Source organism: Lactuca saligna, chromosome 5, assembly GCF_052625555.1.
Source record: "Lactuca saligna cultivar CGN05327 chromosome 5, ASM5262555v1, whole genome shotgun sequence".
NCBI lineage: Eukaryota > Viridiplantae > Streptophyta > Magnoliopsida > Asterales > Asteraceae > Lactuca > Lactuca saligna.
The window spans coordinates 32,812,560-32,884,648 of NC_136421.1; the positions used below are offsets into that span (position 1 = coordinate 32,812,560).

The following is a 72,089-nucleotide window of genomic DNA, read 5'->3' on the forward strand; positions in this document are numbered from 1 at the left end:
CGGAATTGGAAAATATTCCGGTAACATTTTCTAGATCTTTAATATTTTTCTGAATTTTAACCTAAAATTGTATTTTCCAGATACTTTCTCATGGATTTTACTGCAACAGATGGTTGTGGCAGTTAAAAAGGTGCTCTATGCTGCAGATGAAGACTCTGCACTTGCGGAAGCTCAACAAATCCTATCTGCCACTTCCAATCAGTAAATAATCACCAGCTGGATAAACAAAACAAAACAAAACCAAACCAAACCAAACTGTTGTATCATTTCATTCACATTGTAAAATTAAGTTATCACATGACCTGGCCATTTTTCACCACAAAAAGGACATGGAACTTGTATTTGTATGTACAATCTTGTTTATTTAAATTGATACAATTTAAATGAAATGAAATCTTCACATATTTCTCTTAGTTGATAATCAGAATCAGAACTGAAAATAAAGGTATGCAAATACCTTAAAGGCTCAATTGCCTTTGGATACAAGGTTTTCCTGACACTCTGCATCTCCAACAGCATCCCTGACCTATCCTTGTGGTCAAATTCTCCACCTGTGTGGTGAGAGATGTTATTTCTACATTTGCAGTTTTGTTTTTCTCTTCTTCATCTTTAACTTGTTTGGTTGCTTCTTTTAACTGTATTGATGTTTTTTTGAGATCAGCTTCTACAATCTGAGCCTTTTGTGTTAGATACTCCACCTGTTCTCTTAGTATTGAAATTTCTTTCATAAGATTCTCCTCCTTTCTCTTGGAATCATCTCCTTTTGTTTCGGGAAACGCAAGAGAAGCAATAGCAGAAGAAATCGAATTGGAGTAACTAAAACTCGATCTCACAGGAGATGCTGCTTGAGATTGAGAAGTACCAAACGTTGGGTTTTCAAATAAAGATGGAGATGAATTTAATGGAGAAACCACATAATTATTACTCGACTCCTGTGAGCTTTCTGGTTTCACTAACTGGCTACCAACGCGTCTAAATGAATCAAAAGCCGAAATCCGTGAAAGTAAGCCTTGTGATTTAAGATCCCAAAGCTTGTGATTACGTTCGTTATTACTATTCCTACTTTTGGGAGGTAGATAACTTGATGTCGTTTTCCCATTTGTTTCCTCTTTATGAAGACAACTATAACAATCTTCACACACACGATAATACTTATCCGCATTTGGAGCTAACGATGCCCTTAGCGATTTTTTACTACTACACGCTTTACAAAACACAAGCCCACAGTTATAACAATTGTGTCGCTTTCTTTTAAAATTAAACACCGCATTACAAGCTGAACACATCGGAAGTTCAGAAGTACGCACTTCTTTACGTAAACAAATCGCAACTGTCACATTCGATCCACATACCACACTTTTCACTCTCCTTTCACTCAAAGCTTCAACTAAAGTAGGCGTCTCCCTATCTTTATTGTCCCCGTGCCCTAACTGCCCTTTTGTTCCCTTCCCCCACGTGTAAACCTCGGATTTTGAAGTTAAAATCGCAATATGGTGGGACCCACATGAGATTTCCTGTACGTAGTTGTCTGTAAGTTTACCTTTAACTGGATGAACACCGTATGTCCCAATTGTGTACACGTGTCCTGAGTTGGTCAAAGCTATGGTCATACTATGACCACATGCGACTTGACAAAAGTTTTTATTGTCCAGCAAAACTACACGCGAGGGGAGAAACCGTGGGTCCCGGTCTTCGTGACCGAGTTGACCGTTGTCCCCGTTTCCCCATGCGAAAAGCTTTCTAGAAGATGAGCTGTCAACTTCTACAATGGCGGCTGTATGCCAAACACCACATGAGACTCTAATGGTTTTTAGTCCTTTTAGAGATTCAACCGGTTTAGGATAATATATGCTAGTGTTATCCCCGTGTCCTAACGCACCGAAACTTCCATCACCAAATGTGAATAAAAGACCTGCTGATGTAACAGCTGCAGAATGCCATGGCCCACAAGAGATAAATTTTACATTCATACTCTCGATCTGACCTCCTACTTTTCTTGGAATCCAATGACTGATTCCGATTCCGATTCCGGCCTCGTCACCGATTTCACCCCACGTGTAAAGATCACCGGATTGTGTCAAAGCACAAGTGTGATTTTCACCACATGCTACCATTTCGACGTTTGATCTGCTGAGGTCATCGATGAGCTTTGGGGTTGGAATATCGGATTCCATTCCGTGGCCGAGTCGACCACCGGAACCCTCTCCCCAACTGTAAACTTCCCCTTGTTTGGTGACTAACACCGCGTGTTTACTTCCACATGAAACTTTTCGGGCATCGAAAGCGACACTTCGCTTTAAAGCCTTTGGTAAAAGTGAATCCATTTTGGTCATTCCGATTCCGTTCATGCCACCACCTAACAACCCGTCCCCTGTTCCTTCACCCCAAATGAATACATCGTGTAGAGATTCCACGTCATCGAGACGTGGTCCGTGAATTGTGGAAGATTGTGAGGTGTATGATTTGGGAATATTTTGTTTTTGTGGGAAAGGTTTTACAGATTCAGTACATAGTATTGCATCTGAGAATGCTCTGTTGATTGGAAACGTAAATGTTTCATTTCTCCCTGAATCCTGTCATTTTGTAAAAAGAAAACTAGATTTAGTACCAGATTTAGGTTGTGTTTTATAACAAATAAGTTGAGACCTCAAATATGTCGCTGCTGCTATTCCTTTGAGAAAGGGAGGTTGATCCATCTGAAGATATACTATCAGCTTTAACTGTATTTTTCGATATCTGATCACTATTTCTTGAAATTAGGGTTTGAAGGGCAATAAGCCAAGTTTCAGCTTCACCTTTATCTTTGCATATCTGTCCATAGTGTTCAAATACTTGGTGAAATAAGAATGGTTGTACTGAATAAGATCAAGAAGTTAAGTTACCTACCACATCCAGGGAGTAGTTGTTATACAGAAGGGAAAATGATTGATTTTCCTTCTCAGGTTGAGGGTATCTTTGGAATGCTGCCTATTATATCAGGAAAAGGAAACATCATGAATGTTTTTAGCTTCTAAAAGTAAGTTAGAACTTTCATAGTGTGCTTATTTTCAGGTGTTGTATTAACATGGAGATGAAATGAGTATAAGTTTACCGTTTGTTGTCCAGGCATAAACTTGTGAACCTGACTCAATGGAAGCTGTTTCTCCTCCCTTTTAATACACCACATTAGGGTTGTTTCATCCTGGATAATTAGATCTTATAAGCTACTTAGTAGTACAAAATAAGCATCTTTAAAATGAGCTCTAAGTATCAAAACAGTTGTATTAGAAAGCCTATTCATGTTTAGGATACATCAGATTGATGACTTACATCAGAAATTCGAAAGGGGCAGAACCTTGGCTTCCCCATGCGCCCATATCTCAGTAAATATGACCAGTTCTTCAAAGAAGCGATAGCCTGAAATTATTGCAACACAATTAGAGCAAGAATCCATGGTAGGTTAGTAAAAGGCTTTCAAAGTTTAAAAAACCTAAAGGCTTTATGTATTTTCCATTGAAAGTATTATCATTGAAATCCAAACCAAACATGCATCGTTTCAACCTAACATCTTCTACCAAATATTGAACAGGCCTAAAATGGAAGAAGATACAAAATCAACAGAGGAGGAAATGTGTGTGTGTGTGTTATTAACCTAATTCACCAAAGTCGAAAGGAAGTGGCAACGACAAATACCTCCTCGACATTCTGCTCCTCAAGGCTAATGTTCTGTAGGTCAGTCATTCATCCACACTTCCGTTCCAACATTTAAAACCTGTTCAAAACATCAGTAACTTTCCGATGAGAAATCAACTTAAGAGAATGATCAGCAGGACGCTGAAGATCGATAATACAAATCATAACCCTAAGTTAGACGCCTGAGAGCATAAATAAGATTCAACCAACACTCACATAGTAGCCATTAGCCTAAGCAAATGCAGCATGCTTAACAAAACAAAACCTAACTCGACGAAAAACAGAAACATATTCCAGGTTTCCAGTACAATGTGAAACAATTAGCATCGGTGTTTTCGAATTCCAAACATATAATCGTAAATGCACAACTAACTACTTTAAGAAATCATTAGATAACATATAAAACATAATATAAAAAGAAATTCAACGGTGGTCACCTTCGGTTCAGATATTGAAATGTTTCGTCCGCAAATCGCTATATCTTGACGATCTGAAGCTCCAGAATATTCGTAAAAGCTATGAAGCACTGTAAATCTGTCGACATTTCTGTGCGAAAATCAAATCCGATGATCGATCAACAAAAAGAAATTCAATCGAGGATGCGGTGAGAGAACACCGGTCGTTAACTTCCCTCGTAAAATTACTAAAAAATCAACACTCTTTTTAATAATTATAGAATAATAGAAGTTTTTATGTTTAAAAGGTTCTTATTTCCAAAAGATAACAAGTCAATTCTCCTTAGACCTTAGCCGTATCATCTACATCAAAATAATAATAATAATAATAATAATAATAATAAAATCTACTTATTCAAAGTTTTTTATGATACATATCATATTTTCAATTCAATTTGTAAAATGTTACTGTTATTTTAAATTAATTTCTTTTCCATATATTATTTTATGAGTCTTTTTTATTTTAAAAAATTTCACATAACATTATAATATAATAATTAAAATAAATATAATAATAAATAAATATCAATTTTATTAATGCATTTACTTTTTTTTTTCAAAATTTTCAAATTAAACCTTATTAGTTTATTTTATTTATTTATTTAAATTTAAAAGATAAATAAAAAATCAATTTTAATAATTTATTATTTTTTATATTTTTTTATAAATCTAAAGTTCTTACATATTTAAACTTTTATATTTAATTAAATCATATAATATATAGATCTTACATCTAGTAATATAATAAATAAAATAATATAATAAATAAAAATAAAATGGTATTACATTATAGAAACATGGAGGATCGATAATTTAGATTATCAAGACATGCATTTTTTTTCTTTTTATTATTATTATTATTTTTTTATTGTTTGTAAAAGAATAAAATGCAAATTCTCACAAGTAACAACCAAGAACTTCATACCAAAACCAACAATTAGATCAATATCATCATCTCATTAACATGAATAATAACAACCAAATATAAGTTAACTTCTAAAACTTTTACAAATAATAATATGGAGCAGCTGAAACTCTATATTTGTTATTTTGCTTCCCTTTTTCATCCAGTACATCCACATGGAAGATCGTAATTAACGTGATGAACTGAAATTAATTACACATTATTACAACAAGGTATGCATACATAATAAAAACCAACAGCATCCTATACTATATACATATACATTGGTCAACGTTGACCAGCAAGTTCCTGATATCGATCGAACAAACATCAAGAATTAAACCACCTCAGTCGTATACATAGTCATATTCAGGGAAGAAACCGCCACCTCCATAATACTTGATTTCCTCCTGCTCATCAAACTTCAAAACACGTAATTATGCATCTCAATATATATATATATATATATATATATATATATATATATATATATATATATATATATATATATATATATATATATATATATATATATATATATGTTCAAAGCCAAAACTATAACCATGTGAGAATTGAAAGATACATACAGCAGGTTGAATGTATTCCTGAAATTGCAAAGCATCTGGGGTGGTGTATTCGTGAATGTACTTGTTTGCAGAAACTAGGGTTTCATCAGGGGTAAAAGCGTCTTTTTTCCGTGGGACATACCAGACGTTGACTGTTTGGTTTCCAGTATAGAAAGGTCGAACGTAGTGCTCGTATACGTATGCAGCACCACTAAATTGAGGTATCACTAACCAACATGTTACAATCAGCTTAACATATGACCAAAACGGGATCCTGCCATTTCATCATATATCAATAATAATAATTAACAGTATAATACAATCCAAATTAATAAACCTTGCTACTTATCATATAAATTAATGAGTAATTGATCCAATTTAGAGATAATTACCATTCAATAAGCTTGTCAAAAGTGAGCTCAAAGAGAGTAATCATGGAGTACAATACCCAATAAGTAAGCCATTGTCGATCATCACCGACAACATTTTTAGTCTCGATTGCTCTGATTGAGGCATATCTGATCATGTGAAACACGAATAACAGTCGAGAAAGATATAGGATAGTATAGAATATAATAAAAACTACATTGACATTTTGCATAGCATTCGTCTATATGCCGAAAAAGAAAATGAAGTCCGTATAGAGCATTAGATTGTCTGAAATCGACAACATGTTATCATTTTTGGAACAAAATACGCAAATCGGAATTCGGTTTCAATTAATCATGCACAAAAAACAGTAAAGTAACGGAAGAAGAATGCAGTAATTCAACAGAAACCGATGGAAAGTGGAGCTAGGGACTTACAGAGGATATGCCAAACTAACAACGGGCCTGCAAAATTCAATTTCATTTACACCAAATTAGCCATGAATAAACAAACAATTTGGGAATCGAAAATAAAGTCTAATGGATTTCTCTGTTTCTCCAATCAATAATTAATTATGAAATTTGAATAGAGAGAGAGAATACAGAGTACCCGGCAAGAACATCAAAATTTTGAGCGATGAGTAGTAATAAATCTCCGGCTGCAGCTCCGGATTTGCCCATTACGAATCAAACTAATTGATAAATGGGTCAAAGAAGATGAAGATTGAAAGAATGGTGGTGAATTGATTATAGGGTTTATACGAGTGATGGGTCTCGGTGGAGGGACACGTGTAGAGAGGAAACGAGTGTTTGTCACAACCCTATGAGGCGCTGATGGGGTAGTCAGCATTCGTATTCCAGATTTTCAATTATGCTTACATCATTATTTATTGAAAATAGGAAATACTTATTTTAACGTACAAGATAATGTTAAAAAATATATATTTTTTTTCGCTTTTTATACTTATAACATTTACATAAATTTCGAATATTTAAAAAGTAAAACACAAAACGTGTAACTCATACATTAATATTTGTTTTCGTATCCATAACTATATATGCTAGTGTAACTCTTTAATTATGCGAACGTTGTGAATCTGCTAGTTTCAAAATGGCATGAATAAAGAAAGCTCTCTTAACATTTTAAAAAAAACATAGTATTATGCTCTCATTTCCAATGATACTTGGGTTCTTCAATGTAACCCGTGTGACTATTATCAAGTCAATATGGTTATATCAACACTAACACAACAATTTGCCATTTCTTCAAAAGACAACACACACAACATATTACAAACTAAAATGAGCTACAACAAGTTATACAGATTTTACACTCGAGATGGCTTTTCAAGAAGCTGTAAAGGCCAAGAATCGGATGGAGTAGGATACCTAGGGTATGGTTTACTAACATTTGACACAGGGGCATTATTGTCAATAACCAAACCCGGATCTAGTTGTGGGTGACAAGCGGGGATAACAAAAACAGGATTTAAATACTGTTGTGGTTCGTGGGATTCTATTTCTATCGCAGGGGCATTTAGGTCAAGATTTGTTTGGACATTGACTGTTTGACTTCTTTCTTTGATGATGTTTTTTAGTTCACTGATTTGCTTCTGTAGACCACAAGCCTCATCTTCAAGTTCATTCCTTTCCACCATCACCTACCCACCAAAACCAAACAAAGAAAAAAGAAAAATCAATAAAATAAAAATACATATTATATTTTTTCGTATTAAAAAAATATATAATAAAATAAGCCTTACATATTGTGATTCAGAGAGTAAAGTTGCATTTTCCTTTTTGAGGGACTTAATCTGATCAATCATGTCCTTCACAACACGAGTAGTTTCACTCAATATACACGCTTTACCACTGTTTTGCTCTGTGAGTTCTGTAATATAATAATAATAATAATAAAAATAAAATTAAACAATAAAAAAGATGTTAAAAAGATGTAAATTGATAAGAGTTGTGGAAAAATTACCAAGTGCACCAGCTAATTCAAGAAAGAGTTCATTTAAATGTTCACGCTTCATTTTCTCCCTTTCAGCCTTGTGAATTCTTTTGGGTACTTTACCTGGATTCTTCTTTGTAGTGTGCAAGCTAATAAATAAAAAAAGAAAAATATAATTATTATTTTTCATATTTTTAGGTTAAGAGATGAGGAAATCAAAAGTGAATATTGAGTTCATGTACCAAGTAGGTGATTTTTCTGCTCCCATTGTGATATTGCTAGATGTATACACACTGAATCTTCAAAATCTATGTTCAGATTGTTGTTCTTAATTTGGTGACAACAGAATTCCTGTGTTATAAACAGAAAACAGAAATGAAAAAAAGAATTTAGGAAATCTCCAAATTCAGTTTCAAATCTCAGATCATCTTGAGAACAAAGAACAAAAATATTCATAGTTATTTTTCCCAAATGAAGAAAAAAATCACAGCAAGTAGCTAATCCGATTCGTTATCACAGGAGTAATCGTTTAATTGATAAAATTCCAATCGAAATTACACATCTTAAACGCAAACACAATCGAAAACCTAACTTAGATGTCTGAAATCAATCTAATAAGCCAAACTCAGAATCCGATAGTAAAACGAGGTATAAAATTCTTCAAAAACCAAATCAAAAACTGAAGAACACAATACTACATGAATAATCGTATGTCAATCGATCAAAGAACTAAGACACACGGATAAATAATCGATTTAGTCAAATCGTAATTACACATATAAAAAAGCAAAGATAAACCCTAGATTTCAGGTTACACATATTGAAAACCAAAACTACATATATCCAAATTCAATTCAACTTACAAAATCCACACATAGAATCTGATAGTAAACAATCATGAATCGTTCAAACGAGATTAAAAACTCACAAACACAACCGCAGCTGAAGAATCGTAGGCGATGAAATACAGATTAAAAACACGAAGAACCTTGTAACTCCACCGATCTAAGAACTACGGCAGAAGACGAACATACCTTGGAGAATAATGGAGAGGTCGACCGTGACGCGCCGTCGAGGAGAAAGGGAGGCGTGTGGCGGGGAATAGAATAGTTATTATAGAGGGAAGGGAGGAGCGTGGCCAACACCTGCCTACGAGAAACATCTATCACAAATATTGTTTAAATTGCCGCGTAGGATGTCACAGCGTGTGGATGCACACTGACTTCATTTGCTACTTTACAATCACACACTCCTTCCATGCGAGCACGTTTTTACAACCGCTTTTTCAACTAACACACAACATTCGATGTTTTAGGGAACAAAAACAATTTCAACGAGGCTTAGAGTTATATTTACATTTTCCACTACAACTTTCGTATATAAATCGGTGAATATTTATGTCAAAAATATGTGATTGTTATTTTTTGGAAATGCACATGTTACAAGCATACAAGTTGATGCAAAAGTCCAGTCTAAAGATATTATTTTTGGCAACAATAGCTAATTTTTATTTTTGCATATTAAAGTCTAATTATTTTGATTTTGAATAGAAAAACCAAAAAAATCGGTTAATTTATTCATTTTAACAATTTTTAACGTATTCAGCATGAGACCGAATCTTTAATTTTTCCAAAGACCATATTCTAAACCCAGGTTTAAGTTGGTTTATGACCGTTTTTATGATCCATATTCTATACCCGAATTTAAGTTGGTTTATGATCGTTTTTCGACAGTTTTAGAACACAAAACTATCATGTGACAGTTTAAAGATATAAAGTTTTTCTTGTTATATGATCATTCTCGAAATAAGTTTTGGTACTCTTTTTCTTCATAACATCTTTAACATTCTCTCTCATGTTTCTCTCGTTTTCTGAGTCTCATCCGATTAAAGATTGAGAGTATCACCCAAATATTTTAAGTTGAAAGTGTTATAGACAATTATCAGAATTTTCAAGTTTTTTTACCCCAATTTTCTAATATATATATATATATATATATATATATATATATATATATATATATATATATATATATATATATATATATATATATATATATATATAAAGGTTGTAAAAAACGCTCAACGTTACGTAGTCAGTGGACTGGGGTCAAGGGATTAATCGGTTAGGCGGAGATTAATCGGGGGATTAATCGGGTACCATTAAATGCTAATTTATTGAATTTTAAAAAATTAAATATGACTAATATCATATCAAAGTTTGTAAATACCATTAATATGATAACATAATAGGTTAATATGATCAATACAACACTAATCATGCTTCAAATAGTTTCCATTGAGATAAAACTTCTTCAAAATGTTAAAATTTCATCGTTTTGTAATGTTTCACTCATTATGTATGCAGGGATTAATCGCTAGGCGTCCTCTAATCGATCGAGTAGCGCCTAGGGATTAATCGGAGATTAATCGGGACCTAGTCGGGATTTTTACAACAGTGATATATATATATATATATATATATATATATATATATATATATATATATATTACTCATTTATTCCTTTGTTTAGTTGGTTGATCGTTTGATTTAAATTATCCACTCTAGAAGACATATTTCTTATGCTTTTGAGTATGTCTCTTGGAGTAGGTTCCAGAGATTTTGACATTTCACTTATATGAAGAGAATCTATTAAGATTCTAGGTGGTAGCCTTTCTCTTAAAGCTTTTTTGTTGCTGACTATGTTTAAAGCCCAAGAGCTATCTTAAGGATCTATTTCACAAAATTGTTTATCTTTGACATATCCTATTTCTGAGAATACATCTTCAAGTTCTATGTGTTCTTTTTTATAGTGTATGTTATGACCACTATTTATCAATGCATATCCTATGAGGTAGCTTATTGTGAAGGGTTTATCTCATAGATTCATGAGATCACTTCTTTCAAAGTGATGAATAAACAATAAAACCTTATTTAAGTTTGTTGATTTTAGATCTAAGACAAATTTAAGATGAACGGAAAACATGAATTTTTGTTAAGCTAGATTTCCTTTAGTTGCACCAAGAATACAATCTTATCGATGATTGATTTTATCATCAATCAATGTCATTTTTATTGGAGAATTAATTCCTTCTTGAAATTGAGATTTGATTAAAAATTTTACTACGTGGATGTAGACCATTCTAATTTTAGATCTTATTTTTGTGGGAATATTTTTTAGATTACTGTTTATCTGTTCTTTGGTTAATAATGGTAGATAAACAAATCTTGTGGTATCTTTTATGTCGACAAACATTTCTTTTGTACTAAAGAAGTAAAATATTTCGTTTTTTCTTTTTAACGTATTCAGAATATTAAATCTTAAGGGAACATTTCTGAATATATTTTATTTCTTTATTTTAAGATCTATTTTCTTAATTCTTGAAAGAAGTTATTGTTTAATCATTAGGTATCCTTGAAAACTATATTCATTTTCAACGAAGCTTAACGTATGATCTGAATGATCTGAAAGTTGTTCTTCAGAATCTCTTCTACTTTTATTTTTTAAGGATAAATCCATAACAAGGCTTTGATACCAGGAATTAGTTCCGGATGAAGTTAAGTTAAAAGCTTATATATATATATATATATATATATATATATATATATATATATATATATATATATATATATATATATATATATATAAGATGTGTAATTTCGATTGGAATTTAATCAATTAAACGATTACTGGCAAAGAAAAAGATTTTATTTTTCAAAGTTGACTTTGATAAAGCCTTTGATTCCTTAAGTTGGGAATTTCTTAACTAGGTCATGTATCAAATGGATTTTAGGTGGAAATGGAGAATATGTATCATAGGTTGTTTATCCGCGAGTAGGGCGTCTATCTTAGTCAACGATGCTCTTACAAAAGAACTCAATTTTAGATGGGATGTTAAGCAAGGTGACCTATTATCACCTTTTCTCCTTATTATTGCAATGAAAGACCTTCACGTTGCTTTAAAAAATATTTGTGATCTCCATTACTTCCATGGTCTCTCCCTTCCTTATAATGCTATGCATTTATTATTGGATTAGGTGTCTAAGCCCATAGCTATAATTAGTACGTACTTAACCGAGAGTAACATGGTGCATTCGGGTTGCATATCATCAGGACAATTTGTGGATGAATATTTGAATAAGAGGTTATTTATGATTTATTAATATATTATAAGTTCTAATATATTAGTATGAAATCATATTATTTAATTAGTATTGATCAAGAATTAATTTGGAATTAATTTAGTGATCAAAAGAGACTAATTAAATTAACGAGGACTGATTATGTAAATCAATGATATATAGGGCTAATTTTCCACTTTCCACGTCGTGGGCACTTTTTCCACATCGTGGGCTTGGTTGTCACTGCATGCGTCATCGCAAGTTGGGTCTAGCAGACTCCAGGAGGCTTCAGAAAACATGCCACGTCGTGGCCACTAACACAACTTTGGGGTTCACGCCCCGAACTTCAGAAAGTCATAACTTTCGCATACGAACTCCGTTTTCGACATTCTTTATATCGACGCGTAGGTGAGAAGATGCTATACAACTCTCGTTTAGACTCTGTTGGCTAATTTTGACTTTATTTTTAATATATTATAAATATATTACTTTTATATTATTGTTAGTAGGTCGGGATAGAAAAACTCCATTAAAAATTCATAACTTCTTCATCCGACGTCCATTTTCGTCTGTCTTTTTACCGTTGGACTACTATCGATGAGATCTTAGATTCTCGTTTAGATTATTTCGGCTAAAAATCACTCTATATCATATTCGAGTATTTAGGTTGCATATCGCTAAGTCGAAACTTCGGAAAATCATAACTTCCTCATACGAAGTCAGATTTGGGCGTTCTTTTTATGCACGCTCTCGGTTTAACATATTCTACGAATTTCATTTAGATCACAAAGGCTAGATATCTCTCTATATTAAATTCACATTTTACGTCATTCAACGTCGTGCCGGTTCTGTCGTGAAAGTTCGACAGGTCATAACTTCTTCGTTATAACTCGGATTCTGACGTTCTTTATATGTACGGAATCCTTGTAACATATACTAAAACTTAGTTAAGATTATTCATTCTAAATAATATTCTATAAAAAAAGTCATTTTTGACGCTTATCGTCTCTAAATTGACTAGCCTTGATCTACGGGCGTTACAGTTTGGGCTATTAATCCATGATGTACTAAGTTTATGTAAGTTCCATGAAGAGTTAGCCCGCATGAAACATGGATCATAACCCAAGAGTATGGATTAGGGTTTAATCCATGACTCTTGGATTCCTACATATATATACTAGACCCCATGTCCATGTTCGGTTAGATGGTGTGTTCTTGGAGAAGCATAGGCGATTTTGTGTGCCTAGAAATCTCTCTCAAGTCATCCGATTGTTTAAGGGTGTGTTATGAAACGTGCAACTATTTATATAGGGGTATGAGACATGTTTATTGGTCAGATGAAAAGCATAATTGCTGTAATTTCTATATAATGTATTATATTTATCAAATGGAAATCAAATAACTACAATGTATGTATAATATGAAGTAACAATGCTAGTATATACATGGTTAGTTATAAGGCCATGTATGATTTCCAATTACCAATTTCAAGCATGTGTTATAAGTTCGACTTCCTTATACATACAATACTCAAATTTTCCACATATTAGAACTATGCATATAAAACCAACTAATAATGTGAAAATATATGACTTATGTATGTACATGATAATTTTCTATATATATATATATATATATATATATATATATATATATATATATATATATACTTTAGAAAAACAACAATACATATGGTAAATTATAAAAATATGCCAAGCACTTGTGTCCAACTTTTAACCCCCTCAAAGACTTTTAATCTTGTTACTTTCTCATATAAACATGAATCAGTAAGTGCAATCTACTCTCAAAATCTTTCCAAGATTTCTAAGTACCACCACAATCATCAAAAAGTCTTCTAAAAATATGTTTTTGGTCACACAAAATTCACTCAATCTTCCTCCTCACTCATCTTGATCTCTAATTCTCTGGTTCTCCTATTTAAAGCCAAAATAGATATCCAAGAAGGACGTTGTTACCCTCATTTTGATCCAGTTTTCTTCCACCTACAATTATCGAGGTTAGCAAGCCTAAACATCCTTGTTCGTTGCTACCTCTGCTCCTTCTCTACCTGTAATTTCGCAAATCGCAACTACCAAACACCCCTGAAATATTGAGAAAAACAACAAGACAAACAACCCTTACCATTGACTGTGACAACCTGAAATTTTCTATTGCTTTGAAAGCTCATTCAATCAACTCAACTTAGTGTAAGACTCATTCCTGCTATCATTTAGCACAGTTTAGAGCCCGTTGGAGCATTCTGAGCTATTATACATCAAAGGATTTAGTGAATAAGTGCGTCAGTTGAACTTAGAATCTGTCAAACAAGCCTTAAGCCCTCAAGAAAGAAGTTTACGGCCAAGACCTTGGAGTTTACGGACGTAAACTCAAGGTGGCCATAAACCCCTTAGTGTGTATATATATATATATATATATATATATATATATATATATATATATATATATATATATATATATATATAGCCCTTAGTCATTTTTCCTCATTTCTACCATTTCTAGCTAGAGAAATCCGATTTCTCTCCCAATGATCTTCAAGTTTCTCTTCAAACCTTCACATATGTAAGTCATCTCTTCCATCGTTGTGTTGATTACATACTTTCTACTTGAATCTACCCACAATTCCATCTTTTATGCTTAGATCTTCAAGATCCTCAAGAACACCAAGAACACTTGTGTGTCTTGGACCTTAAAATACCCAAACAAGCTTCTACATTGTAAGTACTCTTGCCCTAGCTTGTGGTGTACTAGATTGAACTTGTTTAGGCGTTAGAAACATCAAGAATTGTGGGTTGGAAGAGAGTTTACGGCCAAGGATCTCCCAAGGCCGTAAACTCCCTATAAGTGTGCAATGATGCCCTATTTTCCTTCCCAATGCTTAGAACCTAGACTAGAACAAACCACCATTGAACTAAGGACCTAAAACTTTGAATTTGTGGAGTTTGCCATGGGTTTACGGCCGTAAACCCACTAGGGCCGTAAACCATAGGCCGTAAACTCCTTAAGGAGTGGTCCTTGGGCCGTAAACTCAAATGCAATGCCTTACACTCCTTTGGTGCAACCCAATGGCCTTTTAACACTTAGAACAAAGTGTTTTCCATGTTTTAGGGTGTTTATACTTGCTTAATTAGTGTGTTAATCACTAATTAGATATATATATATATGTGTGTGTGTGTGTGTGTGTGTGTGTCTCTTTATATGCTAAATAGGATCATTGTGTGTGTTCAAGTCTTCACTTGACACCTAGCACCTTATCCAACACTTCCGTACAATCCACTCACTACATGTGAGTTCATACCCCTTAATTAACTTTTTAAATGTTTTTAAATGCTTTTATGGGGGGAATACAAGTTGAATCATGATAGTTATTATATCAATCACATGTGATTAATAACTATCCAACTATGGATTTACTACACTTTTAGCTGTGTTACTAAGCATACTACTTCAAAATGATTTCTCAAAACGTTTTTACATGTTAAACTCTTTATCAAACTGTCTTACATACTATATCTTTCCTTTCAAACTTTGTTATAACTATGTTTCAAACATTGGTTTTCATGTACTTCAAGCTGTGTTTCAAACAAAGGATTTCTTATACTTTAAACTGTTCTTATCAAACAAATTGCTTTTAAATCATTTTATAAACTGACATCAAGTCATCAATTCTTATTTATTAAAATTTTAAAAGGTTTTACAAAAATTCTTTTATACTTTTATATTGTCAAATGCATGCCTATATATGTATAGTTATATAAGTAATGTTTAAAGGACTTAGGACTGCTAGCTCGCTTTAATTCCTTTTCCTTGTTTGGATGTGGCCTTAGGGTATCAGTTATTTGTCCGAATGTCGTCTAAATATTAGTTATATATTATGTATACGTATATAGACATAAAAGTTCTATCAGTCAATTTAGTACCTTTGGGTAGCAAAGGCATACTTTTGGTTATACACGTATATTACTAGTAACTATAATAGGTATAGTTAGCAGATACTATTTACTATTTCTAGTACAAGGAATCACACTAAGATTCAGTTCATACATATGTTAATGCATACTATAAACAATACATACACTACACTAATACATACACTACTCTAATACACACTAAATGAAGTGACACTAATACACACTAAATAAAGAGACACTAATACATATTATATGAAGAGGCACTAATACATACTATATGAAGAGACACTATATTACATAATATATGAAGAGACACTACTACATGCTATATGAAGAGATTCTGCTACACACTCCTGGAGTGACCATCCTACACATGGCTGCTCGCTATAGTAGGTGTGTTCATCTACGTATGTTCTTGGTTGTACTGTTCGGCGATTTACCGAGCCGTGTTTATCCTAGATTAATGGATACATTTTTAAGGATTATACAATTTTCCTTATTACCTTTACTTTGTGACACGTTCACATAAACGATGAGGTAGAATATATTTTGATACAATTTCAAATGAATATATTATTTTCCTTATTACCTTTATTTTGTGATACATTCACATAAACGATGAGGTAGACTATATTTTTATAATAATAGTTATATATGGGAAAAACCGTCATTTTTACAAAGAAGCATACCTTCAAAACAGTCGAGTCTTGGTAGAAGACAACATTTACTACTAATAGGAAATATAGGATTTTCTAGGGTTTCCATACTTATACACACTTTTCATCAAACATTTACAAGTCTGTTCTTCATAGTTTTACAAATCAATGACACTAAAGTACTTATGAACTCACCAACTTTATGCTGATAAACTCTTTCAAAATAACTTGTATTCTCAGGTCACTAGTAAACAGGTATGATGACCAGGTTTTGAGAAGACGGAGCAGTCAAGACTTGTCTTCTATTTTGATTATTTATTGTGGTGTTTTATTCTATGAAAGAAAACACGTGTATTAAAATTATACTATTAATGCAATGGATGATGTTGTTGCTTGTTTACTACTTTACATTGTTGTGATACTTTACATGACGTCCTCCGCCCCAGAACGTTTTCGACGTTCTTGTTTTGGGCGTGACATTGACTGTTGTTCCTTTTTTTTATCCAATCTGATGTTGTTAGTGACGGAACTAGTGATTCAAGAGGAGCTCACTTGTCACACCCCCAAACCAAGGATGGCGGAAACGTCCAGGGGTGGAGGACTTCATGTACAGTATCATAACCACAATTTCAATAGTAATTTAAGCAAACACAACCAACATATATATAATTGAAAAAGTTACTACATTGGCCTTGCCTGGGTGGTAACGAATTTCACATTCGTAGTCATTCAGTAATTCCACCCATCTTCTTTGGCGCATGTTAAGTTCTTTCTGATTGAGAATGTGCTGAAGACTTTTGTGATCAGTGAAGATGGTGCACTTCGTGCCGTAGAGATAGTGCCTCCAGATCTTCAGGGCGAACACCACCGCTCCCGGTTCAAGGTCGTGGGTTATGTAATTAACTTCATGTGTCTTCAGCTGCCTTGATGCATAAGCGATAACTTTTCCTCTTTGCATGAGCACACAGCCGAGGCCTTGATTCGAAGCATCGCAATACACCACAAACTCATTGGTTCCTTCTGGAAGAGACAAGACCGGTGCACTGCATAGGGCTTGCTTTAGTGTCTGGAAGGCGGCTTCTTGTTTATCTTCCCATTCGAACACCACACCTTTCTGAGTCAAGGTGGTGAGAGGCTTAGCGATCTTGGAGAAATTTTGTATGAATCTTCGATAGTAGCCTGCGAGTCCCAAAAACTGTCGGATTTCTGTTGGCGTTGCAGGTGTTGACCAATCTTCGATTGCTTTGATCTTTGAGGGGTCCACATGTATTCCTTCTTTGCTTACTACGTGGCCAAGGAATCCTACTTCACGGAGCCAAAATTCACACTTTGAGAATTTGGCGTAAAGCTTCTCGGTTCTTAAAATCTCCAGAACTAGTCGTAGGTGTTGTCTGTGCTCTTCTTCGCTCCTCGAATAGACCAAGATATCATCGATGAATACGATGACGAATTTATCCAAGAAGGGTCGACACACTCGATTCATCAAATCCATGAACACCGCAGGCGCGTTAGTTAACCCGAATGGCATTACTACAAACTCATAGTGCCCATAACGAATTCTGAATGCCGTCTTGGGGATATCCTCTTCCTGAACTCGTAGTTGATGGTAACCCGACCTCAGGTTGATTTTTGAAAAGTAGCTGGCTCCTTGGAGCTGGTCGAAGAGGTCATCTATTCGGGGTAGGGGATAACGGTTCTTGATAGTGAGTTTGTTTAGTTCTCGATAGTCTATGCACATGCGAAAAGACCCATCCTTATTCTTTACAAATAAGACTGGTGCTCCCCAGGGCGAGAAGCTTGGCCTGATGAACCCTTTGCTCAATAGTTCATTCAGCTGGCTGGATAGTTCTTGCATTTCTGCCAGTGCTAAGCGATATGGAGCCCTGGCGACGGGGGTAGCTCCTGGGATTAAGTCGATCCGAAATTCGATTTGTCGTGTGAGTGGTACACCAGGCAGATCGTCTGGGAAAACATCAGGGAAGTTGCATACTTCTGGAACTTCTTTGATGTCCTTCACCTCCTGTTTCTTGTCTACGATGTGGGCTAAGAAAGCATGGTATTGCTTTCGGAGGTACTTTTGGGTTTTAACACAAGAGATGATTTGTAGGTTCGCACTAGGTTTATTGCCATAAACGGTGAGAACGTTGCCATTCGGCAGATTGAGGCGGACGGCCCTTTCGTAACATAGAATGTCGGCACGATGAAGGCTTAACCAATCCATACCAATGATTATATCGAAGCTTTTTATGGTGACCGGCATAAGGTCAATTTTGAACAAATGGTTGTCTAGAGTGAGAGTACACCCTATGTAAATATCACTAGCGCGCTCAACCTTTCCATTTGCCATTTCTACGATGTAAGAATCTTCTAGTGGTTGAGAATTTTGCTTAAGTATATGTTTGAATTGGTGACTTATGAAACTTCTTTCTGCCCCACTATCGAAAAGTACGCATGCATAAGAGTTATTGAGGAGGAACGTACCAGTAACCACAGAGGGATCCTTGACTGCTTCTCCCTGCCCTAAAGTTAGGACTCTCCCTATACCCCCAGCATTAGGGGCTCATGCCTTGGGGCAGTTCCTCCTGAAGTGCCCCGTTTCACCACATCCATAGCAGGTTTGGCTTGCTCCAGTGTTGGCGGTCGTAGTGACCTGTGCGGCGGGTTGGGTAGTCGCTCTACAGAATCATGCGGTGTGCCCCTTCTTGTTGCAGTTATTACAGTGCAACTCTCGACAAGCACCATTATGGTGGTAGTTACACTTGTTGCACTTGGGAAGAGTTCCCGTATACTGTTTCGGCGGCGCTGGAGCGACAACAGTAGTGGCGGCACGAACAGCAACAATTTGTTGCTTTTTGGCGGGGTCCTGAATTGGTTGTTTCTTTTTATTTCCCCAGAACCTCCTTTTGTTGTTCCCTCCTTTTTTTCGGTCGGTGGTGGTTATCACGGTACCACGACTAGCCCTGTGATCTATGAGTTGTTGTGCCAATTCCTTGGCACTCTTAAAGGTAGTGGGTTTCGAGGCCAATACACTATCTTGAATCTGGGATGACAGCCCCCAGAGATATCGTTCCACCTTCTTCTCTTCTGGAGTGACCATTGTTGGGCAGAGGAGTGCTAAGTCATTAAAACGGGCAGTATAAGTTTCAAGATCAGTGCCTGTCATTCTGAGGTTCCAAAGTTCTTCTTCAAGTTTTTGTATTTCGCCCCTCGGGCAGTATTCCTTTAACATTAGGGCTTTCAAATCCTCCCAGCTGATTGCGTTAGCTACTGCAGGAGTAAGTGACTTAACTCGGCCATTCCACCAAGTAAGTGCTTTTCCAGTGAAAGTGAATGCCGCATACTTGACCTTGCTCGTTTCGGGACAAGCGCGGATTTCAAAAACTGCCTCGGTCCTTTCGAACCATTGCACCAGTGTGATAACGCCCCCGCTTCCATTGAAAGGGTCGGGTTTTCCATTCGTGAAGTCTTTGTAAGAGCACTCCCTCGTACGCCCCGTGCTGTCCCCATGAATGGAATTGGTAGCTCCGGATCCAGAACCGCCAGAACCATTGGTTCCCATTTGCGACATTGCTGCCGCCACGGCTGCCGTTACTGCAGCCTGGAACATTGCAGGATCAAACTGCGGAGGTGGTGGTGGAGGCGGCACTGGGTTGTTGGAAGGCCTTGGTCTTTTCCTTGGTGGCATGGTTCTGTCATAATATAAAAAAAATGACTAGTCGGTAAGACTTCAATAGTGATAACGAGTCGAGTGTTACTGGTTTCATCCCTCTTGTATTTTATCAAAACTTTATTATTTGTAAATTGTTTGTGTGATCAGGTTATGATGTATAGTGCCAAATATTCAATAAATAAAACATATGCCAAATTTCATTGATAACTTTTAACATTTAGAGGGAAAAGTTTGACCTCATAAGGGTCTACATTACATCGTTACAAAAGATAGTTTTTGGCATTACAAAAACCCTTTGAATAGTGTGATCACATAGTCGCAGGGTCGACCTACATACAAAGAGTAACACCAACGCATACTCCTAAACTTTTACTACCAAAACATGAGAATAGTAATGAGTTCTAATCACTGCGACCCTTCTTTGACGGAGGCTGCGATGATGTCGATGCGCCCTGTAGTTCCGCCAATCTGCGTTCGGCTGCAACCATTCTCTCTTCGAGAGCCATGTATCTTTCCCGATACTCTCTTGTTTCTGCTTGAGCTGCTAGAAGATCTTGGATGAGTTGGTCTCTGTGGCGGGAGTCTCGTTCCAGGTCTCTGGTGCGATCAGTAGTAGACTGTACGATGGCACTTAACTCCCGGACCTGATCGGTCGTCGTCCTACCACGATCATCCATTCTTGCTATTCGTTGTATCGTGACGGGGAGTGCTCTGTCAGCCGGTCCACCATGAGTGAGATCATAGTAACCTCGTTGGTAGCCATATGGTGACCGCTGGCGTTGTTGTCGGCTCCATCTTTCGATCGTTGTTACCCAAGGGGGTTCAGGTCCGTTGTATCCAAAACGGTGCGCGGGTACCCTCGCGATGTAGGGAGGGTTGAATACTTCTGGTGGTTCCTCCGCTTCGTTCCCAAACATGACTATCTCATCACCTTCCTCTTCTTCCTCTTCGTCTTCATTTTCTTCTTGGTCGTCTTCCTCTTCTTCTTCATTTTCTTCTTGGTCGTCTTCCTCTTCTTCTTCTTGTTCGTCTTCCTCCTCGGGCTCCTCCTCGGGATCCTCTTCGGGATCCTCTTCGGGATCCTCCTCGGGATCCTCTTCGGGATCCTCCTCAGGATCCTCTTCGGGATCCTCCTCGGGCTCATCATCGATCCATCCCGCGTTTCCCTGATTGGGAAAATAGGGGTCCCCGGGTATGTGAAATCCTGCCATGTCGTCTGCACGAGAAATGGGGTTAAGAAGCACATATCGGAAAATAATAATCGGGCACTATAGAAACGTACAAATACTCCTATAGTATTTTTAATTGTTTATATTTGGTTCTTAGCGTGTTCTTTATGGAGTGTAATTAGGTTTTCAGATTTGTCGCTCATTACGACTATTCCTTAGTGTGCGTAAGTTACTTCTTGGACGGATATAGTTGATCAGGCTATATCCCTCCCAGAACTGATTACACATGCTAAGGCGTATTAATAATGTTCGACTCCTCCTCTTTTAATTTATGTTCTCCTAAGATATGACACCATACTAGTATAGAATGCATGTAAGTATACTTTAAAACAAGAAATTATTCGTTTTCTAAAAGTACAACTCGTTAAAGCATTTTAAGAATCAGAGACCTTTAGTCCCAAATGTGTTTATAGTTTGTATATATTATGTGGTTTGACATACTTAATTCGCTATAAACCGTGCTCTGATACCAATCTGTCACACCCCCAAACCAAGGATGGCGGAAACATCCGGGGGTGGAGGACTTCATGTACAGTATCATAACCACAATTTCAATAGTAATTTAAGCAAACACAACCAACATATATATAATTGAAAAAGTTACATCACTTGTATGAATTACATGTTTCAAAATCAATTACAATATGTTGACAAAATATGAAAAGTTTGACGTCTTAACGTCCCATCCTCAAAAGCACTTGATTACCTGTTTAGTGTTTTCCTGAGAATACGAGTTGTTTGAAAAGTGTCAACACAAAGGTTGGTGAGTTCATAAGCTTTTATTAATAAGCTTAGTAGAAGTCTATCACGTGTAAATGTCGCGTTTGTGTCAGAAAAATCCGATATTTTCCTTGAACTCAAAAAAAAATGTAGCCTTATAACCAAAGACTAAAATGTATAAGAAATCATCATTTCTTAGTAGAAATGTCGTGAGTTTAAAATGATATGGGAAGTAAATTTCTTTATCAACCTAAAACCTACTTCGGTTTTATGAAACCCCGTAAACTTTGTAAATTGTTATCTCCCTAGGTGAGTCGCTATAATCATACTGTGACTATGTGAACCTGCCACAACGCTTCTCAGGCGTCGCGAAAATGAAATGACATTTGTCACCCGTAGACCTGTAGGTCCCACTGTAGCTAGCAGCAAGGTGTGGGGTGTCAAACCCAATATAGATCTATATACAAGCATCACGTTCTCCCTCAAGGAGATTTTGATTATAACTACCAGGAATTATATCCCGCACTCGGACGTACGGGGAGAGAGAGTCTCACAACATAGGTTAACAAGTTTACGTGAAATGTGTGTGGATATAAGTCTTTCTTGTATGAATGTACCCTTTTTGTACGAGTGTGTTGAGTGATGTATCATAAACTATACCTATTATAGTTTATCTAAAATGTATATAATATGTATGAATTCTTTTTATGGAAATGTATTAGTGTTGTGAATTTATCCAACTATACTTTTTATAGTTACATAATACGTGTTCTAAATGAATGAATAATATTTAATATGAATAACTTAGTTTCAGTTCACAATGATAAACTAACAAGGAAACACATTCAAATATTAGAACTTATGATTATACACTTTGCTCAACATATTACAAAGTGTTATGATATTTACATGCTGTTGGCTAACTTTAGCAATTCTGCCCAGTTTTGTAAAAATCATAGAAAAATCATACGAAGTCGAAAACTAGATCCGTAAATTCTGAGAGTTCACAAAATGTGTCTAGTTTACTCATAATTTTTATCACGATTTTTAATGACCTCCAACTTGGGTGAAAATGTCCATAATCACAGACTGGTCCGGATTGTTGTTTGAAATGATAGGCAGTTTTGTAAAAATCACCATAAATTGTAGAAAAATCTTATGGAGATGCGCAAGTAGTCATTTTAAAGCTACAAACTTGAACTATTTGCACCTTGTACAGTTTTGAAAACAAAAATGTTTAAGATTCCCAAAACAGTCCGTGAATGGAGTTGAACTTTTCTGATGAAGGCTGTTAGAAAAATTTAATTATGTTCTTAGTGTTTTAACTTGTATTCCCCCCCTGGAAACTTGAGAAAACATGAAAATGTAGGGGTATGAACTCACCTTAAGTGATTTCAGTAGGTAAGTGTTGAAGAAGATAAGTGTTCAACCCAAGAACACTTGAAGAATCACTTGAAGATTCGAAGATCTAACACAATTATGAGAGAGTTTGTCTAAGATATCCATGATTTGAGTGGAAATAATTGAGATAATCATAAAGAGAATGGATTATGCTTACCAAATGTGGAGGAAAAACTCAAGATCAGCCCTTGAATCTCGAATTTCTAGAGAGAGAAAGTGAGAGAGGAAAGAGTTTGATCTTCTTGTGAAATGAGAGCAAATGAGAGAAGTGAGGAGAGAGGATGAATATTCAGCACTCAAAAACGTGGGAAAGAGGGATAATTGAGTGGAAAAGACATTGATGTGACCTAGGTAAGGTGGGGGGTGTGGCTGGTCATAGAGTGGGTGTGGGAGTGGTTGCTTGTGTTAGAAGGTAAAACAAAGTCAACACTCCACCTCTTTGTACTTTACCCACTTGCTTTCATTATTTAAATAAAGATTTTTTATGAAAATATGATTAAATTGTGAATATTTAGGGTTTATTATGTTAAAATATGATTTTGGGTGAAATTCCCACGTTAAAATAATTAAAAACGGGCCTTAAACGCAAAACTACGCGAAAACCGGGAGAAAATGAGTTCCCAGCGAGACCTCTCGGTCCTAGGCCGAGGTTCGGTCCCTAGGCCGAGACCCGATCCACGCTGAGGACTGTAGCCGGAAACGAACAGAGGGAAACGAAAGGGGTGAGTCAGACGCGAGAAGCGATGGGCGAAGGTTCGGTCCGAAGGGTCAGTGGGGTTCGGTTCGGGAATAAGAGGCGAGAATGTCAGAACCGAACGTACTGTAGTGAACAGTACCTTCGGTTCGGTTGGTGAACAGTACCTTCGGTTCGGTTCCTCTTGAGCAGGGTTCAGTTTCGGTTAGTGGTGAACAGTACCTTCGGGTTCGGCTCAGGAGGGTTCGGTTCGGCTCAGGAGGGTTCGGTTCGGCATCAGGAGGTTTCGGTTCGGCATCAGGACTCCTCTTGCTCTCAGTCCCTAAGAGGACCTTCGGGTCCTAAGAAGCTTCTCTCTTGGTTTCGGTTCCTAATGTCTATTTTTCTCGTTTTTACCCCGTTTTAAGCTGTTTTTGACACGGTTAAGCGTCGGAATGACCCGAATGATTCTAAAAAGTTACGGGAACTATTTGAGAGAGATTCGGGAGAGATTTCGCATACTTGGAGAGATTTGGGAGAGATTTGACATTCTTGGAGAGATTTCTCATACAAAGAGATATTTGCGAGAGTTTTCACATACTTAGAGGGATTTGGGAGAGATTTGACGTTCTTGGAGAGATTTCTAATACAGAGAGATATTTGAGAGAGATATGGCATACTTGGAGAGATTTGGGAGAGATTTGACATTCTTGGAGAGATTTCTCATACAAAGAGATATTTGCGAGAGTTTTCACATACTTAGAGGGATTTGGGAGAGATTTGACGTTCTTGGAGAGATTTCTAATACAGAGAGATATTTGAGATAGATTTCGCATACTTGGAGAGATTTGGGAGAGATTTGACATTCTTGGAGAGATTTCTCATACAAAGAGATATTTGCGAGAGTTTTCACATACTTAGAGGGATTTGGGAGAGATTTGACATTCTTGGAGAGATTTCTAATACAGAGAGATATTTGAGAGAGATTTCGCATACTTGGAGAGATTTGGGAGAGGTTTGACATAGAGAGAGATAGTGTGGAAACGATTGAGAGAGGTTTCATGTGGGATAGTTGTGAGCGTCCGGCATCGAAATGTATGGTTCGTGAACCCTGTTAAGCCTTGTTTAAGGATCTTACACACTCCCGATGAGTATGCAACATTGTTTTATTGTTCTAGTTCATTGATTAGAACTAGGGTTTAGGAAATTTTTAACACAAGACTTTTCTCAAGTGAAGTTTTTCCATTAATATAGCAAGTTATACAGTATGAACATAACACAAACCCTAATACGCAAGGTTTAATCGAGTTGATCGGTCTTGACTTGATGATTTGACTTGACTCAATATTGATGATTGTCACATCACTGAAAATCGATGGTTTCCCTCCGCTACCCTCCTCTTTGTGGTTTTGCTACCGGAAGCATGTGAGAAAGAACCCACGAAGAACAGTCGGAGGTACCGACTGCCATCACTGATGGCTCTGTTCCAGCCATCTCATTTTATTGTTGAACTAACCCATAAAGATCCTCCCCGTCCTTTACTTCGTTGAGCACCACCACAAACATCCCCCTGTGATATGTTGGGTTGAAATACACCCCAGGACGGGAGCCAATATTTGTATTGGGTTGGAAATGAACCCTAAGGTTGGGTCCGTTGTATGATTGGTATGTGTTTATTTGGGAAACTCACAAATATTTTTGCTTACATTATATTTGGGTGTTTTAGGTATTTAGGGGAAGGGTCCGGCTTGATGGCGTAAAATTCACTCTCCAACATTTTCTGCATTTATTGTTATGGATACTCTGATCTTTTGTCATGATTTGATGTATAGGATTTCTGTTAAAATGAATTATGAATGAAATTCCCCTTTTAAAAATGAAAATTTTATCTGGTTTTTGGGCTGGTACAACTTTCCATTTCAAAAACTTGGTCCTGATTTGTAATCGACGTGAATTGTCTACAAAACCTGTTTAATTTAATGTTTTTGAAATAGATTCCATTGATCTCTCTGCTTCTGCTTTGAAAAGTAATGAATGAACAATGGTATGCGGTGATGCCAAACAAGTGATTTTCCGAAAGGGTAACTGCTATGCGGTTAGTGCAAGGAATTGGGGGTTATAAGGTTAGTGCAAGAAATTAGGTTGTATGTATGTGTCGTGCACTGACATTGTACCCATTCGTTGTGTCGATGGAGAGGGGGGGGGGTAGTATTTTTTTCATTATGACACCTACAATTCATATTTGTTTGTTTACAAGGGCCTATGTAATATAGACGATGGCTAAATAGGGTTAGTTTAGAAATAATGTAATTTAAAATTTATGATTATTTATGCAAATGTTCATATATGTAAGTCAAAAAACAAATTAATAAAATATAAACTTCAAGATGTTAACAAATATACCATAAGTTTTCACTCTTCACCAAAAAAATAAAATAGCCCCAATTTGCCAAGTTATTTGTTCAAACAACAAATACAACTACAATATACTTTAAAATTGAAATAAATAGAATGCTTTTTAATAAAATTTCTCATAATAAAAAGCAATTATATTAAAAAAACCCCAAAAATCATCTTGTGAAATTAAATATGTTTTACAGGGATGTAGACTTCTTTGATATTATTTTCTTGAGTAAATCACATGAATGTTCCCTATGGTTTAGGGTAATTTGCGTGTTTTCTAACTTATTTTTTTAACTCGGAATGTCCCTATTGTTTGTTTTTATTACGCGTTTGGTCCCTATCTTACCTAAAGATACTATTTTTCCCTTGATATTTTAATTTCTTTAAGTAAACACACCCCCAACCCCACGCCACTCACCTTATCTTACCTACCCCACAATTTTTTTCTATTTAAATAATAGTCGTTTCAGGTAAGATAGGGACCAAGTACATAACAAAAACAAGTTGTAGGGACCAAGCACGTAACAAAAACAAACCGTAGGGACCTTCCGAGTTAAAAAAATAAGTTAGGGACCAAACGTGCAAATTACCCCAAACCATAGGGACCATTCGTGTAATTTACTCTATTTTCTTTTATCATGAGGAAATAATGTTATTTATTTATTTATTTATTGCAATTGATTGTATATGGTCCTTGATATTATTTTTATTTCGAGGAAATAATATGGGTGAAGAAGTTTACTTGGTACCTATTATCTATCTTCCCAAGTTCCAAATATCTCATGTGACATCAATTTGATCTGATTTATGGAAAGAACATCAAAATGAATTGATAGCTTAGCAAACAAAATATTTTGCAAAATGACTTTTGGATTTAAGAGAAAACAAACTTAGTGGTTCTAATGCGCGAAGCGATTATTGATTTTCTTCAGGATCTTCTCATTAATGATTTGTGTGATCTTGTAGGTTCATTAATTGAGTTTGTATATCCTTCAATTCTTGAAGACTCCAACATTCTAAGATATTTTTAAAAAATAGCAACTTTCTAGGATATTCCTAGAGATCCAATTTTTACACATGATAAATTTTATGTTGTTTTATCCAGAGTTAAAAGTAGAAAATGATTAAAATTATTAAATTTAGATAATTATGATAGACCTACAAATAAAACTTCTAATTTTATGTATAAAAAAGTTTTTAGAAATTTGTAAATAGTTTGTGGAATATTATTTCCTATAACATCTTTTTTTATTATTATTATTTTATTGTTAATTTTATTTGTAATTTGTTATATTTTTCATATGTGTGTATTTCAAACAACTTATTTTTTTATTTGTTATATATCAATTTTAATTTACTTCACTTATCGTGATTATTTTATTTATATAATTAATTTAGCATTTCATTATGCAATATCATTTCTTTTTAATATATTCACAAAAAAGTTATCTCATATATCTTGAAAAGTAATTTCACATACTTATTTGAATCAACGATTATAATTTTATATAAATAAAAAATATAAATCTCTTAATTAATATTTTATTTAAAATAATTTATTAACAATTATGAGCTTTCATTATAAAAAACAATCGTGGTTATCACTGACAATAACCTAGTAAATAAATAAATAAATACCCCAACCTATAATAATTCAAGTGATGTATTTCTAGAAACCATATATACCATTTATAAAGAATACTCTTCTTTTTAATTAAATAATAATAATAATAATAATAATAATAATAATAATAAAATATAAAAGCATAAAAAGAAATATAAAAGGCAATTATAGTCTTTTCAAATCTATGACGGACGAAAAACGCAACAAAATCATATTACATGGATTGTCCGAGTACAAAAAAAAATAAAATAAGAACCAAACGTGCAATTTTGTCAAACTACAGAAACTATTTCAATAATTTAATGAAATAGGTAAAATGAAAATAAAAATAGTGGCCTTACCAAAAAAAACTTTAAAACAATTTGAACTTGTTGGGACGGCCCGACCAAGAAGCAATGGGCAAAAGTTATAAATATACAAGGAACTTACACCACGATGCAGGGTTTTTGGCAATGTTCTCGTTCTGGAGCGATTAGTTTCTAAAACCACGCATCAAATCAAAGAGATAAGTAGTCAAATATATAATAATTTCACGGATTTAAGATCTTGTGGTTCGTTATTTGTAATTGTAAATAATACAAGTGATTTGGAATGATAAGCATTGTTGATTTGTGGATTTAAACTATGAAAACAAGAAAATCCTAAGTTAGAAGATGGAGGTGTGGTATTTTAGGAAACATTTCTTTATGAAAATTTTGTTTGTGTTTAGAATTTGTTTTTTATTAATATATTAGTTGTAAGATCCGTATTCTATAAGGTTGGATAAAACAAAAAATTAAATATAAATATTTAAACAAAAATTTATTTAAATTTGTAATTTTAGATTTAAAATTTAAAATTTAAAGTTTGAATTTAAAAGGAAGCATATTAAATAATATATGAGTAGTAATATTGTAATTTATTGACTATTTTATATTAAAGCAATTATTAATTGAGGTATAAATATGATGTGTTAATCCCCATACTAATAAAAGAGTAGTCATTTTGCCATGTGTCACTATATTAGACATCTTAATTAATATGATGCCACTTATCAATCTATTAGACCCTCTTTTTAAATTTATTAGAACTCCTAATTAATGTGATGTTATTAGTTAATGTATTTATTCTTCATTTTAAACTTCATATTATTGTTTTCATTACTCACAAATAAAAAATGTCTAATATATATTAAAAATTAATTCTATATATTTATTTGAGTCAATGATTATAATTTCACATAACTAATAAAAATATATCGTAATTAATAATCTATTTAAAATAATTAATTAATAATTTTGAGGTTTTACTATAAAAAATTTAATCAATTTTATACCCGTGGTTTCCACGGGTTATAAACTAGTTAAGAAAATATAAAAAAAATCAAAAAATGACAAATAGAAAAAACATTTATTCAAAAATACCAAAAAAATAACATGTGTCAAAGTTGACGAGAAAGTGACATGTGACAAAAATATCTTCATTTATTAGGGAGGAAGAGAAATTAAATATCTTCCTACTTTTTATTAGTATAAATAACTAAATAAGCGTTATCTTTAGATTAATTTTAAGTTAAGTTTTCCATCGATAAAAGTTTTGTTCACCAAGTAATCTCCCCTGTATCTTTTCTTGTTCACTGATTTCTTCCTTAGGAACCAAGCTATTATCAGTTTGATATCTAACACTAGAGTTTGATTAGGTTTCTATTCCAATTAGAGTACATATAGATGTAATAGTTTGCCTTTTTAATTAAGCAAGAACCCACGTTGTGGTGAAACCTTTGGCATCAAGTAAGTAAGTTATTTTTCCTCTATTTTCCTTCAGCTCCTATTTCCTTGTTTTTTCCTTTGTTGTGCGTCCTTTCTTGCAACAAAAAAATATTGCACCTGTTTTGCTATCAACAGACTATTTGTTTAAATAGTGGATTTCTTATTTATATAGTTGTTCCCTTATAACTTGTCATCTTATTATAACTTTTTTTGTTGTTGGTATTCAATAGCAAAAACTCAATGATACTGGATTCCTTATAACTTGTCATCTTATTATAACTTTTATTTTGGTATTCAATGATAGTGGATTTCTTATATGTTATGTTACCATGTCATCACATTCATGAATTATCATCTTAATTCTGATTTTTGATTGTCAACTGAACTGTATGAACATAAATAAGTGAATCTATCAACTTAGAAAATTACACATTATGTTTTTCATATAATATGTCTATACATGTATGTATGTTGTTTAGCCTTTCCAACACCCAAATTTGAAACGACGTAGTTTCATTTTTCCATCTAAGGCCAAAGCCAACACATCATACTCTTCCACATACCATAGCTCCGAGATTGTAGCCTAAAACAATCACACACTTAGTAATCATTCATTATACAAAACTAAATAAATAAATAAATAAATAAAAAAGATACCTCAGTTCCATGGATGGCTTTGTTTAAACCAACTACTAGTTCATGAATGTATTGTAGTTCTAAAGCACTGCCTCCTTCCTATATTGTAAGAATGACAAGTCAACAAGTCAAACTCCAATAAATAAGGGTCATCTCATCCATCACAAATAAAATAAAAAATAAAAAATAAAAAACAAACCTGGGATGAATTATAAGGGTGACCAATAATTCTTGCAAGTGATGTATGAAGTATGGCAGGAGCATACTACATCATACAAATCAATAACAGTTAAATTTCATTTCCCCTTTAGATTCCAAGGGTAAAGTAGGTAATTTGGTAAAGGTTCTTACAAGTTGCTTTACTGGAGCATGTGGAAGAGCATTTCTCAATTCAGAACGTATAGTAACAGGATCCGACCCCGACATCACCTAAAAAAAAAAAAAAAAACTCAAATCAAATCTTTAAAATGATTTTTTTGTTTCAAATAGAAAAAAAAAAAAAAAAAAAAGAGAAAGAAACACCTGCCACAATCCCAAAAGCACACCTGTTGAAGTCAAAACAACCCTATCCAACACAATTCTCATTCGACATAGCTTCTCTGCAACTCCTTTTACAGCATTTGCTTCCGCCTCAATCTGCCAATTTTATGTTTAGTACTGTATTCGTAAGGGCATTAACGTCTTTTCACCAGCGAGTCCCTGACGCACTTTTTTTCGTCTTTTTGTCCCCCTGACATCAATCTCAGTCCAATCCACACCAAATACAGTACAAGGCCATCCTGTACTGTACTGTCCTGTCCTGTCTTGTCTGGTAGAAAGGCAATTATAGAAAGATGCTTACTTCCTCTTCGGAGGCAGAAACCGGTGAAATGTGGTGTGAGGCATGGAACATACTAAAATGGTAGAGCTCGGGATTCTGAAACCAAATTACTAACCCAAAAATGATTAAGCATTACAAGAGAGACAAAAATGATTATCGGTAAATTTACGCATCTGCCCTTACCTTTATCGAGGGTTGGAGAAAATATGTCCCTTACTACTTTCCTGAAGTAAGAAACAACATAGATACATAACTGAAAAGATCATTGGTCAATTTTGGTCATACAGACTTGTAAAAAGTTCTGAATGATTGCAGTTTTCTTACGAGATAGGAAGTGAAAATTCAGGACTCATGTATAAGACATTAGCTCGAACAGGAGGATTAGCAGCCTGTAAAGGTAAGAATATTAGAATATTAGCCATTAATGATAGTGTTAAAAACTGAAAATATGATATTGTTAACTTGTTATACTCATATAATTACCTTTAAAACAGGAGTCACAGATCCATTCTTAATATCAAAGAGATCAGAAAGTAACAATGACTGTGAAGTCTCTCCCTGTTTGAGAAAAAGTGCACCATGTTCATCCAAATCCCTGGACATTTTGTCATACATTCGATTCCTCTCTGCATTTGAAACTTGAAGCTCTGCTACACATTTATTTGAACCTCATAACTTCAATATTTCTTCAAATAACCAAACAAAGGATATGCATCTTGAAATTTCTTTTCTTACATAAAATATCGTAGACTTGATTTTCATGCTAATCTGATTCCATTGGAGTAATGTACAGAAAAAAAGTTCCATAACTTAAAAATTGTAACTTGTTACTACTTCTTTCAGCTAAGCTCCATCATAATTATATACGTAAGGATTACACTACAGGATTCCTACTGGATCGTTTTAGGAAAACAAATCTTCTAGCAAATCGACGTTCAGACGAGTATTATCCAAATCAATTAGAGTAAGAATTACACTGCGGAATTCCTACTGGATCGTATCAGTTTGGGTTAAGAAATGAAATGAAGAGAATTAAAGGGAGAAAGCGATGCATTGATTACCTCTTGAGAGTGGAGAAACTTTAGAAGCCATACGGAAGACGGCATAGAAGGTGATTAAGGAGATGAACCAAATCAAAGTAGCTGGTTTTGATTGATTGTACCAGTTCCTAACCCTAGCCATCCGCTAATTTGAAATCGTGTTAAGATCTGAGATCAATCGTATCATCACTATCAGGATTTCGATTGAATTTGGTAGCTATCATAATGTAATGTACTCTCATAAAAATCATGAAAGTGAAATCACGGCAATTTCACTTCTAGTGGTTTCTTTGATTATTTATAAATTTAAAAATAAATAAATACGCTCTAATAAATAAATAATTTTATTTGTCATTCATATATATGATATTTTAAATTAATTTTTTAACATATTATTTTTTGATTTTATTAAATTTCAAATAATGTAAAAATTATAACAAATACAAATAAATTTAACTAATGCAAATTTTCTTTTAATATCAAAATTGTGAAATTAAAACTCAACTATTTCATTTGTTTATTTATTTAAATTTAAAATACAATAAACAAATCAAATTCAATAATTCAATATTTTTTAGTTTCGTTATAAATCTAAACTTCATAAATGTTTAGATCTTCACATATATTTGTTAAATGAAATCATGTAGTATACGGATTTTACAACTAGTAAGTAAATAAAAAAACAAATGACCAATAAACACAATTCACCTAAAAATATTTGAAATAGATTTTAAAATTAAGTTTTGATCATAGAAAAAATATACATTTTTATGGAATAATTCATGGATTTAATATTTTAGATATTATATGTTTTTTTTTAATTATCTTTAGTACAGCTAACCTTTTAAATCAATAATATATATATATATATATATATATATATATATATATATATATATATATATATATATATATAGTTAAACAGATTTTATTTATTAATTAGTTAATATCTTTATAAAATATTAAATAATATTTATTTAAATGTTTGATATTAAATATTAAATATTTAATTATAATATAATACTTTTATATTTGTTATAATTATATATGTAATAATTTATCATTTATTGTATTTTCAAGAATAAACACGAAAATATTATGTTTTAAATAATTAACGTTTATTTGAGGAGTTTTATATACATTTCCTGTAAATAACGACAGATTCTCTCTAATAAATGATTTTTTTTTTTTTTTCTATTTGTCAAACTCTCATTCAATTTATCAAATATCATTTTGTGGTTGTTGTGAATTTTTTTTCCACATATCATTTTATAAGTTTTTCTATTTTATTAAATTTCACATAATTTTTTAATGTAATAATTACAATAAATGTGGTAATAAATTGATATCAATTTCATTAATAAACTTATCTTTTAATTTTAAAATTTCAAAAATTAAAGCTCATTAATTTCTTTTATTTATTTAAATTGTTTGTTTAAATTTAAAAGATAAAAAACATTTTCATTATAATAATTCATTATTATTTTTTTTTCTTATAAAAGTCAAAGTTCTTAAATATTTTGATATTTGTATTTTTTTTTTTTTTTTAAATTAACCAATGTAATACATGAGTTCCACAACTAGTTATTTAATAACATAAAAAAAACTTATTAAAAGATTAAAATATCAATAATTGAAGAAAGTTTAAGTTAATACGTATGAGATAGATTAAGTTAATATGTATTAGATAGATCAATAACTATGGATGGTTTAGGATGAGAATCTAATATTATTAGCTATAAGTCTACAACTATTGTATAAATAAAATTTAGTCTTTTTATTATTTATAAGGAAAACTTCAATAAAATCCTTATATATTGGTCTTATAATTGATTTAGTTATTATATCTTTTTTTTTATTCAATCAAGTCCCCAAAACCGGTAATCGTATTCAATTTTATCCTTTGCCTGGTCGACTGGTCATCCAACTTTTGAAAATTATTTTTTGGTAAAAATTTCAAAATTTATTACAAATTTGGTCACAAATTTATATTTTTGGTCCAGATTCTAAATTTTATTACAAATTTGGTCCAAAATTTACTCTTTTGGCATAAATTTTATAATTTTATTATGAATTCATCATAACTTTAGATTTTATACAAAATTTTTTCTCAAAAAAAAAAAAATTAGAATATGTTTTTTGTTTATAAAATCATATTTATACAATAAGAACATATTTTTACATAAAGAATCTTATATTTTCTATATAAAAACTTAAAAAAAAAAAGCTTTTTTGTATGGGAAATACCTATTTATAAAATAGGTATTTATTAAAATAGATATTTATAAAAATTGGTATTTATAAAATAGGTATCTATAATTCTAAAATTTGGGTCAAAATGGTAAATTTTGGATCAAATATGTAATAAAGTTTAAAATTTGGGATAAATGTGTAAATTTTGGAACAAATTTATAACAAAATTTGAAATCTGAGCCAAAATTTAATTTTTGAAAGTAGATGGCATATTGGTTGGATAAAAAGATTGAATTGAATACGGTTACCGGTTTTTGAGACTTTTTGATTAGTAGGTGCCTCAAAAACACGGTACAAATGAAAAGTGAATAAGTATTTATTTTTTTTATTTTATAAAAACAACACTAGCAAATATGTTAGAATAGTAACGTAACAAAAGAGAAATAGAAACTCATTTTATTTTATAACTTTTGTTCCTGTTAACCATTTATAAATAAGATTTTGTGACCAAATTTTAAAAAATCTCTTAGTTTTTAAGTTTTGTCGTTCCAACTAGGACATTGCTCCAAAAAAAAAAAAACCAAATGGTCCATAAAGTCATAATAATAACTATGTTGAAGCATTTACATTTTTTTTTTTGAAACGGTAAATAATTATATATTTTTCTCCTCTTATTGGGTTTGAACCTAAGACCTTCTATTTAGTTGTTAGTATAAATCTCCATGTTAACCAAGTGGGCTAGCCTCAACTTATGTTGAAGCACTTACATGATAATATATTAAGAGTAATCTGAGTTAAACACAAAAACCTATCTTCAACTGAGTTATGGAAAGGAAATAAGACATTCAATTATTAACCAACTTGAGACTCCAAAAATATCCCTTTGTCTACCAAAATACTTTGGTCGGTATCCTAGTAATATGCATCTTCCATGTTATAACATTGAGTTTGATGAGAATAAAGTTGTTTCATCTCGTACGAGAGTTTCTTGTAACCAAAGTGGCATCATAAAGAAAGCCTTTTAGTAAGAACACCAAATCAGAAACCATCGAATCCTAACTCCAACTACACATATCACTTTGATCAGAGATAACACATTATTGCATCAAAATCAATATAGTGTCACGTTTCTCTTTATCAACTTCCCTTTAGGAGAAAATTTAAAACCATACACGAGTTATATTATCCAACAACAATTTTTTTTTGGAAATCTATCCTTGAAAACCTCATCTCCCAACCAATGATCTTCATGGGCTTTCGAACTTTTCTTACTGCCCACTTTAATCTTATAAAACTCCAACAAATAAATATCATTTCTGCTGAGAGAAATGGAAATGCCAAGGACTGCTAATCGAGTGGGAATTCACGGTTGTATTCATCATATCGTCGTCACAACAAGTTGCTTTTATACTCTAAGGTGGTGTTTGTTTTGGAAGTGGTCAAATGTCTTTTGTCTTTTTCCATATTTTTTTCTCATATTAAAATACGAATAATTCATGTTGGTTTTTAATAAATTGAAAAACCTATCCATTTAATAATATTTACAAACAATTTAATAGAATTATAGTATTTTGTAAGAAAATATTAAAGAGTTTGAAACTAGAAGCATTTGATTCAAGTGAATAAAATAGAAACATTTGATTCAAGTGAATAAAAGCATTATACTAAAGAGTTTGAAACTAGAAGCATGTAGTTTGAAACTAAACAGTTTAAAGAGAAACTCTAAAGTTTGTGAGTTTTTCCTTCAATTTCAAAAAAATGCAAGTTTTCTCCCAATCACATTAACTTTTCAAAAAACATAAAGCTACCCTTTTGAGTTCTTGCAAATTACTTTTTCAATTATTGTTTATATCCTCTAGGAAGTGTTGCTATAAACAATGAATCCAAAAAAAATATATAACAAATTATTCAATGAAAGTAAAAACCATTTATGATGGTATAACCCGTTTCATCAAAATCAAAAAAGAATCAAACATAAATCATCAACTGAATTACAAAACAGACACTACATATTTTTGGACAACAATACCCCTAATGGCCAGATTCGGTGCCAAAAGGATTTCAAACAAGAAACATGAAAATTACTTATTCAAACAAGAAACAACTAATAATTTTCTGGTATAAGAGAAGTAAACTACATGAAATTTACATCTTAAGCAAAGCATAATCAATTAGATCAGGTAGAAAACAAAACAAAATCAAACAGATTAACAAGAAGTTATTTGAGAAATCAACAACAGGAAGTTATTTGACAAAATGGTTGATGGGTTTCACCAATAATGGAGTTTAAAGTAACAATACAAGTTGAGAGGGAGATAAGAAAAGAGAAACGAGAATGAGGAGTGACAAAACAGATTAAACTCAAGCATGTACAAAATTCCCAAGAAATAATGTTACAAATCTACACCCACTGTCAGAAAACAGAACCAAACACAGGAAAAATGAAGAGCTGAGTTACATCTTAAACTAAACAAAATCACAAGAGAGGAACAGATAAAGCTTAGATGAACAGGAATAGTTTGATTCTAGTACCAAAACGAACAAAATCAAAGAGATAAATAGATGGTATCTGAGAAATTAACAACACAGATGGTTTTTAATTGACAAAATCATAGATGGGATTTCACCATTAATGGAGCCTAAACTAAAAATACAAGCTGAAAGGGAGATAAGATAAACGAGAGAGGAGAACGAAAAGGGACAGAACGAACCTGATGAGTCGGCGGCGGCGATGACGACTTGGAGCAACGAAGGACGAGCGAGGAGCGTCGTAGGCGGAGGGCGTTGGCCGGAGGTATGGATGGTGCGTAGAGATCGCCGGTGGGAGTAATTTCAAGTGAAAGGGGAAAATCGTATGGAGGCGATGAGAAAGCGATAACAAACGAGCCCTAAATCTCAAAAATAATTTTTGCTTTAGAGAAACCAGCAAAGCCATTTTAAATATAAAGCACGACTAAATGAAGTCAAACTTCACACCCCAAAGCCACCTATTTTTTTACCAACTAATACTTTTCTTTCAAGAAACTCATGCTAAGTTTCTATCTCCCAACTCACCACCCAAAAAACCGTTTCACAAAGATTTCATAACCTTTATTACTGATTTTGGAACTTTAATGATACAGGCGATTTAAAAAAAGGATAAGGGATAACACAATTTTTTTTGACATTCTATTCGTACATGTGATCGTATAAAAATATGTAATTTTTAGCATATAGGATTGGGTCAATTTACACCTTAGAACCACATACTATTGAGGCTATGGATTTTGAGCAAAATTTTAGAGTTAAGGACATGTGATTTTGTCACTTTATTTTCTACACTTCAATCATAAATTTAGAAGCAACACTATACCAAAAAGAATATGAAGTTTGAAAAGAAAAGGAGTTACATCTGGTTTTGTCAAGAAAGAATATGAAGTTTGAAAAGAAAAGGAGTTACATCTGGTTTTGTCGGTTTATGTTCTTTACTTTAAACATCACTCCGTTGTCAATAACAAAAACATGTAAGGTTATAACAATATTTACACTTTACAAGTAAAGGCTGATATAATTTCATTTTATTAAACATTTACTTGAATATATGACTTAATTCTGGTAAAATTTGAAAGCCAAAACCCACCAGATAACTTGAAATTAAAGAAACAATAACAACAAATTTGACTCCAAATCGAAGTACTTTAATAGAAGATGATATTGATAACCATTAACAAATAGACTATGATCATTACTTTGAACTCAACAATAAAAAAACTAAACCTACATAAAGTTTGAAACGAAAGTAATTCAACAATCGTCTCTATCCTTTATCCCAAAAATCTATTTTAATGTGGCACAACAATCCCCTCTCTCCTCAATGGGGATCAAATGGAACAAGATTAGTCAATTAGAATCTTAAGTAATGTTCTTTAGTTGTAAGGAAAATATACTAGTAAAATATATCATTGATAGTCTTAATTAGATTTTGTATAAATGGGTTATTTAAATCCCAATTCATCAAAGATACATTACAAATGGGTAGGTCAAATTAGATGCTGAACTTGAAATTGAAATCAAAATTTCTAATTGCAATCCATCAACTAAGATGCGAAACTTGAACTTGAGACAAGTAAATTTACGGGTAAATCGATGTTAGCCTTGTAATTTTTTTTGATAATTTCCTGCGATTTGGATGAAAATTGATGGTTAATATTGAAATTATAGTTTATCACCTTTGCTTGAGCTCTTGCTCCTTCAAAAGATCGCAAACACAATGAAAGAGAACAAACGAATGGGGTCAAGATTAGATCCAATTTAAAATGGAATTAGATTTGTTTTATAATTTGCAATTTTTAAACCCTTGGAGCACAAAAAAATGTTTATTTTTAGCCATTACCGTTAAAGAACCAATGTTACCATTTGCTCCTTCATCTTCCTTAGAAAGGAGTAGCACCTCAAGAGTAGCAAATCTGCTATGTCATTATTTTTTCATGTTTCTCAGATGATTTTAAGACTACTATGTATGTTCTCGACCTACCGACCAAATTGTAGAGGTGTATTAGTGTATTATATTGGTGTATTGTGTATTAACTTATTGTGTTATCTTAGTCCATGTATTAGCCAAACTGTAATTATTATGTATTAATTCTCTTTATATGGAATGAAAAATCAACATCGTGGATTATTCCAAATTACACCTACAAGAAAGGGATGTTATTATTGCATTATATTTGGATTATATTTATTTTGGATTTGGCCTATTGTGTATAGTCTGGCCCATTATATCACACATGTAATTTACCTATATATATATATATATATATATATATATATATATATATATATATATATATATATATATATATATATAGGGTAAAGTGAATATACCTAACAACCTTATATAAGCTTACGTACCTAACTCCATAATACTACATTGGTTTGTATCATATTTACATTGTAATTGCCTAAGGTTCTTAAACTTCAACCCTATAACTTGATTACTTCCAAAATCTTTGGATTTTGAACAATATCTTTCTTTTACATTACGTCTTTCTATCGAATACCACCTGATGGGTTTCATATCCTACCGCTACAAATGAAAGGATGTAGGAGAAATATAATGATGAATTTCCAAAATTTTTTGAAGTAAATCAAGTTTAGGGATGAACTTTAAGAACCTTGGATGATTGCAATGAAAATTTAATGCAAAATCACGTAGTTTGATAAGGTTAGGTATCTAAGCTTATATAAGGTTGTTAGGTATATTCACTTTACCCATATATATATATATATATATATATATATATATATATATATATATATATATATATATATATATATAATAAAAATATCATTAAGTGAAAATATTATATTATCCATAAGTAGGGGTGCAAACGAGCCTAGCCGAGCCCGAACCTGATCAGGCTCGGCTCGGGTTCGTTTAAGTTATACAAGGTTCGAGCTCGAGCTTTGCCCGATTCGAGCGTTTTTTGTACAGTGCTCAACTCGAGCTCGTAAATAATTATACAAGCTTGGCTCGAGCTTGGGCTCGAATCGTTTATTGTGCGATGTGCCTAAATAAGCTTCAGTATGGCTCGAGCTTGTTAAGAAACTCGTTTATTAATAACCTAAATTCCTAATTCCCCAAATATGTTTTTATTTTAATATATAAAAATAATAATAAAGTATATTATATAAAAGCTCGTTTAGGCTCGCGAGCCTAATCGAGCTTAGTGATATAGGCTCGAGCTCGAGCTCGTTTAATAAACGAGCTTAATATTAAGCTCGAGCTCGGCTCGAACTCGTTTCAAATCGGTTTCGAATCGAGCTTTTAACGAGCCGATCTCGAATAGTTCACGAGTAGCTTGACTCGTTTACACTCTTATCCATAAGAAGAAAGGGTAAAAAAAAACTGCAGAATGTAACGTTTTTCACCATTCATTGTGCATATTACCTTCAGATTTTAATTTGATATTTATTTATGTGTTGAATTAGACATATGTCATCTTAATATTTAAACTTTATACAAAAACCCTCCTTAACTAGACAATTCCCCACCTTTCTAGAGAATAGAGGTGACCATTTTATATGGACACACAAATCCAGAATCAAACCTTGGCGTTTCTCACAAAATATGTTATTAGACCCTTGTTCATATGCCAGTATACATATGGTACCATATGATGGGATTTTAAATAATATTAACTATAAAAGGAACACTATGCCTGTGTCTTTTCTCATTGGTACTTTCACCAACATAAGTACGTAAAAGGTTATTAAAAACACTATATAATGGTTTAAGGACATATGAAAATATAAAGATTATGTACAAATTCTATTAGTCAATGTAACTTATCTTTTGAATTGTCATATCAAAATAAATAATATGAATTTTATCGATGTTAACATATACAATAGTTTTGTTGTACTTAGTCTTGGTATTTATAAGATTATGGTTTTGATATGGCTATCATGGTTTAGAAGCAAGGTGCACCATATTGGAGTTTTGATTTTCCAATTTTATACGTTGAATAAGTTGTTTACTTAGTGGGATCAATATAATACTACATGATATTCAAAGAAACATTTTCGAGGTCGTTGTTCCACAACATTTTTTTAAGACATAATTTGTGGAGGTTTCCTAATTTTGTTCTTTTCCAACAAAACAAACCAAAAAAATTATTTTAAAACACAAGTTTTGGATTTACAATAGAAGTAAGAAATTCAAAATTAGTTAAGTTGGTTTACTTCAAAATCCAATTCTAGCCTTAACTAATTTTGTAATGTTCTTTTTTTTTTATTAGCATTTTCCTACTTTAAATACTAAATCATTTTAACAGATTATAAGATTATAGTTGGTCTATCTTTACCTCCCTTTTGTATTTCTACTTATAGTTCACTAAATTTTGTAACATAAACTCACAATTGTCATTCACCACCATCCATTACCGTTTACCACCCTCAATAGCCTTTACCAACCTCAACCACCTCCTTGGCCCCATTTGGCTTCCGTAGTAACCCTCGACAACCATCAACAATTCTTAGGACCTCTCAATAACTCTCGATAACCTTTGGACACCCCCACCAACAATAACACTTTGTAACTCTTAACAACTTTCTAAAGCTCTCAACCATCTTCAACACTATACCACTCATCTCCACGACTCCCATCTCTACCATCTTATTCATTGATGACTTCATATTTAGTAATACCATAGACTCATATATCCAATTTTATCATTGGTAAACTTTAAATGACCATTTATTAGGGATAATATATATATATATATATATATATATATATATATATATATATATATATATATATATATATATATATATATATATATATATATATATATATATATATGATTTGATCTTGCTATGTATCTACGTATATGATTGTTATATATTTTATTCTAATTATAATTGATATTTTCTATGGTATCGAAACAAAACTTAAAATTTCTCGTAACTTAAAATTGTCATTGCTGTTGGATGACATAATTATTTGCCTTTGGCCTACGTTCCTTTGTTTCTCGCCGCCACTATTACTTCCCATCACTACATATTCTAATGTTCTTTAAGGAGTTTTCATAATCATGCCATTAAAACCGAGTATTGTGTATTTTCAGGTTATTACTAGACATCCTCATCTTTCAAACATCAAATAAGGATCTTTAGATCATGTGCTCAAGTTGAGTATCAACATCGCTTAATATACTACTCAAAGTCTACGTACCATTTACACAATAAAATGTTGTATATTTTGACAATGTTCGTTCATATTATCTTTTTTGAAATCATTTAACATCAACGCACCTAACATCTTCATATTGATGTTCATTTTATATGTGAAAACTAGGCAAATCCCCGCGTGTTGCATGGGAGTAGAATTATATAATTAAAATAATAACTTTTACCAAATTATTATTTAATATATTCTATTTTGAAACAAAATGTTAGTAATAAAGCAAACATATAGTTAACATATTAGTTTTATTAAACATTATAATTTAATTTTTAAATCATTGTGATATATACAATTATTTGATAATTTTATAAATCGTTTAAAATTGTGTAAATTATATATCAAATGAATGATAATATAACGGGTAAAAAAATATATGAACTGCAACTTTTAGTAACATAAAAATAGAAAAACATCTATTATAACATTTGTATTAAAAAATATATATATACAACGAATAATAAAAAATATGAAAAATAAACACTATAACTTTAATAACATAAAAGCACTAAAACATCTATTATAACATTTATATTAACTCTTCATATTTAAATCACAAATATCTTCAAATACATTAATTTTTTTAATGAGCAAAACTTTACAACCTTATAAAAGAAAGGACAATAAAAAATTATTAGTGATTACTAATTAATAATCATAAGTTAAAAACTCTTGAGTTGTAAATAATAAATATACATAAATTAGAAAACTTTTGAGTTGTAGTGTAAGTTTCAAATGAATGTTGTACTTGGAAATATATATATATATATATATATATATATATATATATATATATATAATATTACTATTACTATTACTATTATTATTATTATTATTATTATTATTATTATTATTTTGTAAATAATAAATCTATATAAATTAGAAAACTCTTGAGTTGTAGTGTATGTTTCAAATGAATGCGGTACTTGGAAATGTATATTTATTATTATTATTATTATTATTATTATTATTATTATTATTACTATTATATTCGTCTAAATAATTGGTTTTGATTCATCATTTTAATCCCTTCAATTATTAAATATAAAGATATTTAATTATAAATTTATAACATAGATAGGTGCATATACATGTTAAACAAATCACATATAAGATATATATTTTTGTAAATATCATATGTAATTTTTGTCGTAGTAATATGGATAAATTACTTTTATATGAAGAACATATCATGATAAGTCTATCATAGTTACATATCAAATGTTCAAAATTATGTTATCTTTTAAATATTGTCTTTTAAATATGTTGAGTAGGATAACCTAACAAAAAAATAGTAGAAAATAGAAAATAAACATAATCAAAATTGAATAACTACAATCAAATAAATAAGAGCATTAGGTGGTTGAATGTATAAATAAAGATGTTACATAAACATACATTTAAATCAAAAGAAAAAACTAACATTCATCAACTTTGCTCAAACAAAAAAAACCTATATCCATTTTATGAATCTTCTTTCTTCATTTAACATCATTCAACCATAGAAACTTGATGACAATTCTTTATTAACCTGCAATCAAAATATTTTTCTTGAAAAAGAAAAATCATAAAAATATTCCAAGCAAAACATTGATGTTTGGAGAGTCACATTCAAGATTGAGTAATACACACAAATCACATATAAAGATTAACTAAGAAAGTGAATATAAAGAAATAATAGAAAAACTTCATTTGTTTTGGTTGAAAGAAACAAATCATATTACAATTACCATTGATACGACATAATCCATTTCTTCAAATCAATCATATTTGGATCATGAATGCTTCAACTATATGAAAACTTTTAAATCACAATATCTTTAAATCCTTCTTACATGTAAGGTTTTATATAACACAAAAGACACAAAAAATTAACTTTTTTATAGTAAACTTTTCACTAAATACTAATTAAACATAATGTAAGTTATAAAACTTTTGAGTGCTAAATCATAATTAAGAAAATTTTTGAGTTGCATTAGTTAAAAAATGGGGTTTCAAATGAATGTGATTTGAGAAAGTTAAAAAATTGGGTTTCAAATGCATGAGATTCAAGAAAAAAAATGCTAGCTTTATAAGTATATATGATGTTTTGAGTATGAACTTTAAGGTTCTTCATGTTCTTAAAAAATATCAATATAAAGACTTCCCTACTATGTGTTTACAATATTTCAATAAGTTTAAGCATTCAACTTCCTCCCACTCAAATTGCATGGGTACATTATCGATATAGATTCAAATATTTATAAATATGTTTTTTTTTAAGATTTGACTTTACATGTGTTTGTCACTAAAATTTTGAGAATTTTTACGAGCTTTTAGCTTTTATCTTTAAAGAAAAAAATTTGTTAGCGAATACCAGCTTAATACTTTTATTTTAAACAAAAAAAATCATAATACAAAAGCTACGCCAGGTAACTTTTGATAGCTATTAGGTCCTTTCAACTTTTATATTTTATGTTTTATGTACACCTTTAAAAAGTCTACATTTATCCTCTCTCAACATTTTTACGCAAATAAAAATTATAGTTTCTAGCTTGCAGCTACCAATTACTTTGACTAAATTATCATTGATCATTATGTATATATTGGGTTTCTTTACAATGTTTAACCAAAATTTAGCTCAAAATTTAAAAAATAGGCAATTGTTATTAGGACCGATCTCGTTGGTCCTATGACTAATTATAAAATCCAAATGACCATATTAATCAATTTTGGTATTGATTTCAATATTTGAAGAACTGTCGATTTTGGTTATTAGACCAGTTTTGCTAAAATTTGGTTGGTATTCGTCAATTTATACTTCTTATTAGCAAAAAAAAAAAAAAAAAAAAAAAAAAAAAATCAAAGTATTGCGGTCAAATATATATATAATTATCTTAAATCATATCAATGTGGTATATTTTTTAGTTTGCTACAACTTATTTATCTTTTGGAAATATACAAAAGATGTTTCACCGACAATGTATACATCATTTGATAGCCTTGTAATAGTAGTGTAGCGACTGAAATATGATATTATATACATAAGATGCAAAATTCAAACATATATGTTTAAAATATTAGTGGTGATCATCCGGAGAATGCAATTTACTTTTTTTTTTTAATCATTTGACATTATCAATCTATCATATGATTGAACACACCTAGCTTAGTTAGTTAAAGAAATGAACATCACATGCCAAATCACTTGATTTGATTAAGTTACGTACCCCAACAATCCTTCATTTGTAAAGTGAAAGGACATATGTCCCCCTCGCCACTACTCTACAACCTTCTTCAATATAATTTGATTACCTTAAATTAATATATACGACACAATTAACAGATCAAAAGATCAATCATATGAAAAAAGGTGTCCATGAAATTTAGTTTAGTTAGTTGTTTTTTATCACGTTTGTAAGTCATGATAACAACGAATGAGTCGTAACTCGTTCTTAACTTCAAGTTATTTTTAGTTATAATGATCAAATTACATTGTTTTACCAAGTACACAGGGTTAAAAAAGTACTTTTACCTATCTCTTAATATGATGTAATTAAAAGTTAATCCAAAATATTCTAAAAAAGGCTTCTTATTAATAAACATTATGTTTAAGTTATTATAAGAAATAATAGACACATCTGCATAAATATGTAATAGCATCCATTATGAACACACACCGGCAACATAATTTTAAAAAATGGTTGACTAATATGGTCAAACATCTATAAATGTAGATAATTAAAAAAAATGGTTGACTAATATGAACATCTAACAATCAACAATTTAATTTAACTGATATGTCAATTCAGCATTTTAGTTCCTTTGTGAATTAATCAGAAATTACGATAGTAATATATAAGTAAATTACCTTAACATATAAGTAATTTAACTGATCATCTAACAATCAACAATTTAATTTAACTGATATATCAATTCAGCAATTTAGTTTCTTTGTGAATTAATTACAAATTACGATAGTAATATATAAGTAAATTACCTTAACCAAGCATGGTAATTTCATATCGTTAATTTGAATACTTTCAATTAATTGTTCGTATAAGTAATTAAATTAAAGACCAATAGATACTATAAAAAATTCATACTAAAAAACTATAATGGGACCTTTTTTTTTTCTAATATTAAGACCACATTTTCGTCCCCAAACCCTTTGAAAATTTTCATTATATTAATCACACAGATGAAATGGAAAAATTAAATATAAATATTAAAAATCAGAATATTTAAGAATTGTTTTTGAAAATTTTCAAAAAAAATTGGAGAAAATCAAACCTCACGTGTGTGTTTTACACATCAAATTTAACAACACGATTGTGGAGGCGGGAATCGTCTACGAGTTGTGGCTGGTTGTATCATGCCGATCATCACCGCCACCGCCGCTGCGGTGGTGAGACTGAGACTCAGACCCACTCGCCGTAGGTTCAGATAACCCTGGACCGAATATTGGCCGATAAGGATTTAATCCAGCAAGCATGTTCAATTGCCCTTCACTATAACAACCACCACCACCACCACCACCACCACCACCACCACCATTGTTACCGCCGATTCCCGCTCCTAGTTGTTGACTAGGCAGAAGCGCGACGGGTGTCGGAAAATTCATAAAATGTAAGCCACTAGAAACCGTTCCTCTATACACAGCAGCACTGTTATTTACGTTCGGAAAAGTCCAGACAGGGTCGCCGTTCATGACTTGGTGTTGGTTAGGATTAGAGACCATCCAAAAGTTCGCCGGAATCGATGGGTGACTAGCCGCCATCGCTCCGGCGCTTGACTGCATCAAATAGTTTCCCATCTGTTGTTGGTGTTGTGACGATAAATCCAGCTCCATCGGAGGCCGTCGTTTCCTTCCCATTCCCTCCTCCATCTCTGATAACTCGACCGTATTATCCCTCATTTCTTGCTTCGCTTGTAACATCTGATTCAGATTCATCGTCGACCCAAAACTCAAAAGATTAGACGAAGAATTCTCCGATGGAGATAACCCAATTCCGGGAAAAAGATTCCTCCTTTGTGGGAGAGTGAAATTCGGCTTGAAATAAGTGGATCGTAGCTGCGACGGAACCGACATACTTGACCCAGAACTCCGGAGTGAGATATTGAGTGAAGTAAAGTTCGCCGGGATAGTACCAGTTCCGGTGGCTGCGATGACGGAAGGTTCAGCCTGTTGCAGGAGCCACTCAATGGTTTCACCGTCAGACTTGTGTCCAAGCTCACGGGTAAGCTGGAAAACCCTTGCGGCACATAAAGCCGGCATACGGATACGGCGGCCGCGGCCATCGACCTTTGTATGCCGATCTTTGGTGGAAGTTCTCTTGGGGGGTTGTTTCTTTGAAGGCTCGGCGGAGGAAGTGGTGGCGGTGGTTATAATTTGCATATTAGAGGTGTTGGATCTAATCCCAGGGTTTAGATTAGTGTCGGCGGAGATGGCAAGAGAAGGGTATGCAGCAGCAGTGCCGGAGGAGGAGCAGCTGGCAGCTTCATCGTCTTTCTTTTCAAGTAGTTTAAAAGGGAAATTTGGGCGATGGTGGAAGTGATCATCACCACCATCCATGATCGCATGAACTTACACAATACACGCACTAAAACCCACAAGAAACACACACACAAACACAAACACACACTGTGTGACTTCACTTATGTGAACTGAATTAGGGTTTTGTGGGTCTTAATTTCTTTCTCTTTCAAAAACATGAACAGTCTCTCTCTTGAAATGTTGAATATTGAAAATTGTTTTGCATTTGATTTTTGTAGAGATACGTGGGAAGATAAGGAAGGAGGGCAAGCTTTAAGCAACAAAGACAATGAGTGGGAATTATATGGGTGAGCTTTAAAAAGCAAAAACAAATACAAATTGAAATGGAAATGAAAAAAGTATCTATTTGGTGTATAAAGTATCAGTCAACCTACAATTTTAGTCCTTCGACTTGAAAACGATTGCTGTTATCATAGAAACACACAAATGGTTAATGCCATACGTACGTACTTAGTTATGACTTATGAGAACTTCTAGAATGGTACTATTAAAATGTTTGCATACATATGTCCATTATTGGTAACATATCTATATATAGGTCTTCTTTTTACAACTACGTGTAACTTCAAAATTAAAGTTTGTGGGATTAAGCGTAGATTTTTTTTTTTTTTTTGAAAGACTTAATCAACAAATAATAATCACAAAGCCACACTTTTTGATAGTGGTATCTTTTTCTTTGTCAAGCAAAAAATAGCATTAAGCCATTAGCAAGTTGCTAGAGCAGGAAAAACGTTATAGAGGTTGTAAAGCTTCACCTTGGTGGTGGTATCTGTAAGGATACAACATAACACGCACATTTAATTTGCAAGCCTAATCACACAATAACCATATTTTAATTTTATTGAAAAATAACATGACTATTTAATTTAGTTCAAAAAATTAGGAGTTTTGAACTCAATTATTACTTTCGAACACAATAGTGGTTCCCTCTGCTTAAAGTTATGTGATTTTCGAAAACTAACACTATTTTGAAAATCTTTTTTCGAAATTTCTCTGTAAATAACAAGTTCAAAACTTGTAAATGTCCATTGATGTTGTTTTTGTTTGAGCTATATAAACGATTCTCCTATCTATCCAATTTTTGGTGGTATAATTTTTTTCATGTTCGGAAATCATGAGCAATGTTCAAAATCATGAGCGTGTTCGAAAATCATTGTCAATAACATGTTTGAGAATCAGGAAAATATTCGCAAAATGAATAACATGTTCCAAAATATTAATAAAGATGTATCCTTTTTACTAATCTTCAATACAAGTGTTTATGTTCGAGTGATCATCAAACCAAGAGAATAAAAGACGACCACTTAGCTATACAAGTCTATTACATATAACCTTTAGTTGAAGATAAAGAAGGGATGTATGTCAGCATTCTTCGCCTAGCCTTGGTGTTGGTAGGACACCATGCAAAAGGTTATTGTTATTCAATGAGTAAATGATATATGAGCCATCCTCCTACTGCTATTCATTGACAGAATAACGAGCCATTTCCCAATATTCCAGAAGATGTTATATTGGAAAATCGGTATTGTTTACATATCTCTTGATTTGATTACTAAAGTGAATGTGTGTCGACGACTAATCTTTTATGTGAGTGATCATCAACCAAAGGGTAAAAAATTCATTCGTAGTATTTTTAAGAACAATGGTGTAGACCATGTAGGAAAAAGATATTACATATGAAACTTTCTTATTAAATAAAATTATGAGATTATTAAATTCATTAGTATATAGTGGTGCATTGAAGCATAGCTTGCATAATTATGTGATGCATCAAAACATAACTCACACACTTTGTAATCAGTGTTTCCCACTAGACAATTAATAAGTTGATGTAATAATGATACATAATTATGTGATGCATCAAAACATAACTCACACTTTGTAACCCTAGTGTTTCTCACTAGACAATTAATAAGGTGATGTAATAGTTAGGGTCATTCATTGTAACCTATTTGGTCTAATAAAGAAATTTTTTGTGAATATTATATGTTCCATGTGTACTTATTCGTAGTACACGTGCTTATAACAATATAAAAAAAATAAGAATAAAATACATGTCTAAATAGAAAAATAATTAAGACAAATATCCTTGACAAAAGTTGAAGAAGTCGTAACAATGATTCAAGAGATATAAGGAAAGCTTAAATCAGATGTAAGACGAATGAATTATGATATGTCGAAGTTTCGCGATTCAAACCAATACGACAACGTGCATCGTAACAGGTAAATTTTTGTTAGATTACTTTTTAGTCTTAGTGATCTAAACGAAAGTGGTAGTAGTCGTTAAACAAATAACGTGCGTATAGAGAACATCTAAATCTGACTTCATTAGAGGAAATTATGATTTTTCTAAGATTCGGCATAGCAGTATACAACTTAGAAATCGAATTTTAGATTGGTCGATTTTTAGCCGAAATAATCTAAACGAGAATTGAAGACCTTGCTAAAGGAGTTCAGCGATATTAAAATAGTTGAAATGGACGTCGGATGACAAAGTTAGGCATTTTATATGGGCTTTAATAGTCTAAGTCTGTGTGAAATAAATTAAGTCAAAACTAACCAATGGAGTCTAAATTAAAGTTTTATATATTGTTGATAGCTATGGATGGATATAAAATACGTCAAAAACGGGTCCGCATGAAGAAGTTATGCAAATTTGAATATCTGAAATACGTGATGTGCATGTGCGTGGCGCACATACCTTCTAGAAGGGACGATATGGCTCCAGCAAAAAACGGACACGTTTTAGCTGTAGAGAGGGCCAACAAGGCCATTGCACAACGCGCATATGACAATTTGGCCCTATAAATAGTCAGTCACTCCTGATCATTCTTTACTGTAAGGGTCGAAGTCATATTGTAATGAGTCGAAGTCTATACCCTTCGTTTATTTTGTAATGTATTTAGTAATATGTCTAGTATTCGAAGCTTAATGTCTATGCCTTAGTATTTTTTTTATACTTTCATGTTTCTTATAAATAGGGACTTTACTTAGAGTTAGATAAGAGTCATTACAAAACTTGTATTTTTACTCTCTGTAAAACTGTGAAAGTATAATTGAGCTGAAATAAGATTATATTTACATCTCGTGTTCATTTCATATCGTTTTTACTCTGATTTGATTCTCTTTACTCGATTATCACTTCATCACGTACACCCTCCATACAATTCTCTCTTGATTTCTTCCGGTTTTAACCCCCAAATTTCCTTAGAATTAGTATCCCGATGAAGCCCTGTGATCCTCGACTATCCGAAAACTAGTATTCATCGAATAGGAACTCTGCCAGTTCAATTTCCAGACTTTTGTCTAAGGAATCTCTGTAATGTAAATAACACTCTATTTGTAGCACCTGGTTGCTGGTACGTATGACCTATATAAGTAATTTACATTTTTAGCCTTGGACTCGGCGAGTTGTAGGCCCGACTCGCCGAGTAGAGTCGGGATTTTGAGCACGTTTAAGTTGGCGACTCGGCGAGTCCACATTCTAGACTCGGCGAGTCCCCCTTGTCTGGATGAAACCCTAATTTCAAGGGTTTGCACCCTATTTAAATCAACCTTATGCGCCCCAATCCCGACTCCTTCACCCTCAGAGCTCCTTATATCGACCTAACCCCCTTTTCTTGTGAGATTGAAGTGTTTTGGTGTGATTTCTTGAAGATTTTGAGAGATGAAGGAGAGTAGATCAAGAGGAGAAGAAGGAGGCCAGATATCTTGGTGTTGATGGGTTTTAGCCATAAGAACTTTCCTATGTGCGCATGCAAAACCCTAATGCTTGGATCTAGGCTTTCTAATTAAACATGCTTTGAATCCAAGACTTCTAATGGCTAATTAGGTTAAATAACAACATTGAAACAGATCTAGAATCATACCTTTGAGTTCCTTGCTGATCTTGTTGTCTTGGAGCTTCTAGAGTCACAAATATCACTCCTCTAATGGCTTACAAACACCAATAGCAAGCAAGATGATTTAGGAGAGAGGAGAGGGGAGGAATTCGGCCAGAGTATCTCTACTTTTGATGGTGTGTTCAATTCCCTCACCCCTAGGGTCTATTTATACTTGTAGACTCCTTAAGGGTTACAACCTAAACCCTAATTGGATAATCTTCTCTTAAGGCTATCCAAATCCATTCCATAGATAAGCCTTTGGACGATTTTAGCTATCCTATATCTCATAGAATTTGTCCAAAGCATATCCCAATGGATTTATAGTCTAAAGTTTAACTATCAAACAATTGACAGTTTATACCCCTTTATTTAATTAATCTCTTTAAGTCACCAAATTAATTCCAATTAATCTATGACTTATATTAATCAAATAACCATATATTATTCCTTATAATATTTACTCTCTTTTAACAAATCATCCATCAAGTTGCTATGGTGAAGGCAACCCAAAAGGACCATGCACAACCGGATCAAATACTTGCCTAATATAGTTGCAGCCTTAGACACTATTCCAACAGTCTCCCACTTGGATAAGTCTAGTAACTATACAAGTACAATTCGGTTTGCAATCGTAGCTCTCAAAGACGTTGTCAACTCTGATATAATCAATCTTGTCCTTTAGATAAGGGATCGTACAGTCCTCTGTTAGATATCATGCCGACAATCCTATGGAATGGTTAGTCAAGCATTTAGGTTTCTCGATCTCTGATTTATTTGACATAGAACTTAATCAAACACATCAATTCAGTTCTGACCGGGCCCGACACATAAGTCAAATCAAATCATCGAGCGGCCGAGATATCGCTTTTACCTTCTTAGATAAAAGTTACAGATAAACTTCGACTTATATGCATTTACTTATTCATTAACCAACTATACACAACAATGCGTTTTATAACAACGAGTTACTGATGCGTTTTCGCATTATCAATGTACAATCAATTAACAAATAATAAACCATATATCTAGGTTTTAAGACTATATGATATTATCGTCTTGCGATCACCTTTTATATCGTATTCCATAAGGTGATTCCAGCAAGCGCGGGTTTATTCCAATGCTCAAAACCAGTTCATAAGCACTCATGAACGTTGCAGCAACCCTTGCTATGTCTAACACCATTTAGACATTCTACACACCAATTCATGACAATCTTCATTCATATCTACTCCCAACATATGAACGATTGTGGACCATTTGAATAATTCGATTATTCCTAATAAACTCAATTATTCTGGAAGTCAAAACATGCAAAGTGAAACAATAGTTAAACAATTAACATGTGACAGTAACTTTACTCATAAATAAAACTCCTTTATTTAATCATCAAATGTTAATTACATTTATCTATTATACGTTTCTAACACTATCTAATCTATACTAATATCATCCTTCAGCCCAATACTCCTAGTATGCTGCAAGTGCTTAACCCTACTCAGTCCCTTTGTAAGCGGATCTGCTGGGTTATCTTTTGATGATATCCTCTTCACTACGAGTTGTCCTTCTTCTACACGATGTCTAATGAAGTGATATTTTCTGTCGATATGTCGAGATCTACCATGATCCCTCGGTTCCTTGGTCAAGGCAACCGCACCTTCGTTATCACAGAAAATCTCCATGGGCTCCTTTATGGCCGGCACAACTCCAAGATCACCAATGAAGTTCTTTAGCCATATTGCCTCCTTCGACGCTTCGCTCGCTGCGATGTACTCTGATTTGCACGTTGAATCAGCTACGGTTTCCTGCTTGGAACTTTTCCATGTCACTGCTCCTCCATTTAAGGTAAAGACCCAGCCCGACTGCGAACCGTAGTTGTCCCTGTCGGTCTGAAAGCTGGCGTCACTATACCCTCGCACCTTCAAGTCATCACTCCCTCCAAGGACTAAGAACCATTCTTTCGTCCTCCGAAGGTACTTAAGGATGTTCTTCACCGCAATCCAATGTGCTTTGCCAGGGTTCCCTTGGTATCTGCTAACCATGCTCAAAGAGAAGGCTACATCAGGGTGAGTACAAGTCATAGCGTACATGATTGAGCCAACTGCGGAAGCGTATGGTACTCGGCTCATTTCTGCTATCTCAGCTTCGGTACTCGGACTTTGAGTCTTACTCAACTTGGCATTTCCTTGTATCGGTAATTCTCCATTCTTTGAGTTTTCCATACTAAAACGTTTTAGTACCTTTTCTAAGTAAGTATTCTGACTAAGTCCAATTAGTCTCTTACTTCTTTCTCTTACTATCCTTATTCCCAAAATGTAAGAAGCCTCTCCGAGATCCTTCATAGCGAAACACTTCTCGAGCCAGGACTTGACTTCCTGCAAAGTCGGGATGTTGTTTCCTATGAGTAATATGTCATCGACATATAGAACGAGAAAGCTTACTATACTCCCATTGGCTTTGACATTACACAAGATTCGTCTTCGCTTCGTACAAATCCAAACTCTTTGACTTTCTCATTGAAGCAAAGATTTCATCTGCGAGACGCTTGCTTAAGTCCATAAATGGACTTCTCAAGCTTACACACTCTATTCGGATGCTTAGGATCCACAAACCCCTTTGGCTGAGCCATGTAAACATCCTCAGCCAACTTTCCGTTAAGGAAAGCGGTCTTGACATCCATTTGCCATATCTCATAATTATGAAATGCGGCAATTGCTAGCATCACTCTAATAGATTTAATCTTCGCAACTGGTGAGAAGGTCTCATCATAGTCAACTCCGGGAGTTTGAGTAAAGTCCTTCGCGTCCAATCGCGCCTTATATGTGTGTACGTTCCCATCCACGTCGGTCTTCTTTTTGAAGATCCATTTGCACCCAACGGTCTTACGTTCGGGCACATAATCAACCAAATTCCAAACTTCAAACTTAGTTATCGTACATGGATTGGATCTCGCTATCCATTGCCTCTTTCCATTTCGCAGACTCCGGGCCTGCCATGGCTTCCTTATAGCTATTAGGTTCATCAAGATTTACTAGTGTACCATCACTAATATACGTGTCCCCTTCGGTAGTAATATGAAATCCATAAAACTGGGGATGAACTCTAACTCTATCGGAACGTCTAAGAGGTAAGGATTCGTCAATCGGTTCAACCGGAGTTTCCTCCTCGGGTTGAATGCCAGCGGTAGAGGTTCCTTCATCTATCGATTCTTGAATCTCTTCAAGTTCGATTTGCCTCCCACTGTCTCCTTGGCTTATGAGTTCTCGCTCTCGGAAAACTCCTCTCCTCACAACAAAGACAACATTGTCTTTCGGTCTATAAAAGAGATATCCAAAGGATGTTTGTGGGTAGCCGATGAAAATACATCGCTCACTTCGAGGTTCAAGCTTGTCGTGAGTATCTCGTCTTACGAAAACCTCGCAACCCCAAACCTTGATATGTGCCAACGAGGGAGCTTTCCCTGTCCACATCTCGTGAGGTGTTTTGGCAACCTTCTTAGTAGGGACTCGGTTAAGGATATGGGCGGCAGTCTCTAAGGCATACCCCCAAAAGAAGATAGGTAGTGAAGCACGACTCATCATAGAGCGAACCATATCCAATAAGGTTCGATTACGCCTTTCTGCCACACCATTCAACTGCAGTGTCCTAGGAGGCGTCAATTGCGAAACTATTCCACACTCCTTAAGATAATCGTGGAATTCAAGACTTAGGTACTCTCCTCCTCGATCGGATCGAAGCATCTTGATTTTCCTACCCAATTGATTCTCCACTTCATTCTTGAACTCTTTGAACTTTTCAAAGGTGTCTGACTTTTGCTTGATTAAGTAGATATACCCATATCTACTATAGTCATCGGTAAAAGTCACATAGAAGCGGTTCCCATCCTTCGTGGTTGATCTAAAGGGTCCACATACATCGGTATGTATTAGGTCCAATAGCCCCTCACCCCTTTCACAAGTACTCGTGAAGGGTGACTTAGTCATCTTTCCAAGTAAACAAGACTCACATGTGTCATCTTCCCTAAGGTCGAATGACTCCAACACTCCATCCTTTTGGAGTTGTGCTATGCGTTTCTTGTTGACATGTCCAAGACGACAATGCCACAAGGATGCTTTATCCATACTAGTGGAAGAATCAATATTCAAAACATCATTTCCTAAGTTATCAACAATCATAACAGTTTCATATATTCCATTACATGGTATAGCTTCAAAGTAAAAGACACCATTTAGATAAGCCAAAATAGAACCATTCTCATTATTAAAAGAAAATCTAAATCCTTGTCTATATAAACCATGAAATGAAATGATGTTTCTAGCCATTTCTGGCGAATAGCAACAATTGTTCAAATCTAAAACCAAACTATTCCTAAGCACTAAAGAATACACTCCAATCTTGGTCACAGGCGACGATCTTCTGTTTCCCATGATTAGATTGATCCTTCCTTGCTCTACATCCCTACTTCTTCTTAGTCCCTGCACATTAGAACAAATGTGATAACCACAACCGGTATCAAGAACCCAAGAAATAGCATGATTAGAATCATTAGATTTGATTGTGTATATACCTGCGAAAGATGGCTTGATCTTTCCTTTTTTGATCGCTTGCAGGTAATCCGGGCAGCTTCTCTTCCAATGTCCTATCTTGTGGCAGTGGTGGCACTCTGCCTCCTTTGGGTTGGAGCAGGGCTTAGAGGGATCAACTTTGGTCCCACTAGAAGAGGCACCATCTCGGGCTTTCACCTTGCGATAGTTATTCGATGAAGCTTTCCTCTTCTTTCCCTTCCCTTGACCAATAGCCAAGACAGGAGCAGCGGACAGATTGGGAGTTGGTGCAACAGACTTGTCCTTGAAGTTTCTCTCAGCGACCCTCAAGAGACCTTGGAGTTTGCTTAGGGTGACCTCTTCTTTGTTCATGTGGTAGGTCATCCTAAATTGTTTGTACATTGGAGGCAAAGAGTGAAGCACCATGTCGATCGCCAAGTCTACAGCGAAGTCAACATTTAACTTGCGAAGGCGGTCGACATACCTTTGCATCTTTTGCAGGTGCACGGTAAGAGATTCTCCATGACCCATCTTAGCGGAGATCATGTTAGTGAAAATCTCGTAACGCTCTTGTCTCGCATTTTGGTGGTACCTCTCCAATAAGTCTTGATGCATTTCGTATGGATACATGTCCTCGTAGGACTTTTGGAATTCAGAGTTCATGGTGGCGATCATGATGCAATGTACCTTCGTTGCATCTCGCTCATGAGTTTCAAAGGCGGTGATTTCTTCGGGAGTAGCAACTTCGGGGTTGATTTTCTCGAGCTTCTCATCGAGGACATACTCTTTATCCTCATAGCGAGCAATGGTGCGAATGTATCTTATCCATTCGCTAAAGTTCGTTCCATCGAAGGTGACCTTTTGGCAAAGGCTCATCAACGTGAAAGAACTAGCAGCAGTGTTGTTTGCGTTCGACATCTTCAATTAGAAAAAGGACAAAGATAGATTAGAATAATAATCCCTAATTATCACCCAATAAGAAAATTAGGGCTAGGATCCAACAATAACATTTACATACTAGAGAAGGGATGCCGTAATCTAACATGCAAATAAATTGAAGGTAAGTGAATGACGATTCACTAATTCTCCATTACAAAACTTAAACTATTAGTCCTAAGTGTTTTTTGAGAATTCCTAGGTTCGGATGAGATTCATTGAAGCTATTCAATGGCATGTTTAAATCTCGATATGCCCCTCTCGTTTGTGACTGGGATGCCGAGGATCACAAAGCGGGTGTGAATTACCATGCAAATTCACATGGTGCCTTCATTGTAACGATCACCTATTCGATGTGCCGGTAAACCACACACGCTCCATCGAACTATGATAAACAATGAATCACCCTTTGCCACCTTCGCTTAGAACCAATTAGTGTGCCAGTAAACCACACATGCTCCACTAACTTCTTAGCAAGGTGCAAAGTGTAATTTCATGGGATTGCATCAATTCACTTTTCCTAAAGTAACTAAGATTGGGAAAATTTTAAAACGTGTAGTTACTTTGTATTTCTTATTATACTTTTAATGAGAAGATGAGGTTGCCCTATCCTACCCGTTCGGCTAACGACCCTCCACCAATCAAGCAAGCGGTGAGTGTGAGTGTACACCCATTAAGCGCCATTTTATAGGCCACAACCTTATACCCACCTTATAGATCGGCTTCGTGAATGAGGCCTACTAACGGTAAGACTAGCATTTAGTTATACATATATATATTATTCTAGTAATATCATATTAGTATAGGGTTGTATTTTAAAACTTTTTAAAATCTAGGGTTTGAAATTTAAGTTGTCTAAATTAAAACTTTTAATCACAAATATAAATTTCAAAACTTTAGGGTAGGTTTTAAACATTTAAAACATGAAGGATCAAATAACAAATAATTCCAATTAACAATTAATATCCTAATTATCTTTATTTGATTTATCCAAGATTTCTTTTAAGATAATTATCAAAATAATTAATCACTTATCACATAAGGAAATTAAATATTTTATTAGATGATAAATATCTTTAATTAGATCAAGATTATAGTCATATATATCAAAAAAACCGGATTAGGGTTGATCTAATATGATTAAGGTAAGTTTCCATAAGATAAACATGAAAAAATCCCGGTTTTGCCTAATCCAGACGCCCGGACTCGCCGAGTCCATGACTCATAAACCCAAAAATCGAATTGTGCAGGTTTGTTTCAGTTAATCAAGCAACAATTTAAAGAAAACCAAGCTAGGCTCTGATACCACTGATGGGTTTTAGCCATAAGAACTTTCCTATGTGCGCATGCAAAACCCTAATGCTTGGATCTAGGCTTTCTAATTAAACATGCTTTGAATCCAAGACTTCTAATGGCTAATTAGGTTAAATAACAACATTGAAACAGATCTAGAATCATACCTTTGAGTTCCTTGTTGATCTTGTTGTCTTGGAGCTTCTAGAGTCACAAATGTCACTCCTCTAATGGCTCACAAACACCAATAGCAAGCAAGATGATTTAGGAGAGAGGAGAGGGGAGGAATTCGACCAGAGTATCTCTACTTTTGATGGTGTGTTCAATTCCCTCACCCCTAGGGTCTATTTATACTTGTAGACTCCTTAAGGGTTACAACCTAAACCCTAATTGGATAATCTTCTCTTAAGGCTATCCAAATCCATTCCATAGATAAGCCTTTGGACGATTTTAGCTATCCTATATCTCATAGAATTCGTCCAAAGCATATCCCAATGGATTTATAGTCTAAAGTTTAACTATCAAACAATTGACAGTTTATACCCCTTTATTTAATTAATCTCTTTAAGTCACCAAATTAATTCCAATTAATCTATGACTTATATTAATCAAATAACCATATATTATTCCTTATAATATTTACTCTCTTTTAACAAATCATCCATCAAGTTGCTATGGTGAAGGCAACCCAAAAGGACCATGCACAACCGGATCAAATACTTGCCTAATATAGTTGCAGCCTTAGGTAGTGTTTGTTTTTTGTCTGTAGATCTGCGAGACCTCTTCTGTCTGTGCTGTGCAGACCACGCGCAGACATTAGTCTTCGCAGACTGTTTGTTTTTTTGAAGACTGCAAACCTAAAAATGTCTGCGCGCCCTCTTCTTGGCGCAGATGTGGACCAGAGTCTTCTAACATCTTCAGACATCTTCTAGCCTAAAAAAACATATATATCTTTATTTTTTTTAAGTTTTTTTTTCAATTTATATTTTTTTCCAACTTTATTAATGATAAACAGTTTGAAAAAAAAAATTACAAAACTTAAAAAAAACATTTGACGATACAAACATGATATTTTTAACAAATTTATAAATAAAAATTTATTATAATAATAGTCGTTGAAGTTGTTTATATAAATATGAACAAAAAATCATAATATATTCTTATATTTTTTTGCCAAAATTTTGTAAAACTTTATTTAATAGAGTATCATCAGTTTCTCGAGAAAATATTTATCGTACGTTTTTAATAGATTTTAATTGAAAAAATCGAAGTTTATTTCCATCTATTTATGTATCAAATTCTTTGATCACTAATTATAATGTTTAGTTATAACTTTACAATCAAAGTTGTTCGTTTTAATCAAATATGTATGTGAATTAATACCATTTAATACATAAAAGTTGATCTAGATTCGTTATATATTTATAATAAAGTCGTAAAAATATATAAAAAAATCGCTTTGAAGTTTTAAAAAATAAGTTTATTTAGATTTCAGTTTATTTTAATAGCCCGCAGATGTTAAAAAAACAAACAGTCTTCTTTTTTCAGACTGCAGACGTTTGGTCCACCTCTTCTACTGCAGAGGTCTACAGATGTGGTCCGCAGACTGCAGACATTTTGTCTCAGAAAAAACAAACAGCACCTTAGACACTATTCCAACAGGTGTTATTTCAGAGATTCATTGAGGTATAACTCAGTTTCCATCTATTTTTATGCTTAAAGTCCCTTAGAACACAATTAAAGTCCTTCTTGATCCATTTTCCAAGCTTGATTATGGATTAGGGGTTGTAATGAGTTGATTAACCTCTAGATCTAGACTTGTTTGAGCTCCAGAAGCTCAGATCCATGGCCTTTATGGGAGTAAATCGCTTAAATGTCCTAGATCTACCATTTTAGCCTTTATTAAGCCTTAAATCCCCATCCTATGCATGTATACACGTAAAGTTGGAAACTTTATGTGTAAAACCTATCCTAAGAGCCCATATCTATATATGGTATGAACTGGATTCAAGCAGAATCGAGTATATAGTAATTGCATGTGAACGACTCGATGAGTCGTTCATCGGACTCGACGAGTCGAGTCGCGAGTCCCCGAGTTTTCCCCTTTTTCGTGTTTGCTGAGTGGAGTTGTGAGTTATGGGTGGACTCAGTGAGTTGGAAGCCAGACTCATCCATGAAGGGACTCGACGAGTAAATTCCCTGACTCGATGAGTCCAAGGCAATCTTCTTACCTCAAGAACAGACTCGGCGAGTTGTTCATACAAATCGGCAAGTCGCAGCTTAGAGTGTTCATCAGGGAAGATGAACTCGACGAGCTGTTTAAGCAACTCGGCGAGTAGGATGAAGGACTTTTGGGCATCAGTTTAGAAGGAGAACTCGTCGAATTCAATGCCTAACTTGACAAGTAGAGACAGGATTAAGGACAATCGAATGGGTAGGGACTCGACGAGTTGGCAAGCCAACTCGGCGAGTCGGGTCAACTGGAAGTTGACTTTGACTGGGACTTTGACCTGGTCAAGGGTAAAATGGTCATTTTACCCTAAGTACAACTAGTAGTGTTTGACTGATCGTTTTGTGGGAATTATAGCCGGAGGATTTCTGGTGCAGCAGCAGTGGCAACAGTCAAAGAATTCCCGCACAGTTCAGCAGCTACTACGAGGTGAGCTACCTTCCAGTAGCAGTGGGTCTAAGGCCACAATGCTGACCCATCAGTAGGAGACGTATGATAGATGATTGTCTTTGTGATATCATCTAGGTTTGCTACTACCTGATATGTTATATGCTAACATGATATGTTGTACGTGATAGTAATAGAGTTCAGTTGTTAGGACCGAAGGGTAGTTCAGGCACCCCAAATATGTATGATATTATGTTTGTGATATGTTATATGTGATAGTAGTAGTAGGGGGTGAAATAGTCCCTGAGGTTCGGTTGTTAGGACCGCAGGGTAGTCAGCACCCTAGAATAGCTCGACATGGGTAGGTCAGCGCCCCAAAATGGCTTGACACGGGAATGACGACACCCCAGAATGGCCGCATGGGTAGGTCGGCACCCCAGAATGGCCGTACCGGGTAGGTCAGGCACCCCAGAAATGCCTCGCAGTATGTATGTGATATGATTGTATGGTATGTGGTACGATGGGGGAACTCACTAAGTTTTGTGCTTACAGTTTACAGTTTTGGTTTCAGGTACCTCTTCGTCGAAGGGGAAGGAGCTGGCGCGGCAGCGGCACATCATACACACACACTGTTTTCTGCATTTATGGGATTGATCTGGGATTTATACTCTAACATTTGATTGATTACATGTTTTGGTTTTCTGACATAGTAAATGTTTATGAAATGGTTTGATCAGACAATGTTATTTGCAAATGATTTTACTAAATATTGATTGAAAAATGAAAATTTTGGACGTGAAAAATGGGTCGTTACACTATTCTATTTTAGTGAAATTTATATTTAAATTCACAGTCGAAACAGACGTCGGATGTCAAAGTTAATCATTTTATATGGCTTTAACAGTTTAAGCCTGTGTGAAATAAATAAAGTCAAAACTAGCCAACAGAGTCTAAATTAAAGTTGTAGATCTCGTCGATAGCTATGTGTGGATATAAAGTACATCGAAAAGCGGAGTCCGCATGAAGAAGTTATGCAAATTTGAATACCTGAAATTCGTCATGCGTGCGTGCGTGGCGCACATACCTTCTAGAAGAGGCGATATGGCTCCAGCAAAAAACAGACACATTTTAGCTACAGAGAGGGTCGACAAGGCTAGAACGCAGCGTGCATATGGCAATTTGGCCCTATAAAATAGTCGGTCAATCCTGGTCCTTTCTTACACCCTTCATACAATTCTCTCTCGAGTTCTTCCAATTTTAGCCCCAAATTTTCCTTAGAATTAGTATCTCGATGAAGCCCTGCAATCCTCGACTGTCCGATAAGTAGTATTCATTGAATAGGAGCTTTGCTAGTTTAATTTCCAAACTTTTGTCTAGGGAATCTCTATAAGTTAAATTACACTCGATTCTATTTTAGTGTAATTTATATTTAAATTCATAGTCGTTGTTATGAATTTATAAATAAGATCTGCCAGTGGTTCTAACTTCATATTACTGATTGGTCTACATATGGGGATGATGACTAGGTTGGATTTAGTGAGGTGTTTAAAGTGAGATTTCCAAATATTATACTATGTATACCAAACAGACCGTACCTCCGATATAATCCTACTTGGTTCTCTTATCAGCTATAGATCAGTAGACATTGGGATTGTTGAGAAATCTAGACTAGTAATTAGTCTTAGATAATAAACTAAGACTTAGAGAAAATTGAACGTAGGTTATATCAAAGGAAAAGCCAAGTGCTGAAGCGAAGCACTGTCCAACTTTCCAGTCATCCACTTTTATCAAGTGAGTGTATAGTTACTTTCATCTTACACACACACACACACATATATATATATATATATATATATATATATAAAGTATTTAAGATAAATACATGTTATATGTGCCTGTTATTTGTGTTTCGGATATCCATGCTAGTGAAAAATTTATACATATTATATTGATTTAAATTGTATATGTATTTTATACTTATAATTATATTAGGTAGACATGGGTAGATGAAACATGATAAGAGATGGAAGATGAAATAGATGATGGGAGGCTTTGACTTTAAAGATGATCTAGTCGTCTAGCGGAGTATATATTACGACCACAGAATATTCTAGACAGTCCAGTGGAAGGCTAGCAGGCTTGCAACCTATAGGTGTTTTTGAACTAAGTGTTCACCAGGTGTACTCCATCGCCCATGGTTACCTTATTGACATATATTGATAAGGAATCCCTTGAGCATTATTGTTTATCGCGAAGATGATCCTTAGGATAGGTCTCCTAAACTAAGGTGTCTAAGCCAATAACTAAAGGTGGTATATTCTTGAATTAGAAGCAAAGTCCATTTTGGGTTGCCCTCAAAACTAGTATTTAAATAGAATGAATTTTGGAGGAAGAGACTGATTTGTTAATTTATTATATGATTAATAAATTAATTATAAATTGAAATAAATGCTTTATTAATATATTATATAATTAATATATTAATTAGAAATAGTAAAAATTAATTTGGAATAAATCAGAAATTAATTGAATTAATTTTGGGATTAATTAGAATTAATTAAAAGCACATGGACTGAGTTGTAATTGTTCAATAGTGAAACAAAATAGGATTTCTAGAACCTTCTATATATGGCTGGATTTTGGATTATCTTTTAGTGTTATAGGATAATCCTATTGGATAATGATACTTGATAATTATCTTGAAGTTTAAATATTATTATTTATTTCAAGATTAGGGTTTCTAGGGTTATCTTACAACCTGTAAATGGGACCCCTTGGGATCCCATTTTGGTCCACCATATATACTTTTACAAGAGTCAAAATTTTGCTCAAACCTCCTCTCTCGTCAAGTCTTCTTATTACTAGTGTTTTGGGTACAAGCCATTAGAGACACACATTTCTTTGGTGCTAGTTTTCCAAGATCTAGAATAAGGATTATACTTTGATTATTTGAAACGATAATCAAAAGGTATGTAACCCTAATCTAATATGAATTTAGATTCAATGGCCTCTATCCTAGGGTTTCTTGATATTCATAGTTCGTTTCTATCAAAAGAGAAAACATAAATACTTTCGAGGTTGTATGTGAACTTAAGAGTTTGTGTTTTTCGGCCACATGTTAATTTTTATTACCTAGAAAACCTATCAAATATGTAACCCACCAAATCTGACACACTCTATTTCTTGTATCACAGGTAGAGGCATGTGAGCACATGTGTGATGATTGATGAGATATTTACGAATTATAATGCTAGTAGAATAACAAAAGTTTGTAAGGCCGGTATTATTTCCGTTTATGCTTATGTAATGTATTGATAATGATATCCCAATATTTTTTTTTAATATAATTAAAATACATTTCTTAGGAAATGTTTTGATAATATCATTATCATGTTTTCGGGAACAAATTCTGAAATATTGTTCTTTAAAAAAGATACTCTGATTTTAAATAAGCATAAACAAATCAGTCTTTTTTGGATGTGAAATTGGGGATGTCACACACCCTCTAAGGAGTAATGTGTGATCGTATTAAAAAAATTGCAATAACTTTATACACACAAATCAAGTATGCACCCTGTTATAAAATACTAACATCTAATTTGTAACACCCAATCTTTTATATATTAAAATACTACGGTTTATAAAACATTTTTTGTTAATGGGTCCCATTAAAATTCTCTTATTTCATTTACAAATACATTTGTAAAAATAGAGACGAGCAAAGGAACCAACCCGGTTGGAGCCGGCCCGAACTGGATCCGGCTCGGGAACCGAAGTCGACCGAAATTAAGAACCAAACCAGACCACTTGTTCTACCGGTTCCAGCCGGTTCTTGCTGTGTGTTCAATGTTGGAACTAATCCTCAAGAAATAGAAAAAAATGGTTCTGGTTTTTGCCTGTTCTACCGCTTCCAGTTCCTACCGGTTCCAAAAATCCACAAGAATATCGTCCCAGTCCCGGCCCGGATGGTTCTATCCGGTTCCGATTTTGGTACTGGTACACTGGTACATTACGATACTGGTTCTAGCCGGTTCATACTCACATGAGACGCGCTCGTACATAACTTCAGTGAACCGAAGTCAAATTGGCTTGCATTTGCAGCCCCTGCATGCACACACTAGAGAGAATGTAACGCCCCATTTCTAGTATGTAATTTAAATATGGTATTTCCCTTTCTTAATAGGTACTCGATGAGTCAGTAGCCCGACTCGTCGAGTAGAGATGGGAATTTTACGCGTTTTAGCGGGCGACTCAACGAGTCCATATTCCGGACTCGGCGAGTCCGCTAGTCTGGATGAAGCCCTAAATCTCAGGGTTTGTACTTTATTTAAACATCATTATAGCCTCCTATTCCAACCTCCAACACCTCTAGAGCATTTTCCATGTAAACTCTAGTCCCCACGGTTGAGCTTGAGTGTTTTGTGCTAGCTTGGAAGTTTTGGAAGAGAATAAAGGAAAGAAGATCAAGAGAAGAGAAAGGAGATCTAGAATCTAGTCTCCATTTGCTTCATATTATGGTAATAAAGCTATCACCTTGCTTATTTTTCCATTAAACCCTCTATAATGCTTGTTTATGTCTCTTTTGGAGCTTTATATGATTCAAACTCAAGATTTGAGCTCTCCTTAGGATGGATACCACAGATTTGGATATTATTGAGCTCTAGGAACTCAATATAGCTACCTTTATGCAAATATAGCCTTGTTCCAAACCCTAAGTTGTTATTGTTAGATGATATTGGTGTTTAAGCCCCATTCTCTTGTGTATGCACGTAAAGTTGGAAACTTTACGTGTAAAACCAGCTCTAGAAGCCCAGATCTATGAATTGGATGCACTGAGACCGACTATAATCGACTAGATAGAAGTGGCATGTAGGAGACTCGGCGAGTCCAAGGCAATCTTCTTGCCTCAAGAACAGACTCCACGAGTTGTTCATACAACTCGACGAGTCATAGTTTGGACGTGTTCATATGATGAAGAAGAACTTGAGGAGTTGCTCATACAACTCAGCGAGTCGGATGAAGTTAGATTCGACGTTAATTCGGAAGAGGAACTCGTCGAATTGTTGCCAAACTCGACGAGTTGAAGCAAGTAGAGGATTAGAAATGTGTTAGGGGCTCGACGAGTTGGCGGCCCAACTTGGCGAGTCCGATCATCTGAAAATTGACTTTGACCAGGGGTAAAATAGTCATTTTACCCTGAGATTTAGTTATTAGTATTTGATTTAGTGTTTATGGGATTTGTAGCTGAGGAGTTCCAGAGCAACACTCAACAGTTTCAGATTTAGCCTCTCAGCAACCAGCGTTACGAGGTGAGTTTACTTCCAGTTGGAACGAGTCTATGGCCATAATGTTGACCCGTTAGTTAGCAGTAGTTTCGGACTTCGGCCCAATGCAGTAGTTCAGTGTGCTTGAGGTCTTTGTGATTCAAGCATATTTTTGTGTTATGTGTTCCGGACTTCGGTCCGATGAAGTTTGCAGTATTTGTGTTTATGCTAGTATATATGTTTATGCCATGCTATGTTCAGTCAGTTCCGGACTTTGGTTCGATGCAGAGGGCAAGGTCCTGGTTAGTTCCGGACTTCGGTCAGATGTAGTTTTGGACTTTGGTCCGATGCAATGGGCAAGGCCCAGTAGTTGCTTTATATGTTATTGTATGGTATGTGGTAGTTTGGGGGAGCTCACTAAGTTTTATGTTTACAGTTTCCGTTTTTGGTTTCAGGTACTTCCGCAAGTAAGGGGAACAGCTCGGGTTGATGGCATGGTACACACCACAACTTTAGTTTATCCTGGGAGTTTTATTCGGATGTTTTGATATGTTTGACATCAGTTGATTTGATACATTCTCTTTTACATTGAGACATGTGATTTGTGGTTTTATTATATGATGACTGAATTTCATGGTTTTAGTAATGTTTTAAAACAAAAAATTGGGTTGTATTTTTGGAGTGTTACAAGTTGGTATCAGAGCCTTGATTTGAGGGATTCAGGTACACTTTCGAGTGTGTCTGAACTCAAACTAAGGAAGTGGTATAAAGTTTTCAAAAGAAAAGAATTTTAGAAAAGCGAAAAGAATTTTTAGAAATAAAAGAACTTTGAAAAGAGAAAAAGGGTGTGGTGCATCCAATCAACTGAGATCAAGTAAGTACTCCCAAATTACCCATACAAGTTTATGTTATGATTATCAGTTTCAGTTTCAGTAGAACAATATGCTAGAATAGGACTAAGGATCTAGGAGGATGCCTTATGTTCCTAATATATGTGTTTTTCTAGTTTTATGAGAATTGCATGCTAGTATTGAGTAGATGGTAGTAGGATAGTCTGTTTAGGTTATGCCTGATAGTATGAGCTTAGCATTATATGTCAGTGTAGTTTCTTGTTATGAGGATAGAATTGCTTGAGTAGTTTCCTGTGTCTAAATGTTGCTTGCATTGTTCTTTGTGGGACTCTGAGTGATGGGGCTTAGCCATTAGGTGAATATGTCACGTCACATGTGATCAGGGTTGAATAATCTCAAAGTGATGGATTTGGCCCTATTGCGCAACTCTTTTCTGAGTCTAACCGTTGTAGGGACGAGTCTTTTACTTGAAGGATTATCTGAGCCTCGTCACATGTGATGGTATTCAGGTGATGGCTAATTAGCATTACAAGGAGGCCTTTAACAACTGAGGACTGGGTTGGATGGAGTCAGATATTTCCCTAGGGAAATCCTAGGATGAGAGTAGCAGAGATCAGTAGTAGTAGAAGTGACTTGGTGGAGTTAAGGCAGTTCTTGAGGAAAGTACAAATAGATGTGGAAGGTAGTATGCACCTGTACTACTGAAAGCAAAGGATCCGTACTTGAACCAAGGAAGGCTGATATGAGACCAGGGTACTTATAAGTAGTAGCGATCCCTCGAGATATATCAATATTTTTGACGTTTATCATGATGTGATTTCAGAATGGTGGTTTTACGACCCAAGCCAGCAGTCAGTAGTTCAGGAGCCGGCGAGGGATCAAGATCAGGCTCGGGGCCCGATCATCTAGATGAGCAGACCATGGAGTTCGTCTCTTCAGAGGTTACTCACACCATACTTGATCAGACTCCTATGATCTTTGGTTCGATCAAGGAGGGTATTTTAGAGCTGATGGACGAAAGGTTGAGCACATTTCGTGCTGAGGTGGTGGCCATGATGGGGTCGCGCACACTCACCTTCAGAGAGTTTTGGGCTTGTGCAACTCCAGAATATCATGGGGAGCAGGACCTCATAGTGAGTACTAGGGGGTTGGCAGATGTCGCCAACGCATTCCGCACCAACAGTTGTCCCGAGGTGGACAAGGTCAGACTAGCATCCTGTCTTCTGAAGGACAGGGCAAGAGATTGGTGGGAGGAGATCGGGCATGTCATTGGGGATGATGCAGCTGTTGATGCGATGACCTGGGCTGATTTTACTACCAGGTTCAGAGTTGATTTTGCACCGGTTATTGAGGTGCAACAGTTAGCTAGGGAGTTTCAGGATCTCACTCAGACTACAGAGATAGTGGCAGAGATTACCGCCATGTTCAGGGAGAGGGATTTTCTCGTTCCTCAGTACGCAACTGATGAGTAAATGAAGAAGGCCCGTTATCATGAGATGTTGCGGAGTGATATCCTCTAGTTTGTGAGCCAGTCCAACTGTAAAACGCTGGATGATATGATTGCGAGGGCTTGTGAGAGAGAGATAGATATGGAGATGGAGAAGAAAAGGAAGCCTGAGGCGGCATCTAGCACAGGGATTTTGGGCAAAAATCCCAAGGTATCGGATCACAGATCTAGAGGACAGAAGAGCCACAGTCGGTGTGGCAAGTGTGAGAGATTTCACAATAGGCGTGCAAGGCAGGGAGTACCGGTTGCTACAAGTGCGGCCGGACCGGGCATATGAGTAGAGATTGTATAGCTAATATCACCACCACCACATCATCTGATCTGATTTGATTCCATTGCAATCATAGATGACATAAAAAGTCCCAATGTTCGAGTTTGGCAGGAGCAAGGAAGGTGGCGGTGCCTGTCCCTGCTACATTGAGGATTACAGATGGCCGTCAGGGCCGGGGTGAGGCGCCAGTGGCAAAGAGTAGAGCTTTTCAGATGACAGCAGAGGAGGAACGAGCGGCTCCTGATGTGGTGATGGGTATGTATTTTCCTCTTATCTCTTTATTGATATTGATTGTTTCTCATGGTTATATGTTTTCGTATAGGGTCGTTGTTAAGGCACACGCCACAACTTCAGTTTATCCTGGGAGTTTTATTCGGATGTTTTCATGTGTTTGACATCAGTTGATTTGATACATTTGCTTTTACATTGAGTCATGTGATTTGTGGTTTTATTATATGATGACTGAATTTCATGGTTTTAGTAATGTTTAAAAAAAAAAAATTGGGTTGTATTTTTGGAGTGTTACAGAGAACCTTGGTTTCTATTAATATAACAAAGGTAGCTAGTCTTTGTAGTTATAAATCAATTTCCTTTTCATTCTCCTACCAATGTGGGATGAGTTAAAACCCACTTAACTCCTTTATTTTCTCTTCTAATTACCCTACTTTGACAAATAATTTCTCATTCATTTTTAATCCGCTTTGGACGTGTGATATATTGAAACAAAGATATCACGGAGGAGAACATATATATATACATATACATATATATATATATATATATATATATATATATATATATATATATATATATATATAATCAATAGTACTTTGATTATATTTAGATTCCATAATTTATGCTCAAAAATGGGAAAACCCTTTTTTTGGAAATTTGTAAAACTAATTTTCCAGTAGTCCCCCACATGAATGAAAATTGCTTCAACAAATTCAAGAAGCTTTGGTAAAATCTAGCAGTTGAATCATGCATAGGGTAGGTAGGTGTTACCCTTTTAACCTAACCTTAAGATACATATCTATTTTACTAATAGACTAGTAGACTCGATGTCCTTGAATTGTTCCTCCATTTGTATAAATAATCAATACATATCTTACATGATTCTCCCTGACCTAGTTAGGTTGTCATTGATGTGTTTCTTATGGTCATAAACACTTGTCTGGTTCTGTAAGATCTCTTGGAACTTTCCCATTCAATTCCTTTTGAAGTGACCCACTTCTCTTTTACATAGGTGATTATATCATAATCATTAAAAGCTAAAGCTTGATGATTTCCAACTTATCATCAACTACTATAAGCTTAACCTGCATAACTGTTTATTTATAGGAATAGGTTGGGGTTGACCCCCATAGTGATCTACATATGTTATATGCAAGAAGGTTGTCCTATTGAACCTAGATCTTGGGATCTCCATTCAACTAGGCTGGGTTTTTATTCACAATAAATTATTCGCTCATGGGTAATAATCCCATTTCTTTTGATGATTTTCCAACTAACTCCCAGTTTAACCCTTTGGTTTGCGGATTCACAATGTTATCCTTGGACCTTATGTAGTCAATTGAACAAAACCAGTTGAGAGTACTTGTCAAATGGTGTTGTGTCTTCCCCGGATATTTCGAGACTAACCATTACACATAATACTTAGTTCACGTCCAATTTTTGATTGACTATCGCAATGGATTGAGATTGCACAAATTGGTTTAGGCCATCCCGGTATATCTTCAAGAAATTGTCGTAGCTATTCAGCTTCTTCTCCACTCTTATCAAGTATATAAATTTAAATTCGATGGTGGATCTAGCTATAACTTCTTGTTTTGAAGATTTCCATGATATAGATCCACCTCCAAGTGTGAACAAAAAACCGTTGGTTTACTTGGAATCTTTAATGGAAGATATACAATTTGCATCACTATACCATTCTATCACCTAATGATATTTTGTATAGTGCAACCGATAATTGTGAGTGTACCTTAAGTATTGTAATACTCTTTTAATACTCTTCCGATGTTCATCACTCGGATTACTTGTAACACCCCGGTATTCAAGTAATTTTAAATTCGACCTTATGATTTTAATTAATGACATTTTGGTCCCTGTAATAGAAGGAAGTAGCCATGAGAAGCCCTAGTGGCAACTTTGTAATTTTGGGACAGGAGGAGTATGCTAAGCGTACATGAAGGTAAGATGAGCGTACTAAGGCACACCCTGGTACGCTTGGCATACACTTATTTACGCTGGCCGTACTTATGTCTGGAGGAAACCCGAAGTTTTAGGGTTTAAGGGGTATTTAAACATCCTTATGGCTCATTTATCCCCACCATTCCAGCCTCCAATGCCTTAGATTCGTTCTAGCAAAATCGTAGCCCCTTAGAGTGTGATTTGAGCCTTAAAGTGTGTGACATCCCCAATTTCACGGCCAGAAAAGACCGATTTGTTTATGCTTTGTTTTATAAAATCAGAGTAATCCTTTGATTAAAAGAGTTGCGAAATTTGTTCCCAAAATTAAATATGATAAAATAAATTTTATCAAAGCATTTATTAAAGAAATGTATCCTCATTAAATAACAAAATCTTGGGATGTCATGTTCCGATAGAGACCAAAAGCATAAACAATATAAAATAGACCTTACAACAGTTATTTATAACTACTGATCTATAATCCAATGTATCTTGTCAAGTCCACCAACTTATACCCTTGTGCCATTACCTGTAATGCACAGAAAACTGAGTGGGTCAGGCTTGGGAGTCTGGTGAGCATATAGGGTTTTCAACCCACAATAATATAGTTATTATATTTAATCAACAAACAACCAACCCAATTATCCATCCCCATTATCTTCTTTAATTCTTAATGTTTTACCCTAAG

The 72,089-nt window shown here is 34.2% G+C and overlaps 6 protein-coding genes across 12 annotated transcripts in view; 1 reads left to right on the plus strand and 5 right to left on the minus strand.

The window, feature by feature from the left end:
* EB1A (microtubule end binding protein EB1A) overlaps window positions 1-404 on the plus strand; it is a 2,214-nt gene extending 1,810 nt beyond the window's left edge. Inside the window, exons 7-8 of one of the 2 annotated variants that reach the window (XM_078997431.1) lie at window positions 1-20; window positions 110-404. The exon at window positions 1-20 is cut by the window's left edge and continues 94 nt beyond it. In XM_078997431.1, the coding sequence (XP_078853557.1) occupies window positions 1-20; window positions 110-205 (116 nt within the window). In that variant the 3' untranslated portion in view covers window positions 206-404. Of the gene's footprint in view, window positions 21-80 lie in introns of both variants that reach the window. The other variant, XM_078997432.1, reaches the window with a different exon arrangement.
* Window positions 193-4,329, minus strand: LOC145048813 (PH, RCC1 and FYVE domains-containing protein 1-like). The gene is made up of 7 exons (XM_078997430.1): window positions 4,110-4,329; window positions 3,673-3,751; window positions 3,310-3,396; window positions 3,092-3,181; window positions 2,887-2,967; window positions 2,647-2,811; window positions 193-2,573 (listed from the first exon to the last, which is right to left on the minus strand). Exons 2-7 carry the CDS (start codon window positions 3,718-3,720, stop codon window positions 459-461), a joined length of 2,586 nt encoding a protein of 861 aa, XP_078853556.1. The 5' UTR covers window positions 3,721-3,751; window positions 4,110-4,329; the 3' UTR covers window positions 193-458.
* Window positions 4,330-5,112: 783 nt separating this feature from the next.
* Window positions 5,113-6,895, minus strand: LOC144997036 (HVA22-like protein a). 2 transcript variants are annotated; one of them, XM_078956855.1, is made up of 5 exons: window positions 6,576-6,895; window positions 6,404-6,430; window positions 5,990-6,115; window positions 5,619-5,871; window positions 5,113-5,441 (listed from the first exon to the last, which is right to left on the minus strand). In XM_078956855.1, the coding sequence occupies exons 1-5, from the start codon at window positions 6,644-6,646 to the stop codon at window positions 5,379-5,381; spliced, it is 540 nt and encodes a 179-aa protein (XP_078812981.1). In that variant the 5' UTR covers window positions 6,647-6,895; the 3' UTR covers window positions 5,113-5,378. The 2 variants fall into 2 exon arrangements, with proteins under 2 accessions (XP_078812981.1, XP_078812980.1); XM_078956854.1 differs by having other exon boundaries at window positions 5,113-5,453; window positions 6,576-6,889.
* A 211-nt stretch (window positions 6,896-7,106) lies between these two features.
* Window positions 7,107-9,123, minus strand: PYE (basic helix-loop-helix (bHLH) DNA-binding superfamily protein). Of its 2 annotated transcripts, none has more exons than XM_078956852.1 (5): window positions 8,954-9,123; window positions 8,162-8,270; window positions 7,950-8,068; window positions 7,729-7,856; window positions 7,107-7,626 (listed from the first exon to the last, which is right to left on the minus strand). In XM_078956852.1, the coding sequence occupies exons 2-5, from the start codon at window positions 8,185-8,187 to the stop codon at window positions 7,294-7,296; spliced, it is 606 nt and encodes a 201-aa protein (XP_078812978.1). In that variant the 5' UTR covers window positions 8,188-8,270; window positions 8,954-9,123; the 3' UTR covers window positions 7,107-7,293. The 2 variants fall into 2 exon arrangements, with proteins under 2 accessions (XP_078812978.1, XP_078812979.1); XM_078956853.1 differs by having other exon boundaries at window positions 8,848-9,123.
* Window positions 9,124-30,441: 21,318 nt separating this feature from the next.
* On the minus strand, window positions 30,442-32,877 carry LOC144998564 (uncharacterized). 4 transcript variants are annotated; one of them, XM_078958309.1, is made up of 10 exons: window positions 32,611-32,877; window positions 32,033-32,199; window positions 31,874-31,938; window positions 31,733-31,773; window positions 31,571-31,659; window positions 31,252-31,365; window positions 31,081-31,158; window positions 30,929-30,994; window positions 30,751-30,828; window positions 30,442-30,676 (listed from the first exon to the last, which is right to left on the minus strand). In XM_078958309.1, exons 1-10 carry the CDS (start codon window positions 32,729-32,731, stop codon window positions 30,569-30,571), a joined length of 927 nt encoding a protein of 308 aa, XP_078814435.1. In that variant the 5' UTR covers window positions 32,732-32,877; the 3' UTR covers window positions 30,442-30,568. The 4 variants fall into 4 exon arrangements, with proteins under 4 accessions (XP_078814435.1, XP_078814436.1, XP_078814437.1 ...); XM_078958310.1 differs by having other exon boundaries at window positions 32,033-32,196; window positions 32,611-32,876; XM_078958311.1 differs by lacking the exon at window positions 32,611-32,877 and adding an exon at window positions 32,285-32,578 and having other exon boundaries at window positions 32,033-32,196.
* A 10,955-nt stretch (window positions 32,878-43,832) lies between these two features.
* On the minus strand, window positions 43,833-48,318 carry LOC145048884 (transcription factor TCP15-like). The gene is made up of 2 exons (XM_078997513.1): window positions 46,781-48,318; window positions 43,833-44,039 (listed from the first exon to the last, which is right to left on the minus strand). Exon 1 carries the CDS (start codon window positions 48,060-48,062, stop codon window positions 46,839-46,841), a length of 1,224 nt encoding a protein of 407 aa, XP_078853639.1. The 5' UTR covers window positions 48,063-48,318; the 3' UTR covers window positions 43,833-44,039; window positions 46,781-46,838.
* Between the last annotated feature and the right edge of the window lie 23,771 nt (window positions 48,319-72,089).

Coding starts and splice junctions, on each gene's coding strand:
- LOC145048813 (XM_078997430.1), bottom strand. CDS start 3,720: ATGACTGACCTACAGAACATTAGCCTTGAGGAGCAGAATGTCGAGGAG. Junction 2,968..3,091: donor TTATGCCTGGACAACAAACG/GTAAACTTATAC, acceptor CTGATATAATAG/GCAGCATTCCAAAGATACCC. Junction 2,574..2,646: donor GCAGCAGCGACATATTTGAG/GTCTCAACTTAT, acceptor ACAAAATGACAG/GATTCAGGGAGAAATGAAAC.
- LOC144997036 (XM_078956854.1), bottom strand. CDS start 6,646: ATGGGCAAATCCGGAGCTGCAGCCGGAGATTTATTACTACTCATCGCT. Junction 6,431..6,575: donor AATTTTGATGTTCTTGCCGG/GTACTCTGTATT, acceptor TGAATTTTGCAG/GCCCGTTGTTAGTTTGGCAT. Junction 5,454..5,618: donor AGGAATACATTCAACCTGCT/GTATGTATCTTT, acceptor CGTGTTTTGAAG/TTTGATGAGCAGGAGGAAAT.
- PYE (XM_078956852.1), bottom strand. CDS start 8,187: ATGGGAGCAGAAAAATCACCTACTTG. Junction 8,069..8,161: donor GCAGAAAAATCACCTACTTG/GTACATGAACTC, acceptor TTTATTTATTAG/CTTGCACACTACAAAGAAGA. Junction 7,857..7,949: donor TGAATTAGCTGGTGCACTTG/GTAATTTTTCCA, acceptor ATTATATTACAG/AACTCACAGAGCAAAACAGT.
- LOC144998564 (XM_078958309.1), bottom strand. CDS start 32,731: ATGGCTAGGGTTAGGAACTGGTACAATCAATCAAAACCAGCTACTTTG. Junction 31,660..31,732: donor TTCTCCAACCCTCGATAAAG/GTAAGGGCAGAT, acceptor TTTTTGGGTTAG/TAATTTGGTTTCAGAATCCC. Junction 31,366..31,570: donor TTTCTGCCTCCGAAGAGGAA/GTAAGCATCTTT, acceptor TAAAATTGGCAG/ATTGAGGCGGAAGCAAATGC.
- LOC145048884 (XM_078997513.1), bottom strand. CDS start 48,062: ATGGATGGTGGTGATGATCACTTCCACCATCGCCCAAATTTCCCTTTT.